This window comes from Camelus bactrianus, chromosome 18 (genome assembly GCF_048773025.1).
Source record: "Camelus bactrianus isolate YW-2024 breed Bactrian camel chromosome 18, ASM4877302v1, whole genome shotgun sequence".
NCBI classification, from domain to species: domain Eukaryota; kingdom Metazoa; phylum Chordata; class Mammalia; order Artiodactyla; family Camelidae; genus Camelus; species Camelus bactrianus.
In genome coordinates, this window is record NC_133556.1 from 40743359 (window position 1) to 40815447 (window position 72089).

At 42.7% G+C, this 72089-nt stretch overlaps 1 long non-coding RNA gene across 1 annotated transcript; it reads right to left on the bottom strand.

Annotated features, from left to right (window-relative positions):
- Positions 1-22659: 22659 nt before the first annotated feature.
- Positions 22660-57663, bottom strand: LOC141573945 (uncharacterized). Its single transcript, XR_012500447.1, has 4 exons — positions 57410-57663; positions 30654-30819; positions 27928-28152; positions 22660-27311 (listed from the first exon to the last, which is right to left on the bottom strand). It is a non-coding gene; the product is annotated as an uncharacterized LOC141573945 (long non-coding RNA).
- Positions 57664-72089: the final 14426 nt, after the last annotated feature.

Genomic DNA, 72089 nt, shown 5'->3' on the forward strand with positions numbered 1-72089 from the left:
CTATTCCCTCCAGTGACAGCTCATTGAGCCTGCAATTAAAGGCCAACTGAACAAGACTGTCTGCCCTCAGCTAAAAAGTTCACCCACTCTTCACTGCTTTCTTAATCTCCTCTTCTGGCTAATTGCAACAGACTAACACCTCCCTCTACCAAGCTCCCCAACTATGTCAGTTTTTCTCCCCAAAAAGAAAGTAAGGTCCATAAATGAGAAGTCAACTCCATAGTCAACTCTGAATTCCTAGCATATGGTAATGTTAATAAATAGAACTATGATTATGGCTTCTTTCCTTTAAAACATTTCCGGTTATTTGAATGAGACCTTGGAAGAGAGGTGTTTGCCGTCCAGTATCTTGATCCACAAGACTCTGGAGGCCTTTTTCGGAATGGCTGCTCACTGATTCATTCAAACCACAGCTTCTCATTCCAGGAGTAGCTGTGCTTCTCTGCCAGGAGTTTGTGGTCACTCTCATGCCAGAAGAGCTTTAAACTGTATCCTTACTTTAGATTTGTTATTTTTCCCTTCTTCCAACAAAATTGACTTTCCTTACTGTCTTGCCTTGAGGAATTTTTTTTCCTAGTTCACCCTTTAGTAAACCATGCTTCTCGGGATGGGCTTGGCCTTACATATGATCAGCCATCCAACTCCCAGTGTGAGAGGCTTCGGGCTCACCTCCTGCCCTACTGTCAAGGCAACTGAAACTCAGTACAGGAGCCAACAGGCACCCCAGGGCTTCTAAGGCTCATGTATCACCCAGAATCCCTGCTTTCTGGTTTGTCTTGGCTTCTGAGGATTTCCCCTCACTTTCTTGACAATTAGCTGTGCAGGTTGAAAGATGAGGAAGGTTTTATTTCTTAATCCGCATTTTAAGAAACTTGTGTAATGAAGGTTTTCACAAGTTTCTACAACCCTCCATTGCCGAGACAGAAAACACACTAGATATTTTCTAAGTTTAGCTGTCATGTGTATTTTTTCTTTTGTTTTCTTAACTGCAAACAGACATCTTTTAATTAAAAAAAAATAAGGCCCCAAATAGGATAGAGAAAGGGCATACAAAATTAAAGGGCAAAGACAGAAAAATGATAAATACTCTACAAGGTTAATATAATACTTACTCTATGGATCAGATCATCAATTCTCAGTAACAGCTAATTGAAATATGATCATGAGGTAAAAGGTGTCTCTTGTCAGGAGATGGCTAACAGAAAATAGAATTAAATCAACAAACTAAAATTCTAAGTATGGCGAGGTACAGAAGGCTACCAGCAAATTGTGTCATCTTCTGGAAAGGAGGGAGGCTCACCAGCACTTTACTGTGGAGCCTGAGCCCAGGGGAGGTCGGTGAAATGAGCTCTGTAAGTACCCAATTAGCAAAGTGGGTGATGAATAAAGAGACGTGAGCTTTGATGACAGAGATGATACTACTATTCACTTGTCCTGTAAAGTACGTCTTCACGTTCAGTGATCAATACTTCGGTGTATTCAGGGATTAAGATTTTAGGAAAATTCACAGCCTGGGCCCAGACCTCCTCTTTGAGCTCGTGACACTGCACTTAGATGTCTCAAGGGCAACTCCAACTCCATCTGCAAAGAGCTGACTTCACGGTGCTCCTCCCATAGCCGTCCTGCCCAGGGCCCCTGGTCGGGGGGCAAGGTCTCTCTGCCTCTCCCAGCTCAGGCCCATCACTCACAGATGTGACTGGACCCCTCCTTCAGGGCCCAGATTTCCTCAGTCACCGAGTCCCACCACCCACACCTGTCCTACCAGATACTCACTGGCACTCACTGAGCACTGAATCTGTGCTGGGTACCTTGCTGCACACTGCGCACACGTTATCTCACTGGATCTCCACAGCACTCTTGGGAAGTCGGTACATCACTGCTTTAATTGATTAGATAAATTGTTTCTCTTCCTTGAGTGCATCATCCAAAGTGACACGGCTACAGAGCCACAAAATTGGGACTGAAAACCACTTGAAAATTCTACACTCCTACACCTGGCAGCCACCCTAATCTGACTCATCACATCACCTCCTGCCGAGCCTTCTAAATGTTTCTAAGCATTCTACAAGACAAAAGTGATCTACGAGAGCACCCCACTACCCTACTTAAAATCTGTCAATGACGGTCCACTGCCCTTAGGAGAAAGCCCCACCGGGCATGAGCACAGCCCAACGGCCCGGCATCTGCGTTCCCTGCGCGGCCTCGCCGCCTCACCCACCACACAGCTCTACACTGGCTGTGTCCAGGACAGGGATGCTGACTCCGTACAACCCGGGGCTCGTCTGAATCGAACAATGATCACCTTCTTCAGTGTCCACCTTATTCACTGCTGACTCTCAGAAAAATATTTTCTCAGGATGAATCAATATCTTTTTCCTTACAACTTCCCGTCATTGATAATGAGCTCCACCCAAAAGAGAGAAGGCTTAATTCTCAGTCTCCTTATCTGTAAAGTGAGAATAAGAAGGAAATATGTGAGGTTTTAAGAGAAATAATATTCATCTGAGGCTGAGGGACAATTCCTAACATACAGTAAGCACTCAATATGTGCTTACTTAATATTAATATGAATATAATGCATTCCAGCAACCTTAACTCAATGTTTTATGGCTATGTGCAACAGACTACAGACACACTGTTGGACGAACCGCTTTGAGCAGATCAGCACAAGCATACTGGGAAAGGTAAGCGCTGACTCTGGTTACAGATGCAGCCACCCAGCACTACGGGGCGGGGACAGTTTCTCAGACTATTACATGTTGCTTGAGCATTTAATTGTCACTAATGAACAAAGACAGGTGTTCTTTAGTCAAAGCTCCTGAAACATAAATCTTCAAAGATTGATGCAAATTAGATTTCAAGTACAACACTCTTTCTAGAAATTATTTGATAATAGTCTTAGCTCCTCTGCACATCAAAAGGGCATGTTCTTAATGTATCTGACTACACCGAAAGTGTTGTTTAAAAGAAATTAAAATGAAGCCATCCTGAATAAGCTCTCAGTATCATCTGCACAAAGTTCCACCCAAGTGTCTCATTTCTCACTTCCACATAGGTTTTCAGGTAGCTTAACCTGGGTCTTGGTTTCTTATGACACGGGGGTGGGAAGATTTGTGGATAGATTTATGTAGCAAGTATAAACCTAGTGTATTTGCTGCATAGGAATCCTAGAAATAAACAAATTGATATATAGTCCTACCCTCAAGAAGCTCAGATTTTCCATTTACAACAGCATTAAATATAAAATGAGAGATACATGTAACAAAAATTTACAAGATTTGTACATTGAATATTTTGAAGTAACAATAAAAAATTTAAAAGATCTACATATATGGAAGATATCCCATGTTGATGGAATGGTAGACAATATTGTTAAAAATGTTATGACTCCCCAAAGTGATTTACAAATTCAGTGGAATCCCTATCAAAATTCCAGCTGACTTCTTTGCAAAAATTGAAAAACTTATCCCAAAATTCATATGGAAGTGCAAGGGGCCCAGGACAGCCAAAGCAATCTTGAAGAAGCAGAGCAAAGTGGGAGGACTCACTTTAAAGGGTACTAAAAACCTATAGTACTAAGTCAGTATGGTACTGGCATAAGTTTGGATAAATAAATTTATGAGACCCAATAAAATCCCAGGGGGAAAAAACTTACATTTACAGTCAGTTTTCCACAAGGGTGCCAACAACACTCCATGGAAAGAATAGTCTATTCAACAAATGCTGCAGGGAAACCTGGGTATCTGCAGGCAAAAGAATGAATCTGGAATCTGGACCCCCATATTTTATATAACAAATAAAAATTAATTCAAAATGGATCAGAGACACAAACTTAAAAACAAAACCTATAAACTTTCTAAAAGAAGACACAGTATAAATCTTTGAGGTCCTAGGATAGGCTTTGGTTTCCTAGATACAATACGAAGAGCACAAGTGATAGAAGAAAAAAGCAGATAAACTGGATTTAATCAAAATTAAAACCTTTTTGTTACAGAGGACATCATCAAGAAAGTGAAATGACAGGGGAAGGGGGTATCTCAACTGATAGAGGGCGTGCTTAGCAAGAAAAATAAAATAAATCAATACATCTAATTACCTCACCTGTAAAGAAATTGTTTTAATGTTTAAAAGAACTAAAGTGAAAGCACAATCTGCAGAATAGGAGAAAAATTTTACAAAGCATATATCTAATAAGAGACTAGTATTCAGGATATTTAACAAATGCTTACACCTGAACAATACAAAGAAAATCGACCCAATTTTTAAATTTTCCAAGGATTTAAAAAAATACTGAAATGGCCAATAAGCATATGAAAAGAAGCTCAGCATCACTAGCCAAGTGAAAATGAAAATGAGATCTTATTTTACACCCACCAGGATGCTTATAATCAAAACATGCACAATAACAATAGTTGTTCAGGAGGCAGAGATACCTCATATGCGGCCAGTGGAAAGGGGCAATGGTGCAGCTTCTTTGTAGAATTATGTTGTTTCCTCAAAAGTTTAGAGTTATATGGCTCAGCAATTTCACTCCTACATGTAGAGTCATCCCTTAGTATCCTCGGGGAGTTGGTTTCAGGAACCCCCCTTCCTGGATTCCATAATCCAAGGATGTTCGAGTCCCTTTACAATCAGCCATCTGGATCCATGAAGTGGAAACTACAGATATGGCGGGCCAACTGTACAGCCAACAGAATGAAAACATATTCTCACAAAATCTTGCACATCAATATTCATGGCAGTATCTTTCAGAGTAGCCAAAGTTATAAACAATATCCATCCATCAATGAACGGATAAACAAAATTACCAAGCATAGGCACACAAACTTTTGGTCATTGAATTTTTGACAAAGGAGGTGAGAAAATACAATGGAGTAAAGACAGGCTGTTCAGCAAATGGTGTAGGGAAAACTGGACAGCTGCATGTAAATCAATGAAGTTAGACTACTCCCTCACAGCATACACAAAAATAAATTCAAAATGGCTTAAAGACTTAAACATGTAGACAAGACACTATAAACCTCTTAGAAGAAAACATAGGGAAAACATCTGGCATACATCTCAGCAATGTTCTCCTAGAGCAGTCTACTCAAGCAATAGAAATACAAGCAAAAATATACAAGTGGGATGTAATTAAACTTACAAGCTTTTTCACAGCAAAGGAAACAGTAAGCAAAACAAAAAGACAACCTATGGAATGGGAGAAAATATTTGCAATAAATGAGGCTGACAAGGGCTTAATTCCCAGAATATGTAAACAGCTTTTACACTTCATAAGAAAGAAAAACAAACAACTCAATCCAAAAATGGGCAGAAGTCCTAAAGAAACTTTTCTCCAATGAAGACATACAAATGGCCGATAGGCACATGAAAAAGTGCTCAATATCATTATCAGAGAAATGCAAATCAAAACTGCAAACAAATATCACATCTCACCAGTCCGAATAGCCATCATTCAGAAGTTCACAAACAATAAATGCTGGAGAGGCTGTGGAGAATAGGGAACCCTCCTACACTGTGGTGGGAATGCAGTTTGGTGGAGCCATTGTGGAAAACATTATAGAAGTTCCTCAAAAGACAAAAAATTGACCTCCCATATGACCCAGCAATCCCACTCCTAGGCACATATCCAGAAGGAACCCTAATTCAAAAAGACACATACACCCGAATATTCAAAGCAGCACTATTTACAATAGCAAGACATGGAAACAACCTAAATGTCCACTGACAGATGACTGGATAAAGAGGTTGTAGTATATTTGTACAATAGACTGCTATTCACCCATAAAATAAATAATAAAATAATGCCATTTGTAGCAACATGAATGGACCTGGAGAATGTCATTCTAAGTGAAGTAACCCAGAAAGAGAGAGAAAAATACCATATGAGATCGCTCACATGTGGAATCTAAAAAAAAAATCAAAAAAAAACAAAAAAAGAAAAAACAACCAAACAAAAAGATAATCTTATCTACAGAACAGAAACAGACACAGAGACATCGAAACCAAACTATGGTTACCAGAGGGGAGAGGGTTTGGGAAGGAATAAATTGGGAGTTCAAGATTTGCAGATAGTATGTATAGAGTAAACAGCAAGTTTATACTGTATAGCACAGGAGAATATATTTAGTATCTTATAGTAACTTATGTTGAAAAAGAATATGAAAATGAATACAGGTATGTTCCTATATAAATGAAGTGTTGTGCTGTACACAAGAAACTGATGCAACATTATAAACTGAGTAGAATTCAATGAAAATATTTTTAAATAGACAAAAAACGAAAAAAAGAAAAAAGTTATTATCAAATCAAAAGAATAAATTACTGATTGAGGCTACAACATGGATGGATCTTGAAAGTTTATACTAAAATAAGCCAGACACAAAAGGGCAAATAGTGCCCTTTTAGGTGAACTGCTCTAAGCGTTTATTGTACTATTCCAGTACATTTTCTGGAGGTTTGAAGTCTATCAAAATCAAAATAAAATGTATTATTCATTAAAAATATAAAATGATTCCTCACAGGAGGGCTTTAATTATTAAATGCAGAAATGCATGTAAAGCTCCTGGAACAACAATTTGCATGTCCACAGAGAGTCACTGTTGTCACTGCCACTCAGAGGGTGGTGCCAGCGCTGATGAGGGCTGCCTCCACTCGCTGCCCTGCAGAGAGGAGTGAGGGCCTGGGCTCTGACAGGAAGGGTGACCATGAACATGGGTTAGACAGAGCCACTCCCCAGACTCTGCGTTACCCAGCTTTCTTATACAAACTGCTCCATCTAACATAAGCACGCTACAGGGATGGATCTTACAACACAGGGAATATAGCCAAAGTTTTACAATAACTATAAATGGAACATAAAAATAAAAATTGTGCAACAATTGTACACCTGAAAATTATATCATATTGTAAATCAGCTATACTTTATAAAAAATTAAAAAATAATTTAATAATTTTATCACTTTAGTATTCAATTCGGTTTTTAAGTAACTACTAAACAGCTTAGAAAGTATAAAATATTTAAGTGTGATAAGTTTGTTTACATATTTATTTACTTTCAGCCTCCTGTTAAAAGAGAAATTAAACAAATTTTTAAACACAGCTTAACAACCATAACAACAAAAAGACAAAAGTGAGAGTGAAGACAAAATGGAGATTGAATACTTAAATGAAACCAGGGGAAGGTAAAGTCATAAAAATGAATGTCATTAAGTTAGGGTAAGTGTTAAAGGCCGACTAGAAATTCAGCTGTAAGATTCTTGGCATCTAAAGCAAAAAGTAAAAGATGATGGGACGGGTGGTAGAGCTCAGTGGTAGAGCATGTGCTTAGCGTGCACGGGGTCCTGGGTTCAAGTGCCAGGGCCTCCATAAACAGATAAATACACCTAATTACCTACCCCCTAAAGAGCCCCAAAGAAAAGAAAAAGAGAAATTTGTTTCCTAAAAAATCCTGATATTAAATTTAGATTAAATACTTGAAAAAAAAAAAGTAAAATAGAAAAGATGAGTGACACAAGCGATAATGCCCTTGAGATCAATCTGCAGTGGCTGCTGGCACGTCCCCATGTCCCACGTGGGAAAATCTGAAACATCCTTCTCACCACTCAGAGTCATCCTCAGCCCACACCACCCCTCCCCATGTTAAATGCAGGAGCAAGGGTAGGGCCCGGCCTTTGCTCTCTCTGTGTCATCACAGTGAGACAGGATGGAGGGGGCAGAGCACAGCCATTCAAGGAAGGCCACAACAATTAACATCAAAATGGTGAAGGATTCAATCCCCAATAGGCCTTGAGGCTCAAGATGAAGAGATATAACTTCTAGCAGAGCTTGAGCTTCATTATACACCCATTGTAATAGTAACATGGTGAATAACATGCCCCAAGGCACCATGGCCATCCCAAGGCTAGCCACAAAAGGTCACAGGGCGGGAAATGGCCAACTCCCTGGGAATCCCAGCCCCTTGCCCTTAGGCTGCTCAGTCTACTTAATAGCATATGAAACAACCAAGCCCAAGGAAACGAGCAACACAGCGCCACCTCGCGGTCACCACTCTCTCTCCCTCTTCCGAGAAGGCCCACACTCTGTCTGTGGAGTGTGTACCTACTTTTAATCTGAGCACCCGAACCCCAAAACTCGTGGCCTTTCTCTTGCCTTTCCATGTGTCTCTGTGAATAAATCTACCATTACTCAACAGTGGCTTGCTCTTGAAATCTTTCCTGCATGAAGCCAAGGACCCACGTCTGGTGGGGCACATTCCAGGGGCTCAACCAAAGCGTGGGACACAGCCCTTCTCATGCCCCACATCTGTTTCCTTTTATCAACAGGACTGGGATATGAAGGGAGTTCTGAGGCCCCAGCTAAGGGACAGAAGCAGCCCCCAGGGCTCAAAATGGCGGGCAGCCCCTCCCCCAGCACGGGCCCTGAGGTCGGCCCTGTTCTCTGTGGTTCCCTGTTGTGCTGACCCCCAAGCCAGACAGCGTTCTCCTAGGCCTGTCCCCACAAAACCCTTCTCTCCAAAATACAAGCACATCATGTCACAGTCCTTTTATTCACCAGGAAGTTTTCAGCGCACTTTTTCCTTCCCTAGTAAAGAATCTATCTGTCCTCCCTCCCATCCCACCACTTCTTTTTTGTGAGAACTCTGTACTCCTCACATACCATCCTGAACGCAGCTGCCTTGCTAGCTGGGACCGAGATGCTTCAGTCTCATACAGCCTGCGTCCTTTCACTTTCCCCTTTCTACCTTAAAAAGCCTTTCCTGAGTCTCCCACCCCTCTGATTCTGAACTTCACAAAGTGCTGAAGTTGCAGTCACTGTGTGCATACCTCCCAGGTTTTGGCTAGTTTTCCTTCGCAAGATCTTCACTAAGGAGATGCATCAAGAAGTTTAAAGAGGCTATTCTTACATCTGAGCTGAAGAGCCTGCATAAATTTTAAATGGCTTTGAAGAGAGAGTTAACCAGGGACAGAGAAGCCGCAGGTCCTAGTCAAGAGTGTCATGAGGCAAAATGTTCTTCAAAGTCTCAGAGTGGCTTCTGAACACAGAGTCGGCAGGGAGGAGATGCCAGGCAGTGAGTGGGGTGAGTGACACTGGGTACGCTTCCCCAGCTGGGGAAGAATTGGATTTTGTTCTAGTTTTCCAAACAATTTCTGAGTACCTTTTTCTCTTATTGTCACATACCATTTCCTACGAATTAAGAAAATCAATGTCAGTCATTTGCACCACTTGGTAGAAGCTACACCATGCCATTCACAGGGCTGGGATATAACAGCCACACCAGTCTAGGTTGAAAGACCAGTGGGGGTATTTCCAAGGTAATCACTGGCATGCAACAAACTCCCCAGCTTCAATTACCTCATCTCAAATGTGAGGCCAATAAAACTACCAAGCAAAGTGCGTGATGATTATGGCCGAAATCTGTTTACTAGGTAAGTGCCCGTAAGAGCTGCCGCTGAATGGAGAATGAGTATGATCAACGAGGCCAAGTCAACTTGGTCACACGCGCCCTGCCTTCCTGCGTTGGTGCAGGACCGGAGTTTGTTTAGCTGAGATGAACGCCCCCAGAGCATCCCCGAAGCGAAAGCTCCCAGCTCTGCGTGGCGAGGCGTGTTCCTTTCCTTCTCAGAGCTGATCTCACTTTGCAGTCGTCTGTTTTTACATTTATCCCCTTAGTACCTGCCTCCCCTCCGGGGTTTTGCTTAAGCAGCACAGGTCCAGGTTTGTGTTGCTGTCTACTGGATATTCTGGGCTGGGAGACAGGCGACCCCACGTCTGGCTCTGGGGCTGAACGGAGAGGGCAGAAGACCCAGGGGCCCATGCTGAAGCGAGGCCCCAGCACCCAAAATTATGGTCTGACTTTAGACAAATTACAAAGTCTTCTTTACCCTGAGATTCCTCATCTGTCCATGAAAATAACTGCCCATGGCGTATAGAGTTTCAAGGATTAAAGGAAATCACCAAATTCACAACCTATTCAAGGGGCTACCAGTGCATCCTCAACAGACACATGCTACCTTTACGGCTGTGACACACGCTAAGCGGGGCGGACAGACACAGTGAACACTGCTAAGTGCCTGTTTGTTAAGTGTTTCATGAGTGTTATAATACTGTTTACAACTTACAACAAACCCAGGAAGAAACGAATATTATAATGCACATTTCACAGATTCACCAACAGATTAAGGGAGGTTACACTCTAGTCCAAGGCCCTTTGGTGAGGAAATGGCGATTTAAACCTGTATCTGAGCCCAGGCCTGGGCTACATCTCTCTCCAATCCACCTGTCCAATACACAAGTTTGCACAGGCCAGCTCTTAAATGCAATGTGTGCCACCGTTTGTCAATGTTTGTTAGTTACCATAAACTGCTCTCAGAAACCGCTACAGAAAAGACAGGTGGACCCACATCCCTGTCAACAAAGTAGAGGAATTCTGCCTTGCCTTCTCCTGTAATGTGCAGAAACCCTTCCCTACACCACCAAATTCAAATGTATGCTTCATCCGTGTTTATGTTTGCACACGGAATATTAAAGTAGAAGGTACCTGCAGTAATTCTATCTCGGTTCCTTTCCAAGTTTCCAGATTATCCACAATCAGTCTGTGAATGAAAATACTACAATGTGAATGAAAATACTGCAACCATGTCAGTAAACAAATAATGCTGAAACCAAGTCATCAGCGGCTGCCGCCATCCCCCAGCGAGGACAGGCCTGAAGACCAGCCTCTACAGCCACTCACAACAGTACCCTCTGAACAGAATGAGAATAAGACAAGACAGGATACTTGCCCTAGATAGCTAGGTGCTTGTCTAAAGAATGAATGCAGTGAGCCCACGTGATACATAGAAAATCACTAAACTCTTTAAGTTGACATACCTGGCTTTCTTTAGATAACAAACAATGTTTTATTGTTCCAACTACCTGGTCTTTGTTGTAAAGCTCCTATATATTCTAGCTCCTCCCCAACCTCTTCGGAGCAGTCCCTCAGAGAGATCTGAGAGGCTGTCATCCCGGCTCGAGTCCTCCCGCCAAATAAACATAACTCTTAACTTTTAGGCTGCACATGTATTTCAGTCAACAGTTTTGGACACCATGAAGGGACCCAGAGCAGACTTTCTCCACCTGAACTCTCCGAGTTTCCGGAGCCTTGGTACCAGCAGTGGCCCTTTGTGCCCATCCACCTCCTCGGGGAGTCCAGATGAATTTGGGTAAGTCTATCTTGGTTCTCGGATCTCCCATATTGGGTGATAATCCTGAGTTTTATTTGGCGGTGTATCCAGGTACCTGGCCCTCCAGTTGAAAGATACTGGGGGGGAATAACCCACCCAGTGGATACATACTGGGTGGGGCCTGTTTGAAAGATAACGGGAAACACCCATCTTTAGGAGACGTCCAAGGTGGGGCTGGTTGAAAGATACCAGGAAAATTCCCAGTGGAGACATCCAGAGTGGGTCCATGTTGAAAGACACTGGGGTCAGGACTGAGTGGTTAGGTAAGAGGCTGGTCTAATGTTTTCCTCAATTTGGTTACCTCCATTGAATTTTTCAGAATAAAAGTAAAACTCTTAAGAGGAACCTTTCAACTCCAAAAATGGGACCCCCTTCCTGGCTGGTAACAGTTTTCTCAGATGACTGAGAAACTTGCAGGTGTGGTATAGGCAAAGACTTCATGCCATAGAGTTGTCCCTGTGGGAAAACCTACTAGCAAATTTATTCTGACAACCCTACCTTAGAATGGGGAATAGAAATTTCAAAAAAAAAAATAAATAAAGAAAGAAAGAAAGAAAGAAAGAAAAGGAAAAAAAGATAAAGAAATGACAGATTGCCAGCCTCCAGCTAATACCCCAGCCAGGTTTATATACATACAAAACTTACAAATTTAATTGGGAATTAAACAAAAATCTCACTCTTAAAGTAACTAAGCAGGCCTGATAAAAACATTTTTTGGAATTCTGGACTTATAAAAACCAAAACCATTTTAGGGGGAACTTGGATTTCTCTTCCTGTGTCCTTGAAATATAAACGTTTTATCTTTCGCTGGGTGTTTTATGTGTGTGTATGTATGTACATATGTGTTTCCTTTTTGTTTTTAATGGAAAATTTGGACTCTGCCATGCAAAAGGTACAAGTATTGTGTACATATGGTGGCCACACAAATAAATTGGGATTCTCAACAATCCTTTGTACCAATTTTCAGGCATTTTGCCATCTTAACCTTTGTTGCATCAGTCTGGACCATGAACTGCTTTACCTTTTGGAGAGTAAACTTTTGAATTTTATTTAGGCAGCACCCCTACTCTCATTTGGTAAAGCCTCTTCATCTTATTCATTTAAAATCACTATATATATATAAATTGATGGCCATATGATGGATCCCTTAATTTGGAAAACTTTTAAATTGGTGAAAGTTGAAAGAGCTCTCATTATAAACAGCCGTTTTATTGGTACCTATTAAAATCAAGTTTAAAGGTAGAAAATATATCTAATGGTTAATCTAAGAACTTATTTTAAAAAAACTGGTTTAAAAAGCTACATTTATGTTTTTCCTTTCCCATTAATGGTTTTAGAGATGTTAATAAAATCTTAGAAAAATTAATGTTAATTAGGTTGAGTAACTGGAAAAAAGAACGTAAAAATGTAAAAAAAGATTTTTTTCTTAACAGAAAAAAAAAAAAAAAAGATAAGGGGATTATCCAAAATGGGTAAATTTTTTTGATGGTTATTTTGAATGAGATAAATAAAATGGACACTTTTGGATTTAGAGACAAGGTTTTGATACTACACTACGTAAAGTTAAAAAAAAAAATGGCCAAAGAGATCACCTACTGCCCCCCAAAATTAAAGTTCAAAGAAGTCCGTTTTATTTGCCCCAGTTTAAAATGTATGTATTTATAGGGATAGATACATATAATATATGTAGACTGTGATATTTGATCAATGACTGGGGCAACAGACCAATTAATCAAATTAAAAGTTGAGAAGGGCCTAAGTTCTTTGGCTCAAACTTGGGGATCCCAGAGACTTTTCTGTAAAATTAGATACAGTGAAAAAAAAAAAAAGAAAAGAAAAGAAAAGAAGAAAAAGGCTTCTGGCATTCCTTCTAGAAATAAAAATTATTGATTAAACCTAATAAATATTAAAATTAAAGGTATAAGATTTAATAAAATTGAGATAAAAGTTTGTAAAATTGGTATGTTTAAATGGGCTTTATATAAACTTTTTGCTTAATTATGTTGTGGGAAAGATGTGTTTCAATGGAAAAACGCTTCCCCTTCTTGGTATTACAAGGCTGGGCACATTTCTGTCCCTCAGAAAATATTAATTGAAGAAAATAAAGGAAACCAATAGAGTTACATGAGCCGTCCAATATAATGTAAAACTAAAATCTAATATTCAGTGGCTAATAGAAAAATATAATAAGAGGTTTACCCTGGGTTTAACTTATAACTCAAGGAAAAGAGACCTTACTAAATGCCTTATGCAAGCTTTGGAAGACAAGATAAATTGAACCTTAAAGTTTTAAAACATGGAATTCTTTGTTTACAGCTCTTCTCACTGATACAAAAAAGCCAAATAAGGAGATACAATTGGGCCTGCGTGACAGAGCAGTTCTCTGGGGAACTGGAAGTGTCTGTCATTGTCTTGCAGATCAGAAATGTATATACAGCAAACAGTGACCTAGGACTGAGCCTAATTAGCTCAATGAGAGAAAACTTAAGGCCAAAGAAATTTTTGGCATTTTAGAACTCAGAACTCTGATGGGTCCGTCAGAATTTATCAAGAAATCTTAAATGTCTTTTTCATAAATAGTAAGCCTTAGTGATTTGAGAAAGCAAATTCAGCTTACTCCAACTATTATTATACCTATCTTATAATTAAGTTTTAAAGTGAAGCTATGAGATCTCTAGCTTTGGTCTGTTTATAAGCCTGAGTACACATTATAGATGTGAGATATTTCTACAGCTAAAAAAAAAAAAAAACAAAAAAACAAAGTCAAAGAGCTCTGCTTAATTGACGTAAAAAGTAATAGCTTACAAATTAAGTATTTTTAAAATAAAAACTGACTAAGTTGACCTTCAGGTTCACGTGAACTGGAAAATATTCAATATTAAGATAACACTTGGTATTGTTTAGTTTAAGTATGTTCTAATTAATATAGACATGTTTAAAGTCATCAATATTAAGTATAATACCTTTACTGTACCTAGGATTAATGAAAGTCAAATAAGATCCTGTTATATCTGTTACAGATTTGTCAAAAAAAATAATAGTATTGTGGTGTGATAAAATTTGAAGTAAATTAAATGCAAATGAGATGAGAGTTTTGGGTAAATTTTTTAAAATATATATTTAAAATGTATGCTTAAGATAATCTCTAAATGTTTGGTATCTAAATTCTAGAGTTGTGCTAAATTAAGTTAAAGATAGCATTTCATTTAATAGCTATACCATTTTCAGATAAAATAAGATTGAAATATGAATTACTTAACATATGACTTCCTCTTACAGAGAAACTAAAGGTGTTTAGAAATATTAATAAATGCTTGGTGCCACTCTGAAATAGTCTCTATTATTAAGGGAAAGATCTCAGTATCCTAGGAAGGTAAGATAAATATGTAAAGGAAGATATAAGGAATGGAATTATATTTTGTTAATGAAAAATAGTGACTTTGTCCTGAATCTGGTTACTTCTGAATGGAAGAAAAAATAAGGGACACATTAATACGAGTATAGAAAGCTGAGGAAGGCTTGTGGAAGAGGAACCCTGAGGAAAGAGTTTTGTACGTGGTCAGAATTGGCTAAGTTTAGAATCAATTTGGGCAAAGTAAATGAATCTTAGAAGTAAGCTGGTACAAGACTACATTTGGTTTTCTCTCTGTTAAGGGGACAAAATTTTCTTAAAATATTAATCCACCTTCAGTAACAAATTGTAAAGCTTCTTATGCGACTTAAGTGATCTGTTGTGTCTTTACCTTTGAAATATTTTCTTGTTAATGAGTAAGTACTACTTTATAGTGGTCTATACGTTTATCTGACCAAGTGTTTTGAAAACTTTTAACAAGCTCCCCAAATATCAATTTCTCATTAAAATTCTTTTAGTCTCCAGTTAAATATGGGATGCTACAAAGGGTCCCTGAAACATCTCAAAGAGAGAATTTAAAGTAGTAAGTTTCATTTGGCATGTTAACTAACATGGGAAGTATTGTCAAATGAATAATAAATCTTCCTAGGTTATATTGTATGAGAAAATATTATTAATATAGATATTCTAGAAATTATAGTGACTCCCTAACATTCTGGTATATCTGAAATGTTACCAGTCATAATTCTGGTTATTGTGACCAGGTTTCTTTATAGATTACAGTGTAATGTTGTTTAACCATGCTGTTAATTCTGTTGTCATTTACAGGCAGGTAATTGTTTTCTTCTGATGATTTTGCAAAATACTCTCTCTTCAAGGAGATTTACTGATTTCTAATAAATTTCAAACTATAGCACTGAAATAAACTGGGTAAGAAATTTTAAAGGTCTAATGAAAATTCTGATTAAAAGAATTAGTTACGTGGGACTGAGTAAACTGATGAATATGGTTACAATTTTTGATTTTGTCTGAAATACTACTGGCTTTTAACCTGTTTACCAGACATAAAGAAACTCTTCTCCTTAAACTAGTTATGATTCACGTCAATTTGATAAATTATACCTATGTAAGCAGACTTAGAACAGTTATCTTTTCTCTCTATCTGATCCCTCAAGAGACTAAAATCTTTAAGTTCCCCAGTGGCTCTATGAGATAAATTAGGAAGATCGTCTCCTAACAGGTATAGGAACCTCAAGGTATTTTAAGGACTTCAAAAAGAAAAGAATTTACCTAAATCTGTTAGGCAGAAATCTATGACAATCCCTTGACGGTGCTTTCCTGGCCTTAGCAAACCTTATTAACATTCTAGCTTAAAAGTCCTTATTAAAAGTTCCAACACAGCCAATTTAAAAGAGCCTATATGATCAAATAATCAGACAACTTGTAAACAAATTCACCTTGATTTGACTATATTTGATAAAAATGAGGGAACTTTAGAGAGAAAAAGATTATATTTTAGTGGATATTAAATTCTCATTTTGTTCATTGAGGTCTATATTTAGTAAGACACTTCCCAGATCATTCCTTGCTGTCATATTACATTGCTGCAAAGTTTAATTGAATTATTAAAAGGACACTGTATGTTTCTTTCTGAAGCTTAGTAATATATCCTTGGGTAAAAATCCAATGCCCCATGACATGCGGCCATGGGATTATACATACTGGAACAGGCATGACTTAAAAAACTGTCTCCAACATGAATGGAAGAAATCTATCAGGTACTCCTAACTAGACAATACACAGCAAAGCTGAAGGAAACTGACTTTCAGATTCATTTCCAATCAGAAAGAGCCCCTGCAGTGCACTGGCCTATAGAGCACTGCTCACCTTAAAACAAGGCCCAAATGGAGAAAAAGCTACCAGGCCAGGGTGAGAAGACGACGACATATGAGGTAGACAGCTGACCCAAGACACCAGACCAGGCCTGTATACCAATTACTTTGATAATTTCTCCTACCTTTGATGATGAACTACTCCAATTGTTAAGTTTATGGTAAATTACCTATGTCTAGTACTTCTGTGTTACCTTGGTGTGTTTCCCTACTCCAAGGCTCTAACTAGATAGCCCTCAGAAACGTTATTCTAAAAAGGAAATTATAGTTCTGTTTAGGCCACTGTTGATCTTACAAGGTGGGAGACCTCACCTGGCCAATTAATACCTGCTCGAAGCCTGACCATAAATACGAACTTTCTCGTAAGATCACTCAAACTCAGTCAGAAACACAAGAAAAATTTTAACCCAAAAATATAACTTCTTGACTATTAAATTCTTAATCGTGACTTTATTAACGTTACTAGCTCTATTACTTATATCCTGTCTATTTTATAAGATTGTTTTCTCCTACATTTCCCAAAGTGAAGCTAGGCCTACAACAAGATTGATGATGGCAAATCATATTGAAGAAATACATAAAATTTATAACCCTGCATAAAACAATTATAACAGTGTGATTCTAGGTATGGGAATGAGTAACGAAGGGTAAACATTTCCTGGATCATAACAGACTAGTAAGACAGGCCATCCAGAGAACTTTTAGTATCAACACGGCCTGATAAAAACACCTAACACCTTGAATGGCAGGTCAGAAGTTTCTTCAACCTGAACTAGGAATGAGCCTTCATAGCACCCTGGGACAAAATTGGTCATGAAATGTCTCTCAAAATATTGGTCGAATTTAGGACCAAGGGGGAGCACTGTGAATGAAAATACTACAATGTGAATGAAAATACGGCAACCATGTCAGTAAACAAAGAATGCTGAAACCAAGTCATCAGCAGCTGCCACCATCTCCCAGGGAGGACAGGCCTATAGCTCAGCCTAGGCAGCCACTCAGAATGGTGCCCTCTGAGGGGACTCAGAATAAGAAAGGACAGAATACTGGCCCTAGATAACTAGGTGCTTGTAAAATAAATGAATTCAATGGGCCAAAATGTTTACTTCCTCCCATACAAAGAAAATCACTAAATTCTTGAATTTGAGATGCCTGGATTTCTTTAGATAACAAGCAATCGTTTATTCTTCCAACTCCCTGGTCTTTGTTGTAAAGTTCCTATATAATCCTAGCTCCTCCCCTACTTCTTGGGACCAGTCCCTCAGACAGATTTGAAGGCTGTCATCCTGCCTCGAGTCCTCCCGCCAAATAAAGCATAACTCTAAACTTTCAGGCTACACATTTCTTTCAGTCGACAAGTCCCAGAATAGACACAACTCATCAATTCTGTAATGGGACACACTGGATCAGGAACCAAAAGCATGTTCTAGTCCAGAAAAACTACGGGACCCTCTTTCTTCCTGTCATTATACAATCCCACCAGAACTCATTAATTTGCTGTCTGCTCATCTGGCAACCAAACTCAGAGAAGAGTCAACTCAGCAGAGTGCCGTGCTGGGGAGAACACCCGCAGCAGCACGGAGGGCTGCCTGCCCTCCCGCAAGCTCTGCTGACCCCTAGTGTCCTCCGTGGAGACCAGGCCAACAGAGCTGTTCCCAACAGCTGCAAAGTCCCACACTTTAAATAAAAGCGTTTTATTTTATACGATATGTTACGTATATAACCATCTCTGAAGACAGCTTTGCAAGAAGCCCAAATCTTCAACATTAATCTGCAAAGGCAAATGCTGCCCCCAAGGGAAAACAAGTCTTAAAACGATGCTAAGGCCTCCAAAGTCCTCTCCAGGACCATCAACCAAACTGCCTGCAGGCCTGCAGCTGCAGGAAGCTACATGTATGTTTTTAAAGCAACCCCTTCCTGCCGTCAGGTGCTACAATGTCCCTCTACGCCCTCCCATCTGAGGGTAAAAGCAGCCAATGCAGAACCTTGCAGGGAAGCACTGACAAGACTGGACACAGAGGATCAGAGCTAAACTAAGCCTACTGATGACACGAGCTTGTCACTGTGTCATTTTACAGATGAAGTTATAAAGAGAGAGGTGGGTGATCTTGCTCAAAGTCACACAACTAATAAGTGGCAAAGTCTGCAACCCAGCTACACCCTCCGGTGTGACGCCCCCGCTGGGACGCCCACAGGGTTCTCTCGTGCCTGCCGGACCAGTCCTTTACTGTCACTCATAACCCACCACAGGGTCTGAGACTAGCCTGCCTTTTCAGCCTCTTCTCCCTCTAGTTTCTCAGGAACAAGGCTTCTCGGGACACTGTGTGACTTCCAGCTCCCCAAACCCTCCGTGCTCAGGGTGGTCTTGCCTGTGCATCCAGCACCCTGCTCAGAGGCTCTTCCTTCCCTGCAGGAGGACGTTTCCAATCTCCGCAGGGACACCACCTCAGGGAAGCCCTCTTTTCGCCCTCAGCATGGCAGGTGTCCCAGGCCACATCCCGAGCTGCCCCATTAGGACTGCGGGTGCCCAGGTTTGCTAGTCAGACCAGCAGCCTCAGAGCCAGGGTTTATGCCCGGGTCACCCTGCAAACCTACTGCCCGCCACACAGCCCCAAGCCAGCAGGTCACCTGGAAGTCGCAGCAAGTGCCCCACCCAATCCCGAAGTCTCTTCATTTGCCAGCACCGCTGATGACTGGTCTCCAAACTTTGGTCAGGTTTGCACAAAACAGCAGCTTGCACTGTGAAGCAGGGGGTTTTTTCTTCTGCTCCCCATCCTTACTGGAAACGTCAAGGGAAACCAAAAGGCCTTTTCTCAACCCTTTTCTGATGACACCCTCCCACCCACAATATTCACATGCTCAAGAGCTTTGGGTCCACGTGCTTTTGTTTCCCATACGCTAAGTGGCTCAAAACACTGCGGGATTCTTTCTCTTTTGAGAGTATTTGTTTGTACTGAGTTTATCGGCTTTAATCACTTGTTGTGTCTCCCTTCAGTGTCCCTAGCAGTTGCCACTTCTTACTCCCTTCAGCAGCCTCCCTCCCAACATCTAGTCTAGGAAATCAGCTGTGATGAGGGGCCCGGGGGCAGTCACAGAAGATGGAACTCAGGCACAGAGGGGCGACATAATTTGCCTGAGAAGATCAGATTCAAGCCCCAACACTATGTGTCACGTCCCTCTGTTTAACTCTTATGCTAAACTAGTTAACTTTTTATAGATTATGGTTATAAACAGATGAGCTATCAAAATACATACAAGGACACACATCAACTCTATGATTTTCATTAACTCCACTATTTTGTTTCTATTTATTTTATTTCTCTTAAAAAAAATTAGGAACCTCTGCAGTCAATATAGCAAAATGTTAATGGGTTTTAAATCCAGAATGTAGAGGCGTAAGTGTATCATTAATCATAATTATTTGTATGCTCACAAAATGATTTGACAGTCTCTCTCCCCTCCCGCTACTCGCTACTGGCTCTCACCTGAGCTCCCAGACCACACATCGAACAGCCTTTCACTTTACACACAGCTGAACTCATCAGTTTTCCCCCAGAGCTCCCTCTGCAGCTTTCCCTCCTCAGAGCACAGCAGGACCATCACTTACCTCATTAATCCACCCAGAAACCTGGACCTAACTCCATCCTACCTTCACAGACATCATTCATCCTTTCCTTTTTACCATCTAAACATGCCTAAAGTCTGTTCGTTTTTTCCCAGTGACTGTCCCACTAACTGTCCCACCGCTCAGGTGGAAGCCACCAACACTGCACACCTGGACTCACGAGTCTCCCAAGTGGCCCCACAGCCGCTCTCCCATACTAGACACAAAAGGGATATTGTCACTCCCGTGCTTTTATGACACTTTTCACACCTACTGTTCTTAGAAGAAACTCCAAGTTTTTCACCTGGTGAAGGTGTTTGCCATGAAACTTTGAGCTCAGGAACGGCAGGACCCCCCTCCTTCTTGGCCCTCCCCTTTCCCCAAGGCCCAGCCCTCTCCCCCTCAGCCCCGCCCTCTGGCACAGCGCTGGCTCAGGAGGACCTGCTGAGCTACACCAGCCTGTATCCTAACCCTAGTCTTGAGTTCTTAGCAAACTGCTTCACTTATCCATACAAATCCAAGGTAGATTAGAAAGATTTTAGATGTTGAGCTAGACTATTGATTTGGGGATTTTGCACTAGCAACCTGCAAGTACATGTTCTAATGATTCTGTCTTCTTAAAACCACACCTAGGTTTTAGTAGTATTTGTGGAATGTCTTTGGAGTAAAAGGGACTGTACTTTAACAGACTATATGTTTTATAACATGAACAAACCGGACAGGGTCACAAATGGAATCGCCACACAAGTGACAGAAGACAGGTGAGAGGCACAAAGCAACAGGTCTCAAAGATTGTAAGAACAAAGTTGTTTCGCCAACCCCCCAAAAATTCCTGAAAGAACCAAAAATTCTGAATTTTGAAAGTAAAAGGCTATCATATATAGAAATAAAATAAATGTTCCTCTTCATCAGTGTTTCAAGATCTGACTCCAGATATTTTAGCAGGCCATACTGAATCCTAGCACAGAAAATTCAGATGGACTAGTGGTGAGTAAGTTCCAGGAAAACGGCAGTAATTCCTCCACTTGTGTAAAGACATACACTCACCTGACGAAGGTGAATGTAGAATGCATTCTGGAGAACTTTGGAAGCTTCCAGGGTCCGCTTCTGAATGCCAAGGACACGGACAGCTTGGGAGCATGCTTCTAACTCAGTCACCGGCATTCTTACACTGCAGGGCGAAAAGGAGTCCCTCAGTCGAGAGCAGAGATATTCCTGTCGTGTCTCCCAGGCCGCGCCACGGGACTCAGTGCCCTGCAGCAGCCCGGCCCCAGGCGAGGACACGCAGCGTGGCCCACCCAAGCAGGAGGGGCACTGTGCTTGAGAAATCCCATCCCCGATGGGGGCAAGAGGGGCTGGTGGGGTTGAGTGAACCTATAAATGCCCACAGAAATATGCCTGCATTCATTCAAGTGATACAAGCAACAGTAGCAGGCTATTTAACAAAATTTCAATTTTCAGTGGAAATTTTGCCATTCCTTTACACTTGTCCCCTGCACTCTGAGACAGGCTTAGGCTCTCTCACACCTGCAACTCTGAAGCAATATTTGTGAAGTCATTTTACTTTGCTGCAAGTGTCCTGGCTCCCCGTGTCACTGTGTCTGTCCTCTCTTAACACAGTCGGATATCTTCCAGGATCTCTACCTGAGTTCCTTTCTCCTCCTCCTCAGATCCTGAGATAAAGGACAAGTGAAGACACATGACCAGAAAAGGCACTGTGGACTTGACCGAAATCCACAGTGACCCCCTAGGTGTGTGCTGCCTACCCCTTACCTTCGATTCTCAAGGTTCTGCCCAGGGTGACATCCAGCCCAGAGAGGTGGCCCAATTAAAAGCTATGTGGCTTGGGCACGGGGACAGGTGCAGGAGCTGGTTCCGGGGCCAGGCCCCTCCCCACGTCTGCTCCCCTCTCCCCCGAAGCCACGCTGCCAAGCACTCAGGCTTCGTGATCGGATTTCCTTCTCTTCTACTCTACTCCAAACACTTTTCCTTTTCCTTTTTTCCCTAATTATCCCCAGCTGGAGTGATTTTTCATTCGCAGTATCTAAAAAATTTCCTGCAGCCCAAAATGAGGTCTCCAGATATCAATGCCCGTATGCTGGCTCCTGAAAAGAGCCACTGGCTAGGGGGACCCTCACCAACACTCACGGGGCATCAGACATGTTCCAGGGTCGGCCACCCCCAACAAGAGTTTGCTGTGACCCCTATGCCCGCACTGCATCCCTGCTCACAAAAATATAGTTGGCCCACTTATCGGTTATTAAGAAGCAAAAATACAAATTTTCTCATGTTTCTTACTAAAATTATCTATGAAGTGGAAAAGGGAATTGTAATAGAAAAGAACAATTTTGACCCCATGTTAGGTCTGTTCCTTTGGCTTTAACCCTGTGCCCTGTTTTCTAGGCTCAGACTTGTTATCTCTGCACCATTTGTAAAAGAAAGTTGCCTTTAGACTAAAATATCCAGGACAGCCTCTTCTCCTGGCCGTGATCTTGAAGGATGCTAACTAATCTGCACTTATGTAGAGATGGCAAGTTGCAAACTAGAGAATAACTTTGTTTTATTTTTGGAGGTTTTACAGGGGCAACATGATTTGATCCACATGGACAGCTGCAAGAACAGCGGATTCAAAGGACAAGAAATTCATACAACAAGAAGTTTCCAACAACCAACTGCAGCCCCGCACCTTTTTAGTATAAAAGGAGACTCAATTCTGACTTGGGGAAGATGGTTCTCCAGGACATCAGTCTGCCATTTTCTGGGTCTGCCAGCTTTGCAAATAAAGTCACTATTCCTTGCTCCAACACCTCATCTCCCAGTTTATTGGCCTGTCATTTGGTGAGCAGAATGAGTTTGGACTCGGTAACAAAATGACTGCATTGGAGGTAGTATGTCTCCACTCTTTCCTCGTTTCCAATATGTAACATGCACATAATTTATGATCTAGTGCAAATAATTCATCAAAGACAACCACAAAAAGAAACTATACTCACCCAGGTATCAACACTGAAGTCAAAACCTGTCAATTTTATATGCTGTTTAAGAACACAACCGAAAAACCTAACATAAGGAGTCGATTCCACAGAAATAAAATTATTTCTACTCCTTCAAAACTTTTTCTTTTCTTTTCTATTTTATTTTGTTTTGTTTATTGAAAAGAAAATAAAAGTCAAATCATTTTATTTCATGTATTTTTGTTATAGCTACATATTTTAAATACTACAAAAAGACTTAAATTGTAATAAAAAATTGTTCATATATTAGTATAAAGATATATACACAATCAATGGGGATTAGGAAAGGAATGGACATTTACTAAAAATCCACTGCAACCCAGTCTTTTACAAGCATATCATGGAATATAAGTTCTATTATCCAGGGAGCCTCACCCACATTCTCACTACTGATTCCTTTAGTAATCAACCACTAAGTCACCAGCATAGAACCATGTGATCAGTATTTTAGGAATAAATGAGGGAATTAGATCATTCAATTCTAAAACAGAAACCCTAAAATAAATACTGAACTTATTTACAGATAAAGAAAATTTGTCCCCAAAAAAGTAAAGTTTCTTCCACAAGGTCACAAAGCTAATAACTGGTAAAGGTAAGATTTGAACTAATCTGCCTGATTCTAAATACTAAGGTGGAAATCCCATTCGACTGGGGAGTATCCAGCTGCAGAGCCTATCACCCTATCTTTGTTCAGAGCTGGCCTTAGACAGCCTGAGACAGCACCCCATTCCTGTGGAACTCGAGGGCAAATGATAACAATAAGGATTTTATATCCAGCAGTTTCTTAGGTCTCATGTATATAAAGTGTCAGCGGGTCAGCAGAAAATCTCTGGGAACAATGAGTGGGTCCAGACCGTTTTGCTGATTAGAAACTCAATCTATCAGGATAGAGTGACATTCCCATGAGAGGCCACATGGACATAAACTAAAGGCAGCTGAACAATGGAAACTAGCAAGACCCCAGAACTCAAGCAAGGATCCCTGCCATCCCCCACCCAGTTGCCTCTTCATCCACGTGGACATGAAGACAGAAGACCCGGGTTCTTGTCCAAGTTACACTATCATGGATTCTCACCCATAAAAAGGTACGACTCTATGCTGTCCTAAGTCCTTTCCAACTCAAATATGATGACACCAATATCTCAGCAGAATATCTATGTCTCCACTTCCCCTCTTCTAATAGGAGACTATTTCTGTGGACACAAGGCAGAAATCCAATTTAAAAAACCATGCAAGAAGCCAGGCGAATTTCTGCTTAAGAGCCTTTGCTCTCACGCTCAGTGAATGAAAACTCAGAAAAAGTGGTCCTTCTCCCTCAGCAAATGGGAGGTAGCCTGATTTTGTGTGTGTGTGTGTGTGTGTGTGTGTGTGTGTGTGTGTGTGTGTGTGTGTGTGTGTGTAAATCAAATATAATCATGTCTGGGACGTGTACAGATTATTTATAATTTCACTGTAATTTCATGGTGATGAGCCAACATTTAAAGTAATTTGAATGTAGTGTTCTGAGACAGACTCAGTCTCTTTTGGTGGAGGAGGTGAAAGGGGAGAGTAAAGGAGGAAAGAGGTAAATGAAGCAAAGAAGTAAGAATACTGCTAGCGAAAGGCAAGACGTTAATTTTGTTCCTCATTGCATCACATACAAATTAGGGACTGGCTTTCCCCCGATGTCTTATCGAGCACTGAGTTGCAGAAGAAGAGGTGACAGCCCATTTCTCACTGAGATTGTGACTGTACGTGGCATCTTATAGACACAAATCATTTACCCTGAGCAAACAGTCTAGCAGCAGGCTGTAATTCTCCTGTTTTGAGAGACAAGAAAACAGGAGTTCAAAGCGGGTAGATAACTTGACAAAAGTCAGAGGACCAGTAAACAAGAGAGGATGAATTCAAACTCAGATCTGAATGCAGAGTCTCATCTTCCCACTCCCAGGGCTGGAAAATCCTTAACACACAGGCTCCCCAGCTCCCCTGCAGTGTTCCTGGCGCCAAGCATTTCCCATTGTAATGGTCTCCAGTTCTCACAGACACAGCGCTCTGTGCAGCCAATGACCTTGATCAGACCTTGATCATCTACCTGCCACGCCCACCAGGCTTCACCATACAGGCAGGAAAGCTGGCTTTCAAGTGCAGACAAAGCCACCCTTGGTCTAACCTGGGCTCTTCTGCAGCTTCTCCAGCCTAAAGGCAGCCATGAAAGTGCTCACAGTTTGTACGTGAGACACACTACCTCTCTCCATCTGTGTCCCCACCTATACTACTTAGCTATGAACATTTTGAGAATCTTGGAAACAAATTTTTTAAAACAGAAAAGAAAGGATTCTGGAACAACTACTTAATACATACAATTTTAAATGACAAGTTACAAAGTAAGTATTGACAAACCGAATCTTCCTTTCTAAATGTCAGTTTTAAGCATTTAAAAATATAATAGCAAAAAATTCTCACAAAATTAACAAAAACATAAACAATAATCTGGAATAAATTCAAAAATAATGCCCATATTCTAAATGGAGAAACTTCAGGACTGTACTGAGGGTTAAAGTAAGAGGTATGAATGTAGAGACATAAACTTATTGCATGGAGAAAAGCACTTTTGTAAAGATGTAAGTTCTCCTAAGAATAATTCAAAACTTACTAAAAAATCCCATGAAAATTCCAATCAGATTTTTTTTAACTTGAACAAAATATTTTGGAATTCTTCAGGAATAATAAAGTCATAATACTTGACAAGAAAATTTGGGATGGAAGAAAAGAATCAAAAAAAATCAGACTGCCAGTTATTAAATAAATTTTTACAACATGTAAGATATGGTGCTGGAGTAAGGAAAGGAGTTTGACAGAAGGGAACCATGAGCTCAAAAAGAGACTCTAGTGTATGTAAGTATTTTGTACAGGTGGGATTTCAAATCAAAGAGAAAATTATGAATTCGATAATTGTCCTGGGACAGAGCATCACCTGGAAAGAATAAATTCCATTCCTGTCATAATGACCACAAGATAAATTGCAGATAGTGATGTAAATATTAAAAACTACTAGTAACAGCAAATACAACACTTTGCTCTTATTAACTCAACTTCTCCTCACTATAACATGTACTATTATAATCTCCAACTTAGAGATTAAAAAAACCTACAGAAGAGATTTATTCCATTATAAGAGAGTATTTCTAAGAATAATGTCAAAGATAAAACCCATAAGGAAGACATTTACTATCCTAAGAATAGTTTGAGCCACAACAAAAATCAGAAAACTTCCTGAACAAAATGAAAGGAAAGAAATGACAAGAAAAAGCTCTGTGATACATGTTGATGAATTCACGAAGTTAATTTTCATAACATACAAAAAGCTGTCACAAAGCAACAAGAAGCTCCCTCACTTAAATGTGGGCAAAGGACAAAAGGAATCATTCATTTTAAAAAAGTCAAATGGCTAATGAGTGAAAAATGCTCAAAACTTCACTGGTCATCAAATGCAAACTAAAACAATGAAAAAGAACTTTTGCTTATCATATTGGAAAATATTTTTAAGATATTCTAGCTAGTGTCCATCTGTGGGAGAACAAATCATGAGCGACTTTTTCAGAAGATGACATATCAATGGATTTGTAAGCTCTGAAAAACGTACATACACACTGACTCAACTCCACTTCTAGGAATCGTTTCCTTTTAGAAAAAAAAATCAGTCCAAAAAGATGTACCCATCAGGGCATTTACACAGCACTGTATACAAAGGTGGGAAGGAAAACTGAAGTGAAATCATATCCAGCGATAGAGAATTGGTTACATAAGTAAATGTGCATTTTTTCATTCCCCAATGGAGAAGGAATTTCTAGTCACTTGAAAGGAGTCTGTGATGAATGTAAATGTCACATCCAGGGACTAAATTTCCAGAAGCCTTAACTAAAGGAATACACATACAAGATCACAGGAATGTCTGTAAAAGAAGGAAGCAACTCAAACATTCTTTCTGACAGTGGAAAATGGAGAAAAGTTAACTGTCCACCATCAAGGCAATGATGCGGTAAATCAAGGCGAGCTGCTGGCGCTGAGGGAGCAGGCGTTTCGCCGTGGTCCAGGGCCTTGTCCAAAGCACTCTCCCACCAAATGTGTCCGTGGACGAGACGACCCCCGCACATCAGGAGACCCCTCCAATCTATCTGAAAGGGCCGGGTGAGTCTGGAGTGGGAGGACGTCCATGATATACCCCTGAGTGAAGAAAGCGAGCTGCAGAAAAACATATAGTATGGTCTCATTTTTAAATAAAGCATATATACACACACCTATACATTGATTTCTCATATGTGTATATATATTTATCTCATAGGCATAAATGTCATGATATATATATACAAAATTTTCAACAGCTTTTACTCTCAGGAAATAATGAGAAGGGAGTTAGGGGCCTTCCTTTACCACCACAGTTCTCTTTTCAGTATTTCAGTTAAGTATACTTGGAATTTAAAAGTTTATTTAAGTCCGAAGTAAAATGGACGATGCCTCCATAAGACAGAATGCTACACTGGTCTTTACAAATCATGCCAAGGGAGATAGAATATTGTAGAAAAACATGTAATAAGCCGAATGGAAAATGGAGGTCTCCGAACAGTAAAAAGGGACGGAGTGCTCACTGGTTTTTATGACAGAGATGATACACACTGACGAAAAGAAAAGAAAATAAATGTTAAATTGTTAATTATTATGTCAGAGTAGCGGGACCAGTATAGAATCTTTTGCCCCTTTTTTCAGACATATTATATTAAATGCACATTATTTCTCATCTGAAAATAGCATTTTTAGACGTGTAGTACCACGCAGTGGGGAATAATACATGAATACTTACAGAAACAAGTAACTAGGGGACACCGCAGCAGCGCCACACAATGTAAAACGGGCATTCCTGATTAACACCGCTCAGTTACATAAGGATCCACAAAGTGAGAGCACCTGCTGTAACAGGGCGTGGCCCCCTTCTATTTGTCAGTTGTGTCTTCAGGGCTGAGGCAGTTCTGAGCACGGCCAGTGTCAGTTCCGGTGTCTGGATTGATGCTATTGGAGGTGAGGGCACCTACAAGCAGAAAAGAAGAACAGAAACCATCCTCTGCCTTTTCTGTCTTGTTTCTTTGTTACTTTAAAAGAGAGGCATAAATAAGATAAACTGTGTATCTCCCCTACTGAAATTTCAGTAATGAAACCGTTTTTAAAGGCTTCAGAGCTTATATTATGTCTATAACTGTCTTTTCAACAAAGCATCATATTTATTAAATGTTAATTGACTCAGTTAATTAACTCCCTGTTGAAACATTCAAGTAAAGAACATGAAAGGCCTTACGTAAAAGAACCACACCTGCAGTGACTAGCTCAGCTGTCTTGACGACAATGCAGTCAGCCCCCACCATCCCGTGGCCCTGAGCTCCTGATGCTGGTAAGAGAGCACGCTGCCGCCTCAGATGGAGAGATACTGTGAAAGCATTTTTTGAACTCTACAGTACTGACAAAACAAAACTGACAAATCCCAGGCTCCTTTGAAGCTGTCATTTTCGGTTTCTGGCCAACCCCAGTCAATGAGCAGAACCACCATATTCCCGAGTCATGGGACTCACGTGGGAAGAAATTTTGTAGAAATTTCCAGGTACAGAATGTAACCAACTATATGTAGAACTCTGACAATAGTAAAGATGAAATACTCTGATGTTGAAGACACTCAAAATATTCTCCTAAGTCTTAGTAGCTGGAAAGGCTGGGCTTCTCCTCAGCCACTTATTTATTTCACAACCAGTGAGCATCTCCCACAAACCCTGTTTCCCTGTGTCTGCTGGGAGCCTCAGGCACACTCTTGCTGTCGATCTTATAAGTCACAGGGCAGACGCGTGTCTCTCATGCCTTCCACCCTCACACAGGCTCGCCTCCTAGCCTCACTGTCTGAACTTGGCCCCATTTTCTCACCTGTTTATTTGGTATCTGTTCTTCTGTAAGCTGCCTGAAATGCTTTTTGGAACAAGTCAGAAGAATGAGTGGGTAGAGAAATGGACAGTTGGACAGGTGAGAGGTAGGCAGACAGACAGAGAGACTCCAAGAAAAGGGGAACAAAGAAAATTCCCTATGCAGAACCCTCTTCTAGTCAGGGAAGAAAACCGCCACAGAGACGTGTGAAGAGGCAGGTGGCTTAGGGCTGTTTCCTGGATTCCATGAAAAGTCCCACCAAGAGAGAGTGTAGAACTATAAAATAATAAAAGAAAAAGGCATGCATGCTTGAAAAATATATCCACAATATGTACTTTCTAAAGAATAGATTCAAATCAGCAGGGCCCAATTACACAATCCTTGGGTATTTACAGAAATGAGAATCCCATCTCCAAACCACAAGGCATCCCTTCGGAGCACTAGAGTCTACACGGGGCTGTTATAAAGCCTTCACCACAAAAGCTATGCTCTCCTGCACTTACGAGGAACGAGCAGCTGTGCTCGGGCTGCCCACGCGCATCATTTGTACACTACAGCACCTCTATGGGGGAGGGACGCCTAGCGAGCCCCATCTCTGCAGGACAGAAAACAAGCCCAGGAGAGGCTAAGCCGACCTACCAGTTCTCCATCTCACAGGACTGGTCACTCCAGAGCAGGACTCGAACTCGGACCCACGTTTGTAATCACGGTACTACCGTGCTTTGTGTGCTTTTTGTGTGTATAATACATTTGTTTCTGGCATGAAAGTATATTAATAAATGATCGGTTGTCCTGTCTATCTCATTTGCTCACAATCAATCTTTATAGTGTTGAATTGTACTCTTTTTCCGTGGAGAAAGGAACGGAACGAGCGGGTGTTAGAATGAGGTGGGGCTCCATTCTTTATCTGTTACCTCATCTCATCCAAGTCCCCAACCAGGGAGAAGGAGCAAATGTTTTCTTCATCTTTTAAAGAGAGGGCTCCACTGATGGTGACTTAACTCCAAAACCAAGTCTGGGGAAAGGGCACATTCAGCAGCCAGAGCATTATCACCTGTAGGAAGGCAAAAACAGCTCACGGGAGGGCTCAGGGGGTCACCCTGATTTAATTTCAATCGATAAAACAATAATGCACTCTAAAAATACTAGCATGCAATGGATTGGCTCTTTCTTGACATCTAGCAAATTTCCACAGCCCACATGTAAAATTATCGTGAACCAGTGAAAGGAAGTGTCTACAGACAAGAAAAATCAATGCCACTGGTAAACTGAAACCCAGGCTGGAGGAAAGGAAGAGAAAGGGCATAGTAAAGAAGTGGGGAAGGCTGGGGAAAAAAAATCATCACACGGACTCTCAAGCATCATCCTACAAGCATATAATCATTCGAGAGAGAGAGTTACTGAGGTCCTAGTCTGTGCAAGATTGTAGAGCGTGTGAAGCAAGAGAGCAGCGACCATGGTGGCAGCAAGTGTCGGGGCTCAAATACACTTCTGATCCCGGTACCTGGCACACTTGTCCTCAGTATAAAGGCAAAAAAAAAAAAAGCAAAATAACTCTGTAAACTCAAAGCATTGTTAAAAATAAATTAAACAAATCCTAAATACCAGGACAGACAATCCACGCACATTGCTGGATCAGAAGACAGCGCTCTTGGAATGGCAGTGCTCCCCAGAACGATCCGTATATTCAACGTGGTCTCGATCACAATCCCTGCGGGCTCCTCTGCAGAAACTGACTAGCTGCTGCTACAATTCATATGGGAATTCGTGGGTCTCAGTAACCAGTACGTACCTGAAAAAGAAGAACAATGTGAGAGGACTTGTAATTCTCAATTTCAAACCTTACAACTGTATGTCTAGGTGAGATTAGAGGCCATTTTAAGTTATTAATGTGTTTATCCGTATTTTCTAAATTCTGTACAATGAATATAACTGTTACAATAAGAAAAATAAAAAGTAAGGTATCTTTTAAAACATGCACAACGATTCATTCATTGGGAAAAAAATATTTTAACTATAAAGAGGTAACCAAATATCTAGTGAAAAAGGACTACTTAAAAACAAGTGTGTATTTACATTTTTCATAAATTGAAAACTGAAAAGCACAAACACATCAAGTTTCTAGGGAGACCGATGCAACATATTAATAGTTATTTTCAAAAATTCTAATTGAACAATGAAAACTCAAGAAACGGAAATTCGCGATTGACAGCCAACTGCAAACACATGGAGAGCAAAGGCCTAGAAATCACAGTTCCTTTAACTCTGATACTAATTCAATAGAAGAGGAAATTCCTCCCTGTGGGGACAGTGGAATCCCATGCATAAGACAGGATACACAGTACAAACTGCACTAGAATCTGGCGTGATTTTCTGAGAAGAATTCTAAAGTTACAACATTGCTGAAAAACTATAAAAACACTGAAAGACAGATTAAAACACACAGTCATATATATTACATAGAAACATATGAAGTCTGCTCCCATGTTGCATAGAAATACAAACATATTTGTTCATTTATGGGCACTGAATATTTTATCCCAGGTAGAATATTTCAACTAAAACAAATAATAAATAATACACACCTCTTGTCAAATCTACTTGATAAGGTACTCTGCTATGTAACCATAATGTGTCTAAGATAGATCTAAAATTAGTGAAAAAGATCTTTGTATGGTTTCTTGAACTCTTCTCAAAATTCCAAGCTTAAATTTCAAATAGATCTGAGCAGTATTTCTATATTAACTTTTCCCTCGTGAAATGAACAGCACAGTCTGTTGTCAAAATTCTGTCCTTACAATGATTCACGAGCACTGTATCCTAAGAAAACTGCTGGACAGCAAGGCACTATCCAGACACTGTGACCAAACAAATGAAACACAAGGAAGACAGTGACCCTATTCTGGAGGGCTTACCGTCTGTGTCAACTCTGGGGTTTTTATTTGATTGGTTTGATTGGGTAGAAAATTAAATCAATCAAGTACTTCCTTCTTTAAGCATTCTGTAAGTCATGACTCTGTTGTTAGTGTCATGAGAAGGAAAGACTAAAGCAAGACTTCATTAGGTCAATTAACAACAGCCATCACTGGGGAGTGAGTAATAAAGAAGTTAACTGATAGCAATGCTTCTGCCTACATGAGACCTAAAATAAACCTACACTGATCTCTTTAAGGAAAATGAGGAGATGAGGCCCCAATGAGAAATACAAAAACTAACAAGAAATCAAAAAAGTAAAGACTTTTTCATTAACGATTCCAGGAAGGAGTGGAGCATGGTGGTGAAGAGCACAGATGCTGGGGACAAACATGAGGGTCTGAACTCCCACAGCACTGGGTAGCTTTGACACTGATAAGTCAGTGAAATTTTCTGCATCCCAGTCTCCTATCCATAGACTGGGGACAACAACAGCACCCGTCTCCTAGAACGGTCCTAATAATTAAGTTATTTTATATATAAAAGTTTAAATAAAATACCTCAGATATTAAATATTACCCCAAAAGCACAAGGAAAAAGAAAACAGAGATAAATTGGAGTTCATCAAAGTTTTAAAACTTTGCTTCAAAGGACACCATCCAGAAAGTGAAAAAACAACACACAGCAGAAAATTTTTTCAAATCATTTATCTGATAAGGAATTTGTATCTACCAAAAAAAAAAAAAAAAAAAAAACCTCCTACAACTCAACAATAAAAAGGCAACTCAATTAAAAAATGGATAGAGGATCTGAAAAACATTTTTCAAGGAAAATATACAAATGACAAATAAGCACAACGAAACGATGTTCAATATCATTAGTTGTAAGGGAAATCAAGTCAAAACCACTAGGAGAAACCGCTTCACACTCACTACAATAGGTTATAATCAAAAAAAGTGTAACAAGCACTAATGAGGACACAGAAGATGCAGAGGACGCAGCCGTTCCTGGTGAGGATGTAACACAGCCTGGTCACTTTGGAAAAACGCCTGGCAGGTCCTTAGAGAGTTGAACATTTGGTTTCTGAATAACCAGGCAATTTTGCTTCCTGGGCACACACGTAAGAGAACTGAAAGCAAATGTTCACATAAAAACTCCTACAGGAATATTCACGGTGCCATTACTCATCACAGCCAAAAAGCAGAAACAACACAAATGTCTATCACGTGATGAATGGGTAAACAGAGGGGCCCAGCCATACAGAGGAATATTATTCAGCAATAGCAAAGCATAGAGTACTGACCCAGGCCACAACGTGGACAAATATTGAAAACGTTACTCAGTGTGAAAGAAGTCAGTCACAATAGATGCTTCCACTTACATGAAGTAACTCGATTTACATGAAATTTCCAGCAGAGGCAAACCCACAGAGAGAGAAAAGTGTCTCCCTGGGGCTGTGGGAGGTTGGGGAAGATGGGGATGTCTGCTTATGCGTAAGGAGCTTCCTGTTGGGGGGATGAACATGTTGTAAGATTGAATGGGATGCACAATTCTGGGCATAGAGTAAAAACCACTGTACATTTTAATGGGTGAATTGTAATTAAAACTGTTAAGAACGAGAGCACCTCGGGCCAGTACCTTCCCATAGTAAATGCAAATTGCTAAATTTTATTACAGGAAGAAGAATCTGCCCTCAGCATGAAAGCAGGAGTTCAGCAAATGTGAGTTAACCGAAATTGGACAAGAGCATTTCACTTGAAACAGTTGCTGAGTGTACACAAATTATTAAGACATGACAAGGAAAATCAGTTTGACATCACGAAGAAGCATTCTGCTTCAAATGCAGATCAAGGATTCGGCAAGCCCAGCTGCTAGAAATGACCAGAGAAGAAACCTGGCTCTTTAAACAAGCACCAGAGCCAACAAGGAAATAGTGGTGAGGAAAGCAGGTGGCCGAAAATCTGGAACAGTTTGTTACAAATAATTTCTCCACTGAAAATTCAAAAATAAAATGAAAGTGATGTAATACTGTGTTGACCTCACGTGAATGGGCTTCCTCCGGTTCTCGACAGTTTTGTAACCCCGAATGAGTGACTCAGGAGAATCAGAATGGCTCCTGGGAGTCCCCAAATGACTGCCCACCAGCACGCTGACCACCATCACATCTGCCAGGGTGGAATTGCAGAGAAGAGACCAACTTCTGAAAGGCACAGGAAATATTGACAAGGGAAAAAAAGGCTGATGTCAGTCTTGGGACAGAGGCCCTGAGAGCAGAGGCCAGAAGGCTGCAGGTGAACTGGAGTGGCCCTGGGGCAGGAAAGGACCACGGGGGAGCAGATCTCAATTCTCTTCTCTCTCTCCCTCGGGAAGGAGAGATAATGTCTGCATCCTTCTCACCTGGAACTGTGGGTTCTGGCTGGCAGAAGTCTTACCGACATGGAATGAATGACTCAAGACTGTGGAAAAAGGAAAGAAAGCGAGAGGGAGTAGGGAGCCAACTCCAAGAGCCTCTCAAATGCTCCCATGTTTATTGTGTATAATCAAAGAAAATAGTCTTTAACAGTTGTGTGATAGTAAACAGGAACTTGGGGAAAGACAGGATGAGACAGAGATTGTAGAATCCACAATGAGTAAAAAGGCTTAGTTTACCTTTAGGGGAGTCATGGGGAGAGGGGAACAAGATAAATTCTTTAGATATTCATTACAAAGCAGACCACCAGTCCAGCCAGGTCCGTGTTTTGGGGATAATAGACTATCTAACAGCACGCACGCCCAGCATTTATAGCTGAGGGCCTGGGTCATTGCTGTGCAATGAACAGAGTGATATCTAAAACCTCAAATATGCAAGCAAGGCATTGTCTCTGCTTTTTATGGCAAGGAGACAGGAGTGAGGATGCACAGGTGCTTGCTTGAAAGCAGTTACTAAGCTCACTTTTTCTTATTAAAGTTGACATGCGTCTGGTGTCTGTTAAATTTGTTAACCCAATCATGGGCTATCACATGGAACCATTATGGAGGACACACTAGGATGACAAATCCTGGCTCTGGGTCTTTTCCTGCCAGCTTTGGCCATTCCAGCATGGTCTAGACACATCCCTGAATAACGATCCCACAGAACCATCCAGACTCTTATCTCCTGGTGCTTGGAACTTAATTTTAGCTCTACACAACTTAACAGAGAAAAGTTTCAGAAATAATAGATATTATATTCTTTTTATATCTCATCATAGAACTGATTTTTCTGATTGCTCTAAGCTGCTTCTACTTGGTAAATCACCTAATTCTGCAGGTGAATTCAGTACTTTCCATTGCCCATAACTAGACAGTCTGGGCCCTCTGACTTCTATTGGTCAAATAAATACCGATACACCTAATTGATTTCATTGTTCATCAATTTCAGCCTGGAGGTGAGGGAGTGTCACTCTGTTCCTCAGCCCACCCTCTACTCTATACTCTTCAGCAACTCAGGCTTCCTGAATACAAAATGTAGCATCTGTTTCCCTTGATCTACACTTTCCAGAAACGCAACAGGAAACATCAGCCTAGAGAATGAATTCAACACAAATGTTAAAACAAAAATCTACAAACCTGAAGCAACTCCATCTCCGAATCATGATACACAATGAAATGAAAGTAAGGGTGTCAGGTACAAAGCACGCGTGACCCTGACCACCTCATTTCTATTCTTCAAAGGAAGGAAGGTTTTCATGTTTTTTATTATCATTCTTTGTCATTGTTTCTGATTAAGCCAAAAAATAGTTTATGAAATAATTAAGCACTGCAATAACAGATTTTCGCTGTATCAATTACAGAAGGCATTCAGAGGGGATAGGAAAACCCACCTATGTAAAAAATGCAAAATTTCTTCCCCTGTTAAGAACACGTATACAAAATGCAACAGAGAATTCAAATTCATGTGGAGAGGAGCAAAAGCCACAGAATCAAACAAAGTCATTACTATGAGTCAATTCAAAATTCACTGGACAAACATGCTCAATGCATTCAAAGAATTTTAAAGGCACACTGCAAACCATTCACTTAATGATCTACAAGCTAGAGAAAGCATTTTCCTCTTTAATAGACAACAGAAATCAATAGGTTGCCCCACCAAACGAGGACCAAACATCAATCAGGTTTTTAACAGTTCTGATAAATCAGCATGTTCTAAACATCAAAATCCAGAAATTTTAAACATTCATTCACACCACAATGAAACAAGCACTTAAAAAATAAAACAATAACCCGAAGAAACTAAGCACAATTTTCATGTACCTGGATCAATGGGAACTTCTTGTAACGCTGGAAGAAAGAACAGGCTATAGCCTTTTACTTAAAAAATAAAACTACATTTAAAGATAACTGCTAAAACACATTTCATCATTCATGTTGCCTTGAAAAATCTGAGGCACTCGTATCTGATCAGAAAGGCAATTCTGAGTAATAGTATGTTACAATTCAGTGCCAGTTTGCTTTAGTAGAAAAAAGAAAAGCTACTGTTTCTCATCCTGCACAAAGAGTAAAGAACCTTCCTGCCTCTATCTCCTCCTATTTTCTAAGCTCATTCTCCCCAACCCTTCTGAAACAAATATGAGAAACTTTTATTCCCACCAATATGCCAAATGACAAAAGAGTATCAATTTATTTGTATAAATATATGCCTACAACTTGAACTGGAAGAGAAAGGTATCAGAAGGCTATATGGAACTTATTTCTACCTTCCTGAAATCACACACACACACACACACACACACGTTCACAGAGACACAGACATGTACACACTGAATTACTGGGCAATTCACAAGCTGAGGACTTCCAATTTATAGAAGATAACTTTGTAGTTAGTTTAAAATCCAAACTGTCAGCTTTTGAAAGCCTTCATCATCTGCTAAATCATCCAAATATCAACGAGACCCAATTAGCCTTCTCTGTAGAATATAATTTCCCATGATGGCAAAACATACCCTAAGTAGTGGATCCAAGACTCGTGTTTATCACTACCTATGATCGTTTTTAAACACGTAAATAGATTCAGAAAGTATGTCCCAACAACATTTATTCTTATTGAAATAGCATATGTATTCAATTGTCTATACAGAAAATAGGTCCCATGATGGTGTTTAAGAGCTATTTTGTGTATTGAAATATTTATTTTTAAGTTCAGACAGGGAGGGTCTGTATTACTCAGTTGTAGAACACCTGCTTAGCATGCACAATGTGTTGGCTTCAGTCCCCAGTACCTTCATAAAAATAAATAAAAATAAGTGCTTATTTAAAAATAAGAATAAATTTATAAAAAGAGTAAATGCAGACTAAAAATCACTGCAATTTAGGAGCCATAATTTTAATAAAAAACAAGAGTTTCTATCAAATATTCACTATATGACAATCACAGAGACAACCAAAAATCGCCCCTGACAACCATCAAGTGTGATTCTCAGCAACCCTACTAAGTAGACACCGAAGAGAAACCCAGCATTGCGGATGAAGAAACGGAGCTCGGAAGAGCCGGGGACGCTGACCGTCCTGCTCCCCGTGACACCACGTCATCCCAGGATGAGCGCTGACAGAGCTGCACTGAGGGGACACCCAGCTGTACGGAAACTTGGTGCACTGGGGAGTCCCAGAAAACACTCAAAACTGTTCAGTGAAGACCCAGCTCAAATATATTACATTGTGCCACATCCTTTAAACAGGGAACATGACTGAGACCTTTTTGATGCCTCCGTGTCCTTTCTGCCATTATCAATTATTTGCCCTCTCAGCATGCCCAGTCATGAATTGGACCCCATATGAAGTGCACTCAGATGGCAGAGCTTTTAAAGCTGTTTTATGAAGTTTGTAAGACTCTGTCTATGCCTCACACAGGCGGTCATCCATCACTTCTCACTGGTGTGGATGTACCACATGAAATCACACCTTTCTGCTTTTTAAAATCCCTCCATGTAATCCAGACTTTTCAACAGCAAAGAAGCATCTCAACCAGAAAGAGTGGATAGCTTTTCACCAAATGGACTCGAACAGCCCATCGGACTACCTGGAAGCCCTTTTTTTCTATTAAACCCACTTCCAAGGACTTCATCATTTTCTGATTGGTGGACTTGGCCTCTGACTGGCCTACTCTGAGAGCTCCCAGCCTCACATCCGGGGGTGGGAGAGGACCCTGCTGTTTGGGGAAATCAGTGCGGAAGGCGGAAATTTTCCACCCAGGTCCGCACGGGTAGAAGTGCCACAATGTGCTCAGAATATGTACCGTCAGCAACCCTGGACTCCCATGGACTGATGTCACATTAACCAAACTCATGAGAGACTGATGCAAGAAAACCAGAAATTGAATTTATTAATGTAACAGGAGATGTGAAACTACGAACCAGACTGAAATATCAGAGTTCAACTATGAGTACAGATTCTCCTCAACGGCCCAATTACGGGCAGGCAGTCAAATGGCAACCATGGACAGAAGCAGAGCAGGAAGGGTTTCTAGATTAACTCAATGGACTAAATTTCTGTTATACGAACAGATCTGCTGCCCAGAAGACATTTAACGCCAATCACGGTGCACTGTCCGTGGACAGTGGCTGAGACACGTCTGTGAGCACCTGTGTAACTCTCCTTTCCCTGTCCTTTCTGGGCTAAGTGATGCACAGAGGTACAGAGATCCAGGGATGCAGATACCTCTAAACACCCAAAGCCCATCCTTGGGAGCCTGGAAACCAGACAGCCAGGGTTTAAATACCAGCTCTGCCACTTAATAGCTCTGTGACATTGGCCAACTTACTTACTCTCACCGTGCCTCAATTTCCACATTGTAAACCTGGGATAAAAATGAAATCTCCCTTACTCACTTGTGAAGATTGAAGGATTCATTTCTGTAAAATGCTCAGAAAAGAATGTAGCACATGTTTGGTGCTCAACAAATGTGAATTTAATAAGAAAGTGATTTACAAGTCTCCCTACTAATCATCTTCTGTGTTTCATGGCTAGTCTGAGTCCCAAAGGAAATCCTTATTTCCCCTCTTATAAACTCTTGAGGAGCACCCTTCTCTTGCATCCCACCACCTGTTTAAACTGAGAGAAGGGATGCCTCCTCCACACTCCTCTGGTCCATGGAGAGTGCTTCCCCCTTCACACCCCTGACCCCTGGCCAACGGCTAGCACTCTTCACAATAACAGATTGAGGAGTGAGTCCGGAGAGACAAGCAGGGCATATGAAACCTTTCCTTTCCCTCCAGTGTTGGCCACCCTTGGGAAGCACCCGGGATGCTCAGCTCCATGGCAGGGCAGCCCTGTGCAGGATGGGGCAGATCATCTTAAGGGAAGGCTCGCTGTGGCCCAGAGTTACCTGGGACTGCGTGAGTCTCTAATTCTGGGACACAGTATCATGACACGCATTTTCCCACAGCCCTGAATTTCATGGAGAACGTGGCTTCATCAGTAATAAAGGAGACATTTATCGCCTGTCTGTTCTTCTGTGTCATCTCTCAGTTGGCTGCTGTAGAAAACATGTGTATAAGTATCGGGTCCACTTAAGCCCCAATATATATAAAGTACCAAAACATTCTGTGGCTTAACATTGGTTCAGGGCGACTGTGTAACGGTCCTGACTTTGCTGATGCTAAATTATGGGTATAGGAACTATGGAACCTCCTCAAATATCTTTCATCATAAAACCAGCTTTTCTTATTTTCCTGTTTCTTAGTAATTGCCAAAGACTCTCAAATGATGGCTTCATACAAAACAGAAGCTAAACTTTATGAGCCCTCTTGACATACCCACTGTGCTAAACAATTTACATAATTTCTAATTCTCACAATTCTGCAAAGCATATACGAGCATCCCCATCTCACAGACGAGGGAGAAACTCAGAACAAACTGACTCAGGCTCACGTGGCTCAGTGGCAGCGCGTGCATGCAAACCCAAGTCAAATCACTACACCCCTTCTTCTATGTACAAAATCACCTCCCACCAAATGACACACAGCGGCTGGGTCAATACTCAGGGAACTCAGTACACTTTTCAGCTTTAAGATGCTCAAGAGGCCGCTTCTAGCTGCTTTATAAAATCCCGGCTCACTGGTTGCTAACACCGGAATAAAAGACCGATTTTGCCATTGTTTGCACAGCAAGTCTGAAAAGTTCACAGCGAGATGACAGAATAAAACAAAGATATAAGCAGAATAATTTTTCCAGGTAGACAGACATAATGGACATTGTGCTATTATGAAGCACTAAGCAAAGGAATCAAAGCAAAAAAATATTTGTTAAGCCTTTTACAAACAGGAAAATTAAGACTGTATGAAGGTGCAACAGCGCCTCCTATGGCTAAAAAGACCTTCCAGGTTGCCGGGAAAGATGCAACACAAAAATTGCCTGTTGAATCAGAAACAAGAATCAGATAACTAAAAGCTTATGTAGCACATACTGCAGTTTGCTTCGGGGAAGGGAGGGGTATTCAGTATTTAATCTGACATTGCTAATACTCTTGAATATAAACAAAAGACAGGCTCATGGAAACTCATCCTAGAAGAGGAAAGAATCCAGTCCAGCCACTTCATTTTACAGGAGGGGAGTCTGAGATCTGGGATCTGTCCTTCCGGCAATCAGCAGCAAAGCTCTCTCTCCTAGGCCTCATGTCATGCACTGTAACAAAACCAACAGATTTGTACTAGACCTCTATTCATAAAAGTCACGTCTGTATTTTTCCAAAAGTAGGTAATCTAAGTATCTTGCAAAATAATTCTCAAAGAGCCAGGAAATCATACAGGTGTATTGAAATACAAAAACATTTATTTGCACATTAAAACAGCATGAGCTTTATTCTATTAAAAAAAGTGACATGTCAAATCAATGTTTTGATATTTTAAAACCTATTAAGCATGCAGAAAAATAAATCAAAATTTCTTTAATCACAAAAGAAAGAAGCTTATTCCCTTAAAATGATCAATGTGGATTTTTCTACACTTAATAGTTCTGGTCAGATTTCTACGAATTTAAATGTCTGAGTGGATGGTTACACGGCAACATGAATTCTGAGTTGTAACAACACATATTCTGTGTAAATAATCTTCAAGGCCGTCTGCTTAAGGTGATTTAACTAGTCCCTGTCTCACTAGAATGATACAGATTTCATTAAACCTTCATACTGCACACACACACAAAACCCTGAATCCTTGTTACTTTAAGCCATATTCATATATTCATATATATGCATATTGAATATGCATCAGAAACAAGCCACCCTCTTTAGTATTCAGAGTTGATCCTTCTAAACTATCTGTCCTTGTGACAGCATATTTTTACTAAGCAGCTCTTGGGTGCTTCGTATACAAGGCGTCTACATCTCACCGTCAAACAAGGTAAACGGCATCACTCAAATTTCACAAATGAGGAAATGTACTTAAGCCATGAAAACAACTTACATATTCCTCATCAGGAAAGAAAAGAGTAAAGATTTTACTTACAATATTCACTGACAAAACTTTCCTCCATACTAAGACTACATAGAACAAATTCAGTCTTTGTAAATTTTTCTGTCAATAAGCACCACTAGAGAAAAACAAGCAACATCATTAGCAATGGTTGGACTTTCATAGCCCACTCCTATTTTACACTATAATCATTTTTAATGTTTTGTTTTTAGTGTTTACAGAGCACTAAAATAAAAAAATAAACTTTTTAAGTCATTGCCTGAGAATGCAACATTTGTGGAAATGTACAATTTCAATTTATGCCACTCTGTCTCACATTCTCACTGGTGTCTCTCCTTTGAAGGCTTCATCAAACTGAGACCACTAAAATCGTTCATTTATGGACTCACAGGAGTTCGGGAAAACACTCAACACGGGGCTGATCAGAGGAGCCATTGAGAAAGCATCCTGTGCAGCCTGGGTTCCAGCCCTGAGTCTGCCAGCGCCAGCTGTGTGAGATTTTGGACAAGCTGCACCATCTCTCAATCCCTCAGCTGCAAAAAAGGAGACACTGATACCTACCCTTAAACACCTGCTATGAGGTAAAACATGAGGAAAGCATTTAAGCCTTAGGGAGGTGTCCACTCAGAGCAAGCTTGGTCATTATGATGATGAGGATTACTTTTAATAAGTTAAGGCAGACAAAAAATTAGAAATCACCATAAAGGAGAAACATTTTATGTCAATGAGCATTTCCTTTTGAATGGATTGCAGAAAGTTTTATAGAAATTTATAATAAACCAAATTTTGTCCACTAATTATAGATTTACAGGTTCATGGACATGTCTACAGAAAAAGAATTAGAGGCCTCTAACCTCTGCATACAAAGAAAGTAAAGTTTAAAAAGAATCACGGGGGAGATTATACCTCACTTGAGAGAGTATGTGCTCAGCATGCATGAGACCCTCAGTTCAAACACCAGTAACACCATTTAAAGAATTTTTTTTTCAAGAAATGGAGAATTAAATCAAAAAGATGGAGGAATACAGAATTTTTTTACATACTCAACTCAGATTTAAGATGGTGGAAAAATATCCATTTCTCATAGGAAATCTTGAGCACTATGTAAACCTGATCTGAGTTGTCTAATCTTTTAACATTATTCATGAATTCATATTACCAAGTCTTAAAAATGCCTGATAACCCAAAGTGGTGATACTGATCATAACAGCTGCCAACACGGATCGAGCTCCGGCTGGGACTGCTCTGTTCGGCCATCTCTGCCCCTGAGGCCTCACCAGGCTCAGAGCACTAAATTTTGTCATTCATGAGCATCTCGTGTAAGTCCTCCCTTTGTGCTCCTCTGTCTCCCCTCACCAGCCCCTCTGAGGGAAGCACTGTTATCATCTTCCCCACCCGCAGGTAAGGCCACTGAGGCACAGAGACTAAACCTGCTCCAGGTCACATCGGCATTAAAGGACGTCTATATTTCTGCTGTTTTACTATTGACAAAGGAATCTGAGATATCAATTCAAGGAAGAATGTTAAATAATCAAGTCTGTGAGGTCTTCACCTCAAAGGGCAGATACTATAGATTCCTGATGTAGGATGAGGCTGCCGCCACAAACTGACTCAGCTTGAAATTAATATCCAAGATGAAGCAGCGGATACACGTAAATATTCACGATTGTCAACTCCGCTCACGGGTCTGGACCCTTCAATGCCTGAACGGGTTGAATCCCCCACCCCTGTCAGGGATGGAAGCGCGGCTCTTCCCAGTGTCACCCAGGCTTCACGGGCTGTTTCCCCCCACAGGCTCTCCTCAACGATTAAAATTCTCTCAAGATTTTTACACCATGCAAAACTGAAAGACATTTCTGCAGATGGAGCACTTTCTCAGGCTTAAAAATTTTTTGCTTACACTCAGCAAGGGGGAAAATAACACATGACTCTGCAAAGTCTCTGAGCCTCACCACTCACAGGAGTAGAATGGCCTCAGCACAAGATGACTCTTCACAGATGAGAACAAAATAAAGCCGCACCCAACCACAGGCACTCCCAGAGACAGCGCTCAGCAGTCTTCTGCACACTCACGGTTGTGCAGCCCTCACCACCATCTATTTCCAGAACACTTCATCACCCCAGAAGAACACCCCTGTCACTAGCAGTCACTCCCCAACCCCCCTCCACCCAGCCCCTTGCAACCATCACCTGCTCTCTGCCTATGCATGTGCCTATTCTGAGCATTTCAGATCACTGAAGTCAACAATATGTGGCCGTTTGTGTCTGCTTCCTTTCACTTAAAGTGCTGTTATCAAGGCTCGCCCATGTTGAAGTGGTATGAGCATCTCTCTCTTTTTTTTTTTGAAAGTGTTAAAGTTTATTAGAAGGTGGTAAGTACTATCAAAAAGAGTAGAGAGGAGCATAAGTGATTGGGTTTCAAAGGGAAAAGGGCGGGTTGAGCAGTCAGGGTGGACTTCCCAGACCAGGTGGCCTTTTTCATATTCCCCTTTATTTATTTTTTTCTTTTTTATTCACTCTTACGTCTGAATAATGTTCCACTACATGGAGATACTACATTCTGTTCATCCATTCAGCAGCTATGTACGGACGAGTTCCAGAAGAATGAGTGTAACAGGTGAATAGGCAGGGATGGCATTTAAGCAAAGGGCAAGATGTGCTTTCAAAAAAAAAGAAAAAGCCAACAAACAGAGGCACAAGGAAATTCAGCGCGTTTCTGAGAAAGTGCATGCTTGCTTCAGCATGACTGCCGTGCTGGGCTGGGGGCGTGGGGAGTGACAGGAGACACAATGTGGGAGTCACCTGAGAATATTCCCCATGCAAACAGCTCAGCCAATTCTCCTCCCTCATCCTGTATTTTAGAGCCATTTTTGATAGGTTTTCTATTTCAAGTAACAGTACTTAGTTACACATCTTATCATCTGCATCAGATCACCTTACCTCCAAGCCACAGAAAGTCATTCACTGACTGGAGCAGCTCCAAGACATAACGGTGATGGACCAGGGAGTCCTGCAGCATCTCGGCCTGCAGGCACAAACCCCCACATGTTCCATGGTGATGTCCGGAAAGTAAAATGCATGGAAATATCTCACTGCTTGTGCACGATATCTGCCCCCAAATTGCCCCAAAATCATGCTGGCAAAGCACTATTGAGCCCTCTCACTACAAAAAAAAAAAAAAAAAAAAGATAGAGAGAGAGAGAACAGAAAAGAAAAGAATAAAGCTAAGAAGGCATATTTAGGGTCTTCCTTTGAAAACCAGCAAGCATCACTGCCAGTATCTCAGCTGGAATGGTCCTGTCTTCAAAAACCACTGCACAGTTACATTGCAAACGTGATAGACATATATGTATTCCACGTAGATGATATTACAGTAGGATTTTTTTTTTCAAAATTTCCAGTTGCAACATTAACACAAGAGAGTTTATGTTTCAGCTTTAAAAAAATCAATTATCTTCCACTTTCTTAATTTTGAACCTATTATTATTTTATAAAGGGTGCTATGCTGCAAATTATAAACCAACTGTTTGGCTTCTGCCAACAAGAACTTTATGACTTCACTATTTCAGAGCAAGATTTAATGATGCTTTGAAAAGTGGGGCCTGGGGCGCTCACTAACAGCTCTTTAAATACTGACAAGGATGTGCTATTTAAGTAATGCAATGGCTCTAACTCTACATTAACTCAGAAACCAAAGAAACTACACCAAAGCCTTACTTTATCATTTTTAAATTTTGCTATTCTTTGGAATATTAAATTTCTTAAAAGATAAGATTTTTTTTTGAGAAAGACAGCAGCTGTATTAAATTTCCTCTCACCAAGAAAGCAATCTTTATCAAGAATAAATACCCCTATGGAAATCCAAAAGACGGGACGTTTCTAGCTAAGTGAACATGCAGATATCCACACAAGCCTAAATCCTATCAGATCTCACTCGAACGAGCTCAACAAAGTCCTGGACTACCCTAAAACTTAGCTCTTCTATTCCAAATGTTGACTGAGCTAAGATCATCACACAAGGCAGGGAAGAAGAGAAAATTCCACCTGGCTGCATCCGTTTTCTTCCAGCCACAAGGTGCCGCTAGGGGGTCCCCGTTAATAAGCCCTCCCCATGAGGAAATCCGGCATCCACACTGCCCCTGCCGTCCCCAAGCAGCCCCGACGCCCCTCTCCCACTGGTGGCCCCCCAGCCTGTCAATGGTCTTCTAATGACCCTCCCAGTTGCTGGCACTCTCCCCCTCTTCCCCGCTTCAAACACACACACACACACACACACACACAGCCAGGACAGCTTTCCAAAAGCACAAATTTGATTACATCACCCCCACTTCAAACCCTTCAGAGGCTCCCTGGTAGAGTTCTAGCCCCACCCCCGACCCTGCTCGCCCAGCCTCTCCTCAGTACCCAGGTACCCAATGACCTCAGGTGCCCCCGACCTGCTGCTACTTCCCACTTGCCTCCAGGCTCATTTTGACTGTTTGTCAGGGAAGCCTTCCTTCCCTCGAACCTCTGCACTTTGGGTTAGGTGCCCCTGCTGTGTTCCTAGAACATTCTACGCTAAGACAACTTCTGACACTGCTAAGCTCTCAAGAAGCAATACATTTTGCTTACTACTGTGAGTCCACCCTCTCTCCCCTGGACACTCAGAATTGCATGTGTTATGAATAAATGAATGAAGGGGTGGGTCTCAAAGGGACGGGCAGAGCTGCTCTCGCCCACCCCGACCCCTTCTTTCTGTAGAACATCAGAAACAAAACCAGGAGTAACTCTCCTGAGGGTCACTTTCTGCTGACCCATTTCACTGCCTCTTCTGTGTCAGTTCTAGTAAAAAACCAAGCTCCTCCAAAGCCCTCCATCCCTAAGCCCACTCCAGGGTCCTCCCAAGCAGGGGCAACCTCCACACTGGACCACACAGTGCACTCTCCCCGAGTCCCCACCCTACAAGCCTCCAGGCCTCTACCCGGGCTGCTCCTGCCACCTGAGTCACCCTCTTGATTCCTTCTCCTGGCTGACTCTTACTCTGCCCTCATAACTGAATGTAGAGCCCATTTCTTCAAGGAAGCCTTCTCTGATGATGTCCTTTAGCTCTTGGCTGGGCTCCCTCTACAGCAGGACTGCTTGGCGACCAACTGGTGTTTGTCCACCTGCTCCTCGGAAACCATGACCTCTTGGAGGCCACGTGGGAAAAAGGAGTGAGACGACAAGAGGGGTGGGAAGAGCAAAAAGCAAAATCAAAGCCCAAGTCCCAGATTCAAGGATTCTGTCTCAGAAGAAAAGAATAAAATGTTTCATACGTATGTCATTTGTCTATGAGTTTTGTGGCTCATGGAAAGCAAGAGGTTGGTGTTCTAGTGTAAAATCCAAGTTACATGCAAAGAAATGTACATATTCATATCCAAAGGAAACCAGAGCTGCTCAACAACAGTTTGCAGTTAAAATCAAAGGAACTTTGATAAAGGCAATCTCTCCCTCTCTCTTTTTTTTTTTTTTGTATCATATAGTTGTAGAAGTATTTGTATAACTAAGTGATGGCTACAGCCTATGATTCTGCACTGGAGTGTTTGGGGCTGAGGAAGCCCAGATTACATGCACTGTGTAAATGCAATCACACCAACACACTGACAGGCGCCCTAGTGGCTGACCTGATGTTCCAAACAGACAACCTTACGCTGCAAGAAAGCTCTCATTAGAAAGTAAGGAATGCAATGTTCTGTACTCAATTACATACGTTATATGGGCCATTAAGCGATAGTGCATCTTGTCTAATGAAACCCCAAAATAAATTGTTAACGTCGGTTTTCTCCATCTGACGCTTCTTTGCTAACTTTGGATATCAAACCCTCACTCCATACGGAAAGCTCAGATCTACGCTGCAGCAGGTTACATCCCGTGGAAGAAAGCCTATCAAGGAAGAACTGGAGAGTTTCCCTTCAGAAGCTGCTAAGTCTGGTTTTGCACCTGTACGTCATTTGCAACCACGTCAGCGTCAAGGAGTAAGACCTTACCTGTGTGGGGCGAAAAGCACTGCGGTGCTTCTGAACCATTAAAGAACACTGAGCTTTGTGAAACAGTCCTGAGGCACTTAAATCGTACTTTTTGTGAAAGGCTCCAAAACTGACCCAATTCACCAATCGAGGTACAACATGGAGGTACCGGAATTAGTAGATAGAACATGCTCTTGAAGTCTGACAAGGCCCTGCTTGAATCCTGCTACAGCATTGACTAGCTGCTAAACGGACCAATTCCTTAACCCTTCTGAGAAGGCTTCCCAATCTGCAAAAGGGGGCTGCCACAGCCCACCTGGGAGACATGGATCGGAATGCAACACGCAAGTAGTGCGGCCGACTGGTACCTGACACGAGGCCTGGCTAGTTTCCCTCCGCTGCCCTTCTCCCCCTTTAAACTTGCATTGTTCCCCCTGGTAAGGGTCAAACCCCCGGAACAGACTGCCCGATTCTTCTGTGTATCCCCGGATACATGCCTTAACCTTAGGAGGCCAGAAAAAGAACCATCTCCTCCAACGTCACTATCAATGTTCTTAAGAGTCTGGGTTTTTTTAACTCTATTTTGCAGGGAGACTATTCCAGAACTGTCCAACCACCATTCTCCACTTTGGCTCCTCTCCCAGCGCCCGTTCCTTCTCACCTCAAATCATCTGTCTGCTGGCCTTTTGTTCGTGGGAAAGAGAGTCCGCTAGGGTGAAGACTCCCTAGGCCTCTGTCCCTCCCTCACAGGTGAGTGTGACTACCTTCTCCCCACTCCCCACTCCCCACTCCGACTCCAGCTACCGAGGAGTTTCCCCTCCCGGACCATGCAGCCTCTGCATCATCCCCAGATGCGAACGCGTGGCCACAACCCTCCCTTCAGATTTTTCCTGGGTGGCCCTGCCCACCCCTAAGACCCTTAAGGATAAATGTCATTGCTCTGAAAATCCCAAATGCCACTGACTGACACACCAAAGCTGCATGGTCTGGGCTTTCCTCCAACCCAGGCAGAGCCCTGCCCCGCCTCAGCCTCAGTCTGCTCCTCTCGAGATGAGCTCATCCACCTGCACGGCTGTGAACACCAGCTAAGAATGACGACTCCCAACGTGTATCTGTGGTCCGGCTCCTTCACCTGAGCCCCAGGGCCATAGACCCGAGGGCCTCTTTGAAGTCCTAACTTGGATGACAAATGGAATCTTAAAAATGCCTCATGTCCGCCATTTACTCTAGAGTTCGATTTCTGGCAGGTTCCTCCCAGGCTCCCGTTTTTAGTAACAGACCCAGAACCCACCTAGGTGTTTGAGGTCACATTCAATTTCCCCTGTTCCTCCCCCCGGCCCTGCCCTGGAATCAGTCCTGTCATTTCTATCGCTAAGCCAGTCTCAAGTCTGGTTCTGCAAGGACCACGGATGGAACCCCACAAGCTCATAGCAAGGTGCAGTGTGTCACAGTCCTCCGAAGAGAGCTCCCTGGAGAGGGAGGCATCTCCTGCCGCTGGTCACCTCAGAAGGCACTGGATTCTCACAAAGGAGTCCCAGGAGAAGGGACTCAAGTTTGTCCTGTGGTCTGAACTTTGAAGGGCCCGAGGTTTGGGGCAGTTCCGAGTTAGCAGACACACCTGCCAGTGAGCAGATGAGGATGGGGGAACCCAGGCAAGGCTGTTCTCACTCCGACCCCTGGGCTATCGGGAGCCACGGGAAAGGCCTGTGTCCAAGGCACAGCCCAGCCTTCACAGATCCCAGCCTGCATTTGCCAACCCAGATAGCCTAGACACCTACTTGCTACTCTTACTTCTGTTCTGTTCCCCCCAGAATGTGATGGACTCTTTCAGAAAATCTGGCCTGTCTCAAACGAGACCAAGTCAGTTAAGGATGAAGTGTCCACAATTTGACCAGGGCATGAAAGGAGAAACAATGTCTCATGGCCAGCATGACGGTGGTGGCCAAACACTTTCCCCGGGTGAGATGAACCAGGGTGTGGGTGAGAATGCAAGGTCACTTCACGGCTGACTGGGGTGTTGGAGACTCACTACCGCAAACTAACGACACGGCCGTCAGTGGTGGACGTCAGCTGCAACAGACACGGAGTCAGCTATTTACTGCCAACATGGGTTAATAGTAAAGGCTGGTACAGGGAGGCCTGCATGGCTGCTGAGGCAAACCACAGACCCGGCTCTGAATGCCCACTGGCTGGAGCAGAGAGGAAGCTACGGTCCCCTTTAGCGGTCCCTGTGTCCACCAGATCCAAGTGAGCCAGCTACTTAGGAGAAGGCCATCTTGTTCTGATACTCAGAAAAAACAGCCTCGTAAAGGGAAAATAAGAGTGGCATGGAGTTTAGACCCGCTCCTGCCTCTCTATGAAGGCAAAGTAAAGTAAATGGCACGGGGAAGGTGAATGCAAAAATAAAAAACAAAAAACATAAAACCGGTGACTGCTTCCTCCAACAGCATCCCCTGCAGCTGCTCATCTCCGAGCCTGCCACTTTCTCACCAGTGATCACCGGCCAGGAAGCTCCGTCACGCACGTCACACAGCAACAGCCCGGAACCGCGTGCAAAGCACGTTTGTGTGAATGTCAGAATCAACCAAGATGATGCAGATTTTGACTTTCCATGTTTAAATACTCCATGAAAAAAATCCCACAGCAGCCGCCTAAATCAATTCGCATCTCGCTTTTTCAGAACAATCAAACAAATTTAATAAGGGCGCATTTGTCACCAAACATAAGGAGGACCAAACTGGTTCCTCAAAGCAAGGATTTTAACAGGTATCAAACACCAGTTGGTGATGTGCTAACAAAGCAAAAATTCCAAAAACTAGAAAATAAAAAGATGACTAGGATAATATATGGATCAAGGCAAATGTTAAGGTTTATGTTTTTAAAGCGATGAGGACAGCACGGAGGACAATCTGGCTATTTCCAATGCAGGGTGTGCACAGTCCACTTTTCAGACGCAACAACATGCTCACAGGGCGGTACAAGATAGAAAGGGAAATAGAAAAAGGAAAAGAGGAACAGCGAAAATTAGAAACACATGAGAACAAAAATAACTGACAGCAATTACAAGAATTTACGTGAGTTTGGTGAAGACAGGGACGAGGGGATGGTGAGACCCACCCTCAACTATTGTTCCAGGGAAGGCAGGGGCCTGAGGCGAGCGGCGCTGCCTGGGGACCCCAACGTGGTGAGCGCCCCAAACCTAAACTTCACCTAGATGCGTGTAGACAGCTTTTGAGCTACAAAATGTGGTCGCATTTCAAGCTGGACAATTTTAGTCACTCCCACCAAGAGTAACAGGAGAGAATTAGGCTCTGTTCCTGCACCAAAGCATTGTTTAAAAAAGTAATGACTGTGGAATAATAAAAGCAACAATGGAGTAAAAGTGACTGGAGGAGAGCGTACTTGACCCGAGCTCACTGGCCGCGTTATCTCACTGACGTTCAGATGTTGGCTGAGCCCTTACGGTACCAAAACAAACAGACCCACCAGGAGGGAGGTTTAATGCGCTGCTGTATTTTGATGCCGAGAGCCATGACTGGTACACGAGGTTCTGGGTAAACAATGGTGACTGTGTCAACCACTATGGGCTAAGCACACAACCAGCTACTCCGCAAAATCCTAAGGACACACTTCAAAAGGCAAAAACAAGCTGGCCTTCTCTGGTGGGTCTGCAGACTCAGAGCCAAGCAGTTGCTGAGCAAACATGTCACCAGTGCCTCCTGTGACAAAAGAGGAGGCACTGGCCAGGGGGCTGAGGCAGGGCTCCAGGCTTCCACTGCTCACCCAACATTCTGTGCAGGGGGAGAAGGTGGTCCCTGCTTACGTTGCACCGATGCACCTACATTGACTGACACCTGGGGACTGAGCAGGAGGTGACAGGTGACGGGAATGGAGCCAGCCTGGGAGTGGCACGGTGCTGGCATCTGTGCCCTCAGCTTTGCCCAGACCACTACATCTGCCAGCTCATCTACAAGAAGCAGAAGGGGAGAAAGCCGTGTAGATCACGGGGCCCTGCGAGGACAAGTACAGGTCATGGCCACGACTTGCCTCGACCCTTCCTTAAGCCATAGAGGTATTTTCGGGGAGGAATTGAAAATTCATCCAGAGCCCGCCAGGCACCACAAGCAGGTGGGACTCGTGTCCCCTGTGCCTGTCACTCACAGGACTGGTCTGGACTATCTTTTTATCAATTCTCTGGCATCTTCTCCTCCAACTTACCAACAACCAGAAAGCAGAATCTGATTTTAGACTCACAGAGAATCGCAGAACACCTCCTCCACAACGGTCCCGGCAGCAGGTGCCAGGTCCTCCGACCGTCACCTGTGGGACCGCCATGAGACCTCTCCAGAGTCAAGGCTCGAGGCCGTAGGCCGGGGGGACACAGATTCCCACAATCTCCCCAGCAAAGGGGGACCACCTCTCGGCAAAGGCATTTCACACTCTTTGTCCGAGGGACATCTCGATAGATACACAGGGAAACAGAGCAGAAGATGAGGGGGTAGGCAGCCCAGAAGAGCTCGTCTGAACTTCCAAGACAAAGTGGGTCCGTTGACCTAATCACAGGGATAAAGTGAGGACGAATCTTTCCCTGCTGTGCCCCATACTCCGTGACAAGCCTTTCCCTGCGTAAGGAGCTCATTTGGAAGCCCCTGGCAGTGTTTCTGTTGTCCTAAATTGGCATGGTGGTTGTCAGGCAGGGAGAGAGGGCCTGAGCCGTGCAGGTGCTGGACCTGGGAAGCAGGAGACATTGGCTCCACCTCCAGCTCAACCAGCGCCTCATTCTGCATCTCAGGATTCAGCGTGACATCTATAAGCAAAGGGATGAGACTGTCCCAGGACAGGCTGTCCAACAGGAATGAAATGTGAGCCATGTAAAGAAAATTTCCCAGTTGCCACATTTAAAGAGATAACCCCCCAAAAAACCCCTAGAAATTGATTTTAAGAACATATCTTACTTATTCTACTGTATGAAAAATACTATCATTTTGACCTGTAAACAATAAAGAAAGTAACAAGGTAGTTTACATTCTTTTACTAGACAAGTCTCAGCGTCTGATGTGCATTTGACCTAGAGCACATCTCAGCTCAGAGCAGCCTCCTCCCCAGCTCTACTAGCATCAGTGGCTTTGGCTACTCTATTGGACAGCAACTCCAGGGGTCACACCAGGGTAATTGGCTGAAAAGCGGGAGTAAGTGTCCATAATAACCCTAAAAGAATCTCTCTGAAACAAAGGCGGATTCACTTTTAAACGTCTGAAAACCGGCGGGTTGCTCCTCACTCACGCCTTGGCTACAAGACAGCCCTCCTCCTTGCTGATCCCTTTCTGGATGTAGGGAAGCAACCCTTCACATAGCCAGGGTGGCCGGGCATCCAGGTAGACTTTCCTGCTCTCTGTCTCCAGTCCCACGAAGTCCTCCTTCTCAAACAGGATGTAGAGCAGGAGGATCTTGTCCCCAGACTTGTCGGATGCACCGTCCAGGCACTTGGACTTGAGCATGATGAAGAGAGACTCAGTGAAGTCCTCGATCCTCTTCTCCACCACCCTGCAGTCCTCGTAAATTGAAGGCCACGTCGGTGCGCGGCTGCTCGGCCACCTCCCCATGCAGCACAAAGACAAAGAGCCGAGAGTCATAAAGCGTGGTGCCATACAGCTCCTCTGCACGTGGAACTTCTCGAAGGTCTTGGCCAAGAGGCAGTCGGTAATGGTGACAAGGCCCACGACCTTGCGGTGGGTCTGGATGTCGCTCCACCCATTCTCGGGCGCATAGTGGTGACTGTAGTGGATACAGAGTGCCCACTGCCAGCCGCAAGGGATGATCTGCCTCACCAAGGAGATTCGCTTATAGATGCACAACATATTCTGCTCTGAGATGATCCCCACGGGTTGGACCACCACGGGGAGAGTCTGGTGTTACTCAGCACACTGCACGTAGTCAGGGATGTTCATGTTGCAGTCCCTGACGAGAGGGAAGAGGAGACCGAGGTACATACTGTACTGCGGGCTGCGGGCTTCACTGGGTTGCGGTGACCTGGTGTGTACCAGTCAGAAGGCAGGGGAAGCCCAAGCAAAGCCGGGGGTACAGTTTATCCTCAGCGTCTGCACATGGCTACCGCAGCTCGGATCACATTACGCAGCTTTTGTTCTAGGCTTCCGCCCTCTGCAGAAAAGGGTCATTTCTTGTTTTCTGTTTCCAAGCACCTAGCCAGGCCCTGATGCAAAGTCAGTGCTCAAAACTGCTGAATAAAGGAATGAATAAAGGAACTGCTTCCACACCCCTCAGAAGGATATAATGCAAAGAAACACAGTAGGATCAAAAGACCTGGATTTCAACTCCAATTTATTTGAATTCCTAAGATGCAGAATACTTAATAAGAAAACTTGCTTTGGGGAGGAGGGTACAGTTCAGTGGTAGAGCACATGCTTAGCATGTATGAGGTCCTGGGTTGAATCCTCAGTACCTCATTTAAAAAAAATGAAACAAATAAATAAACCTATTTACCCCGCTCAAAAAATATTTTTTGAATTCCAAATTCAATAAAAAATAAAACACCTTGCAATTGACACAACATTGTAAACATGAGTATACTTCAATTAAAAAAAAATCCTTGCCTTACAAGAATATATCTGGATTATGGAAGTTTACAAGTGTAAAATGCCTAGGGTACCACCTGCATAAGAAGAAGGAACTGTACAAATTAACTATCCCTCATTTATGAGCTATATTTCCTTTGGGGGGTATATAAACTCTCAGAGCTAATTTTCTCAGATTAAAAAAAAAGAAGGAAACATTACCGGATTCTCCATACTGCTGAAGAATCAGATAAACCTATGATAGCATCTGACACAGAGAGTTTACTCAATAAATGCTTGTTGAATGAATGAATAAACAAGCAAAGTGAATGCTGCTCCCTGCCACAGAGCATCATGATGGTACGGCCTGGAAATCCCAAGCCCACGTTTCACCCGACTCTACACTAACCATGGGTGACCTGGGCAGGCCTGTGTGCTCCACTTAACCCCAGTTTAATCATGAATAGTAATGAGGGCAATAACACAAACCTCAAAGGGTTAGTGAGTCATTACTGAATTGTATCCCAACTTTGCAAGACGGAACCTTTAAAGAAATTTGGGCAAAATGTCCGTAGGCCCTCTCCATATTATCTCTTACAACTACATGGGAATCTACAATATATCTCAAAATAAAAAGTCTAATTTGTTAAAGAGGCTATTGAGGTTAAATGAGCTCACTGTCTCAAATAAGGAACACACAGTACAAATAGGTCAATGCCCAGCCCATGAGATACACTCAGTAAACATTCCCACTGAGCCCACTGGTCCCTCCAACTTCAGAGCACGAGGATGTGTCCTCATGGCCAGAGGCCCCTGCACCTGAAACTAACAAAGATAATGGTCCCCACTTTCAAGAGCCCCTGCCACCACCGTAGGTCTAATTTTGTACTTGTAATTATTTTTCTTTTTATTAAATAGAAAAACGTAATTGCATAGCCTTCAGGTCACCAAAACCTGACTACAGAGATCATGATGGCAGCCCTTCTTTGTGAAACAATAAAATGAAAAGCCATTTCCACAAGATCTCTGTGTAAATGTACTAGGGAACTTCATCCTGGACTGAGAGGAAGAGGACTGGGGAGGAGGGGGCAATCTGCGGCACACAGACCCATGGGCCACCTGTCCCACGATGGACTTTAGACCCAACACTCACCCTCAAGGAACTTCAAAATAGACACAGAGTGCTGTGGACAAGATTTTTTTTCTTTTTAAAGAAATCCCAGATTCTCTCGCAGGTTTTGTTTCTACCGAGAAACAAATGTCTTATGTGTATGTTTCACAAAAGACTTAAACTATTATCACCCCAACTTGACGCATTAAGAAACTGAGGGAGAGAGGTTTATCACATTGTGCAAGATTAGAGAGGCAAAAAAAAAAAAAAAAAGATTAGAGGGACGCCACGTCGGACAATGTATTTAAACCCAAGCCCCTGTTCCAGTGCTCACACTAGAAAGTGGGATATACTGCCCCTTTACTGCCCTCTCCCTGCAATAAATGTCTGAAGAGTCTTTTCTGTGCCACCTGGAATCACAATCACTTCAATTTTCCACAAAGAGCTATGTCACTCCTTGGAGGATGTGTCAAAATCTATATGTTGAATGGGAGGAGAGATTTGTATTTTCTGTTTCTCAAAGGAAACATGGCTTAAAAAAACTGAAAAGCACTTTTCTAGTCTAAGTCTTCATTGTGCAGAGAAGGAAACGGAGGCTCAGAAGAGATGAGGAAAGGGCCTTATTAACAAATATTGCCTCAGCGCAGCACCAAGCCAGCCTTGGGCACTTCTGGGGGAGGATCTGGAAGGCCCAGGAGAATGAGTCTTAGAAAACGGAAAGAGAAGAAGCATACAAGGCCCCGTCTCTACACCACCATACCATGAAGTTCCACCAAATTACCCAGTATGGGTGCAGCCAACATTAAGGTGGGCTAAACAGGTTAAAGAAGCATGGAAGTCTCAACCATAGTGGAAATTCCAACATTTACTACGTTTTTTTCCCAGTTCAAGCATCAGCTCAGTGGGCACTCTGTACCAGGCACTACACGAGGCCTGGAGTTCTCTCAAATACACAACTCTTATATCACGTGTGCAAACCACACACAGGCCCACCAGAAGGAAAATGCCCACAGATAAGGTGGAATTACTGAAATTAAAAGCAGCCAACCAGCATATATTACTAGCAAAAACGGTGCTGCTAGAAATAGACTCATGGACATAGAAAGCAAACTGTGGTTAGCAGGCAGGAAAAGGGGGATTAACAGGTACACATTAATAAATATAAAATAAATGACAAGGACCTACTATATAGCACAGGGAACTATAATCAATTTCTTGTAATGAGTTGTACTACAAACAATCTAAAACATATGTAGATACATATGCATATGTTTATAACTGAATCTCTGCTGTACATCTGAAACAAACATTCTAAATTGACTACACTTCAATAAAAAATAATTTTAAAAAATAAGTAAAAATAAAAGCAACGCCATTTAGAAAAAATAAAAGAATACTCTGATCCCCTTAGCTGTAGGTGCTGGAGAATTCTGGTTACAAACACCAAGTCCACTGGATCACTCCAGCACTGGCTGTCACTCTTTCTGACCATCAGAGAGTCACTTGGCTTCAGTGAGTTTACTTTTCTCTTCTGTGAAAGGCTTCAGTTGCAACTAACGATGTATAGAATCTCATCATTCACAAACCCAACAATTAAAGAGGACTTCCCATGGGCCAGGCTCTGGAAATATGAAAATATAGGGTCCGAGATATATTCATGGGTAGAAGAAATTTATGCCATAAAGACATTAATTCTTCTTGCTTTGATAGACAGATTCAATACAATTCTGTTTAGATTTCCTACCAGAGTTTTTATGGGTAACAAGATAATTTATGGTCAGGAACAACCAAGAAACTTCTTTAGAACCAGCACTGGGAAGGGGTGGATAGGTCATTCATTTCCACTGGTCTTTCTGAAGTGATGAAAACGTTCTGGAATATTAATGGTTGCACCACTCTGAATATGCTAAAGCTGCTGAATTGTAGCATTTAAATGGGTTCACTTCATGGTGTGTGAACAATATCACAAAAAAGATGTTAAATGAAAAAATATTTCTTGACAATTATTTTTCCCTCTATACAACTAGTCTGCCCCACAATTTAAGAAGAACAAAAAAACCAAAATAAACCAAATTTTGCCAGGAACTCTTTAGGACTGCAATGTCCCTGTGTCTCCAAAGCCTCTGGTGGTGCTGTTCCTGTTAACACACCCTAGCTGGGCTGGGCTAGTTAGGGACTGTAACTATCTTTTTAAGATCGAAGGTCACACGTTTCACCCTGGGAGAGGGAAGGATGGAGGATGTCACAGCCTCATGCCTTCAGCTCATTTTTAAATGAACCAAGACTTGCTTTCAACACTGTAATCCCTCTCACTATAAAAACAGTGACATCATCAAGCACCGCCATCAAAACACGTGAAAGTGTTCAAGGTACTTACCTGGGGCAGAAACACTAAGGGAGGAGAAGGAATCTCGCTCAGCACTGACGCTCCCTTTTCCCGACTCCACCAGGAGAAGCTGGGGTTCACAGCCGGAGGCTCTCAGCCCGGGGAGCAGCGCCCACACCACTGAGCTGGTCCCCAGGGAGCGGGAAAGGGAGAGGAGGGCAGCCCCGGGGTCGCGGGACAGGGAAAGCGGGGGTGGGGGACGAGGGCTGTAGCCCCGCTCGGAGGCCAGCCCCAGCCCCAGCCGCCCGCCCTCATCCGGGTCCGCAGACCCCGCCCGCCCGGGACACAGCCCGCCCAGGGGCGGGGACGGGCGGGCGGCCGAGGAGAGGCAGCCCGTGAGAGGACTCGCGGGCGGGAGAGGGGAAGGGGACGCCAGCCGTGGACTGAGGGGAGCCCGGCTGGGGCGAGAGGCGGCAGGTGCACACCTGGCCCTGGACAGCTGTGGCCGTGGCGCCGGGGCAGGAGCCAAAATCCTACCCGTCGAAAGAGCTGAGAAGCCTTTGGGGCCGATCCCCGGCTCGGAGGTGCAGCTTCCAACCCTCGGTCCAGCTGGCACCGACTACACATGCGCAGGAGGGCCAGAGATCCTCTCTGGGTTCTGAGAGAGAAGGTGGGGAAGCCAGGGACGGAGAAGATGGGAGGAGGAGGGGAGAAGGGGAAAAGTGGAGCTAGAGACATGGACAGGAGGAGCAGAGAGAAGACAGGGATCTGGAGGGTGGAGGAGAGTAGCAGAGATGGAGAGAAATAGTTTTAACTCTGGGGGCATCCTGAAGGAGGCAGCAGTCCTGCCTCTGCACACTTCTCTAACCCTTCAAGGCCCGCAGCTCATATTTTACTTCCCTGGAACAGCCCTCCACCCAAGGCCTCTGCAGGACCCCTACGGGGATCACACCCGTTGCCCCCAAGCGGAGTTGGGTTTCCTTTTGCTCTGGGAACCAAGCACCCGCAGGTGTTGTCGCTCAGAACTACCTTGGAAAGAGTACATATTCCCCTTTTACATGCTGGGACACAGGCAGGCAAGGTCTCTGCCTTACCTCCACTGTCCCAGGTGTTGTTCTGGCGGGGAGCGGGAGGTACAAGGTCAGATCCCAAAAGGAGCATACTGCCTGAGTGTTGGTGCATAGTCCCCATCCTTCCTGGGTAAACCACACCCCACCCTCGGGGAACCATCAAGGGCACACAGAATGTCCCTGGGTTTGGGATAGCTGCCCTGAATTTCAGTGCCCAGCTTGCTAGGAAGATAGGAGTGTTACTGAGTCCAAATTCATTCTCCTTAGTGCAGGACAGGCCAGTAAGTTGGGAGACCAGGTGTTGGGGCATGGAATAGCAACTTTCTGTAGACCTAGATGGCAAACTAATGTCCTGGAAAACCATCTCCCCAAGTCAGAATTCAGGCTCCTTTCCTACGAGCTTGGTTTTTGCAATCTTCTTGATGTAGTAATTCTTTGTTGTTAGAATCCTTTGTTCTTGCAGCTATTTGCCTGTGTCAGATCCCTGTAAACCTCCAACAAAACAAACGTTATTTTCTATTATGTTACTTGTTATCTTTATATGAATGGAAAAGTGTTAAATATCCTTAAATGTCAGAGCATTCAAAATAGGCTCTCCTGTATATTTTAGGCCCTAGGCAACATTGTTTTACAAGCAAGATGAAGCCTTGGAGACAGAGCACAAGTTTAAGTCAAAGGAACAGATATAATATGGAGTCAGATTTGTTCTTTTCTATTAACAGGGCAGAAGACACTTGAGGATTTAAATCCCTTTACGTTAAAAATAAGTAATACTTTAAAGGAATTTACATACATATTTCGGAATCTGCATAGCATATCTGGAAAACACACAAAGCATTGTAAACAGTGGCATCTCCAGGGAGGGCTGAAAGAAGAGGGGATGAGGGAAAACTTCTTTCACTTGTGTATTTTTGTGCTCTGTTTGAAATTTTTTAACCACATGCATGTATTTCTTTTTCAGTTAAAAAAATGTGTAATGGAGCAAAGGAGTAGCAAGCTCAGCAAATACAGCAGCCATGGAATCACTGAGCCATCACTTTTGATTTCAGCCAGGAAGCATTTATTGACTCTCTCCTATGTGCCCAGTGCTGTTTTAAGACTTCTTTTATTTTTTTTTTTATAAAATAATAAAGTGCTCTTCCTCACCCCTGCCCATGGCTGGTGGAAAACCAAAAGAGTTTTTATTGATTTGTTTTCCAAGAAGTAGAGATCAGTTATAAACAGAACACATCTTCAGGGCTAAACAGGCGGAGTGGTTTTCCAGCAGGCGAGATAGCTATGAAGGGTTTTCAACAGAGGCACACAGAGGCTGAGAGTAAAAGCCTCTAGGACCCTACGAAAAGCTGCCCAAACTGCCTTCTCCATGGCACTACTGAAATAGGAAAGAAAAAATCTGACTCCATATTAGATCTGTTCCTTTGACTTTAACCCTGTGCCCTGTTTCCTAGGCTTAGTCTTGTTGGTTCTGCACCTTTTGTAAAACAATGTTGCCTAGAGCCTGAAATATACAGGAGACCCTATTCTCAAGGCTCTGACTTTGAAGGATATTAACACTTTTCTATTCACATAAAGATAACAAGTTACAGAATAGAAAACAACATTTGTTTGTTGGAGGTTTACACGGATGTGACCCAGGTGAAGAGCTGCAAGAACAAAGGATTCTAACAACAAAGAATTCATACACCAAGTTTGCAACAAGCAAGCATTCCCACTTCCCATTTTTAATATAAGAAGAGCCTGAAATCTGACTTGGGGTGATGGTTCCCCAGGACAGTATTCTACCATTTCTCAGCTGGCTTTCCAAATTAAAGTCGCTATTTCTTGCCCCAAAATCTTGTCTCCCGATTTATTGACCTGTAATGCACGAGCAGAACAAGCCTGGACTCGGAAACACAGACATTGAAAGTACCCATTTGGTGTATTAAATGACCTGCTTCTACTCATCTTCCTGACGTTTTATTCTCTTGACCACTCCTGCTATGTTTATGAAAAACCTGTCATGTGGACACATTTCCACCTCTAGCCACTACCCTTCCAGGTAAGAACTGATGCCAAGAAGGCAATGGAAGTTGCTAGAAGGTATTACCTGGACAAAATAGGGCAGAAGTGGGTTCTGGCTGATGCTCAGGAGCAGGCTGGAACATCTGACAAGATGTTATAAGTACGGATAGACAGCTGGGCACCAAAGGAGAAGCTTCTAAACTTCCATGAGGGACTTGTTGGATAGGAAGGAAAAGTCCCAGACTATAGCTCGGATCCCACCAGGAGCTTCCTGGGCGAGTCTGGGCAAGTAATTTAAAATCTCTAGGCCCGTGCTGTCCAACATGGGAGCCACCAGCAACATGCAGAATTATGAAGTTATTCTGTAGCCAGACAGAATTATAAAAAGACATTTTATTGCAAAGTCCCAGCAGGTATAATATTTAAAAACGTTATTGGTTATCTTGAACTAACGAGTTATTTTTGTATGTGTAGGTTTCTGTGGTTTGTAAGGCCTGTGACTAATGATTCCTTTACAGTGAAGTATTTTGAAATTATAAGTTACTGGACACAGTACCCTCATATCACAGTTGAAAAAAACTGATCCACATAAGCAAGGTGATCTGACTTATTAGTTATGAGTAGGGTCTCTGGGGCCAGCCTGCTTGAGTATAAATTCTCACTCTGCCTCCAGGGGGTTCTGTGTGAATCTTGGACAAATTATTGTTGTTTTTGTTGTCGTTGTTATTATTTGTGCCTCTTTTTCCTTACCTTTTAAGTAGCGAGGAATATGTAGACTCTATCTCCTACTGTGTTGGCAGGATTAAATGAGTAAACGTCTGTGCTGCCCACTTCCCTGGGTTTCAGCATTCTCCAGGCTATCAGTGCCAAACTCAGAGGCATTCTCCACTGTCTTCGTCAGTCTGGGATGCTGTAACAAATTACCGTGGGTCGGGTGGCTTAAACAACCAGCATATTCCTTATGGTTTGGAGGCTGAGACTTTCAAGGTCAATGTATCCTTGAGGGGATTGCCAGCTCGAAGATGGCTGTCTTCCCAATATCTTCATATCCCAGAGAGCAGAGAGAAGCAAGCACTCTGGGGGCTTGTATAAGAACACTAATCCCATTCATGAGGGCTCTACTCTCATGACCTCATTTTATCCTACTAATCACCTCCCAAAGGCCCCACCTCCCAATACCATCACCCTGGGAGATGGGGTTTCGACATATGGATTTTGAGGGGATGCATACATTCAGTCCACACATCGGCTAAGTCTCCCCAACATGCAGTCATCAAACCTGTAGCTAATTTCAAAGTAATATTTATGTCTCTCTGCCCATTTCCATTCCTACATCCACTATCACTGAAGCCCTGTTACATTTTATTCCTTATTTATCTGGTAGAGATTTAATTGATTCCTCTAACTCCAATGCTCCCCTCGCTCAAGTCTGCTTAACAGCCCTGCCAAGTAGGTATTCCTTAAAACACCTTCCCACTTCACCTGGTTGTTTTTTAGTTGTAAATGTCAGAATCCTCTCCACACCCCATCCTATACCTTTAATCAGTTACACTACGGCTCTCTATGTTATTTTCCTCTTACCAATGTAAGAAATTTCCATAAGCTTAAGAGCTTAAACCAGCACAGATTTATCAGCTTATGGCTTTGGAGGTCAGAGATCCAACACAGTTCTCATTGGGCTAAATTCAAGGTAGCAGCAGGGTTCCTTCCTTCTAGAGGGTCTAGAAGAGAATGTTTCCTTGTTGTTGTTCTTTTATTCCAGTTTCCAGAGGTAACCCACCTTCCGTAGCTTGTGCCCCACGACTTCCTCCATTTTCATGGTCAGCAGCCTTTCTGAACATTGCTCTATGGCTACACATCCCTCTGAATTTAAACTCAGCTGGGAAATATCCTCCATTTTAAGGACCCCTGTGAATACATTCGGCCCACCTGGACAATCCAGGCTACTCACCCTATTGTCTCATCTCAGGATCCCCTTGTCCCATCCCACTCAGGCATTATGGATGTGGCTGTGACACTCACCTGTGTAACATTTCCTCTCATGAGCATTTTATGGTTCAAGGCACTTCTGAATGACTTTTTCTTTTTCTTCCTTAGCCTTTCTGCATTCAGTATGTCTGGTGAGATTATATGAATCCTTTTTATTTGTCCCCCTGCACTAATCTTTAATAATGTATCATGGGTTTAAAATGCTAACTGATAGACAATTTAGAAGACAGAAATCCTCTAAGATTTTTGTCCTAAAATATCTGTCATGCATTTTGCCATGTACGGTAACATGTCACAGGTGGCTACCCTGTGGCCGGGGAGGGACTTGATTCTGCCATCACACTCCCCTCATTCTCACCAATGTGCTGATCACCTAACCAAGGACCTATGCTCCCCGCTTTGCTCACTTCTTCTTCCTTTCCATTGACTACCCTGTTCCCATCGCTTCCTTCATTCAGCACATCAGGATTTCATGACCACATTCTTCTCTAAATGGAATGGGTATCTTGAATCTAATGTCTGACAACTGTTCTTACTGTATATGCACACACTGACCTGCACATAACCCCGTCCAGCTGTTTATTTTCCTAGAATTTCCCAGAGGAATCAGTTCCATGATGATGGTCATGATGATGATGATACTGACAATGATGACAGGGACCTCTCAAGGATTCTGATAAAGAGAGAATCAATAAAGGGAGGGAATCATTGCAAAATTGCCCCAGAGACAGGCTTAAAAGTAAATAACTGCTATAGTGTTTAATGAAATTGACTAATATTTAACTATTTTTAAAACTTTATATCACTGAATTTAAAATTTTAACGGGAATTCTCATTCACCAGTAACCAAGATTCAACTCTAGGACCAACGTCTAAGGATTTCAATCTTCTAACAAATTGTCCACTAGCCTTTTAAACACGTGATCCTTTTAAAAAGCTTAGTGCTGGGCTGAAAATAAGCAGGATTCATATAATCTCACCAGACACAGTGAATGTGGAAAGACTAAGGAAGAAAAACAAAAAGCCATTCATAACGTCTTGAACTTCACGTTGCTCACAGGAGAAAATGTTAGCCAAGGTGAGCGTCACATCAACATGACGCCTGAGTGGGATGGGGAAGCTGATCTTCCTCATCAGACATTTATCCTGATTTGTTAGTTGCCAACACATTTTCCTCATTGGATTTGCTTCTAACAAGTATGGAAGAATTTACGTTCTACCAAAAGCAGTCTAAACATTTTCCCCTGCTGTCAGGTCTCTGGACTGAATGTCCCCACAAGAAGGACATGAATATGTTTCATAGGGAATTCTTCCTGAGAAGCAACAGGATTTTCGAGGGAAGAACTGCAGGCCCCCCATGGAGGGCTGGAGGAGGGCTAGAGGGGGCACTGGAAAAACAGCAGGAGTGAGTTCAGATACTACCACTCAGGTCGCCAAAGACAGCATTGCTATCTCTGAGGATATGACATTCTCCCAAAAGTTCCATGAGTGAAGGTACCTGTGAACACTAAGCAGTTTGTTAAGAAACAGCAGCACATAATTTGCGTCACAGCTCAATTACAGTATGTTTTGATATTTGGAAAATAATTAGTCCATTTTCCTTTGAAACTGCAGCAGTAGCAATAGAAAAAAAAAGGCTGAGCCGTCTTGGAGACAACAATCAATAAACAATTCTAAATCTGCAGGATTCCTTGATGATATGCAAGCAATGAGCTAGATGTTTGCTGCAGATGCCTTTTACTGCAGGGCGCTCTCCTGCAAAGCATAGAACTAGTTTTCTCAGCAGACAGAGGGAACCAATTCAAGATTTCAAATCTTGAGAGATTTACTATATGGCAGGAAAGATCACACAAGTACATCCAGCCAAATATGAATAAATGTAATCAAATATTATCAAATGTGATTGGAGCACAGATGAAACAGAAATTCCTTTCACCTGGGATCTAGAGAGACTTCTTCAGAAAATGTGGCTTTGGAGATGGCCAAAGACATGGGTGGAATTTTGGCAGAACAGGATGTAAGGAATTTTAAAACTGATTCTAAAATTCATATAAAAATTCAAAGGATCCCAAATATCCAAAACAATTTTGAACAAGAAAAACAAAGTTGGAAGACTTGCACTATCTGATTTTCAGCCTTTTTTTTTTTTTTTAAACTACAGTAATCAGAAAGTATGGTGTTGGTGTAAAACAGGAAAATAGAATAATGGAGCAGAATAGAATGTTCAGAACTAAACCAACACATATATAGACAATTGATTCTCAAAAAGGATGCAGTGGAGAACGGATCTTTTCAACAAGTAGTGCTGGAAGAATTAGAGAGTGATATGCAAAAAAAAAAAAAAAAAGAACTTTGATCCACACCTCACAAAATATACAAAAATTAAGTCACAATGGATCATAGATCTTAATAGGAAATCTAAAACTATAAAACAGGTAGGAGAAAAAGCCTAGGCTTAAGCTTTATGACCTTGGGTTTGGCAAACATTTCTTTGCTATGACACCAAAGTTATAATCTAATTTAAAAAGAAACTGATAGAGTGAACTTTATCAAAATGAAGAATCTTCAAAGCTGTTCTAAACACTGCTAAGCAAATGAAAAGACAAGCCATAGACAGAAGCTATTTGCAGATCACATATCTGATAAAGGTCTCTCTTTGTATCTGATCCAGAATAAAGGGGTCTCAAAACTCAATAATAATGCAAACACCTGAATGAATGAATGAGGCCAGAAAACACACTTCAGTAAAGATATCCAGATGGATAATAAGCATATGAAAAGATGCTGATTAAAGATGCTTTTAGTCATTAGAGAAATGCTTTTAAAAACCACAGTGAGATACTAGTACACATACATACAAGAATGAATACGATTAGAAAGACGGACCTTACAAAGTGCTGGTAAGGAAGTAGAGCAACCAGAGCTGATACACACCACAAGGAATTTACAATAGTACAAACATTTTGGAACAGTCTTTAACAGTTTCTTTAAAAAAGGTAAATACCTATCTACCATATAACCCAGATATTCCTCATCTGGTGCTTTAGAAAAGAAAAGCATATGTCCATATAAAGACTTGTAACCAAATATTCACTGCAATTTTATTTATAATAGCTCAAGTTGTAAATAACCCATGCATCCATCAAGAAGTAAATGGAGAAACAAATGATGGTCTATCCAAACACTGCTCACAACAAACTATTCAGTAAAAACTCAGCACTAAACAATACTCTGCTATAAGAAAAATAAGCTATTAATACAGCAACACAGATGACTCGCAAAATAATTACACTGAATGAAAAAAGTCAGACAACATAGAGTAGATACTGCATTAATCCATTCATACAAGTATCTTGAAAATTCAGACCAATATGTTGTGATGGAAAGCAGATCAATGGTTTCCAGGGGAAGAGATAGGGAGGGAGGGAGGGACAACAAATGGCAGGAGAGAAGCTTTGTGGGTGATGGGTATGTTCACTCTCTTGAATGTGGTCATGGTTTCTTGGGGATATGCTTATGTCAAAACGTATTAGCTGTACCATTTATACGTGTGAAAATTACCTTGCCAAGTATACCTCAAAGCTGTTTTAAGAAAAAAGGCACTTCAGTCCTGATCCACCTCAGCGCCTGATTGGAGCGACATGATCAGTCCCTCACCCTGTTTGCCTAACAGGAAGGTAGAAAACCTCACACGGAAAATAACATGGATTTTTCATTTGCAATGTCTGCCATGTAATAAAGAATTTCAAGACATGCAACATGTCAAGGCTATATAACGGATAATATGAGAATAAGAAACATTAGACAAAGGATGCAAACCCCCAGGTGATGTAGGCATCAGAGTTACCAATAAAGCCTATAAAATACTTTTAATATATACAAGAAAATAAGGAAATTATGGGAGAATAGACAACAGGGTAAAGACTTTCAACAGAGAAATATACTGGAATGTTTTTTTAAGAGAAATCAAACAGATACTCTAGAACTGAAGCTTTCAGCTCTGGAAACAGGTAAACAGAGCTAATTAGGATCCCTTTTAAGTAAAACTTTCAGTAATGCCGGGTAAAATACAACAACAAATGTAACACAGAGCTAACTATGGAAAGAGAAGTTCCCAGGTGACAATACAAAGAGGACACTTAAAGCCCAGAGTGGTAATCTTGTGAGCTGATGCCACCACACCCTGGAGGGAAGGGGTTTTAATCTGCACATAAATAGAGATACAATGTCCATTTAGGCAAAAGGGTCCATACCAGATGTAGAAGACTCTTCCTTTATATCTATATAGTCAGAGACAGAGATGTAAAGTGGCAGCAGAGGTCACAGTGACACAGGGCCCTGGGCCAAGGAGTGTGAACACCTCTGCAAGCTGGGAAAGGTAGGAAGACGAATCCCTCCCTAGAGCCACGGTGTGGAACGTTGCCTTGGCCACACGTTGGTTTTAGCCCACTGAAAATGACTTTGCACTTCTGCACAATAGAACAGTGAGATGAGGAATGTGTATTGCTTTAAGCCACTGAGTCTGTGGTCCTTTGTTACAACAGCAAAAGGAAAGAAACTCAGGAACCAACAAGAACATGAACCCCAAGCTGCCTGCTGTGCTGGCTGGAAGTTCTTTGTCTCTGAAGCTGGGGGAGTCTCCTGTCTTCTGGCAGCATCCACAAACTACCTCATGCTAACTTGACAGCTTGCAGAGGGTTAAATCTTAACCCTGCACAGTTCTTGATATTTAGTTAATAAAAATGATGGTGTCATCATGGGTATTTTTCCATCTTTTAAATACAATTCAGACTTCTAATAAAGCTACCTCTAATTGAGAGACAGTGTAAATAGTTTTCAATCTTCATAATAAATAACTGTGGTTTTATTTGGTTACTTAAATTATGAGTAATAATATTCACATTAGTAAAAGTTATTAAAATCAACATTGTTTAATGAAAATGTCATTTCTTTTTGCATGAACATGTATTAACTACAATAAATGTTCCATGCTTTGTTCTACGATTTACTGTTAGAGCCTTAAAGAATAATATTTTCCTCAAAAGATATTATGGCAAAGGGATTTCTTTTCTTGGAACAGTTCCCACATCAAATCTGGTGCATGGCTCAGGCCACTGGGAACCTAGAGATGATAGATATTAGGAGGCATTATAAACACTAAATGATTTTTAAGGAATAAAACAACTGGACGTGTGAAAACAAAGAATCTGAAAATATTCTAGTGAAATAAATGTATTTTTCAGCTTAAGCAAGACACTGGGTGAATAAATCTAAAATGAAAAAACCACCCAGAGATCAGCAGTGAGTCATGCATGCAGTGTGACTGATCAAAACCAAGTTGTTTCCAAACCAGTGTGCAGGCTTGATGCCTTCATGAATCAAGTCTGTGTGGCACTAGGCCATCTCGAATACATGTTGATGAGGTATTTATAAGCCCTTCAACATCCCAGCACAAAGCCCACACATGAGCCACAAGACCATCACCTACACATCTGCAAAACACACAGCATGGTGAATAGCACTTTTTTGTTCAGTAGCCGGTGGCAGGGCACTGTGAGCAGACAGAGATACAGGGACACAGAGACACAGAGGCACTTCCCCTCAATCAGCTGATAACCTTCCGTGCATTCCTGGGGACAGGATTGTCATAAAATGCACCATGGATTGATCCTCCTCCTAGGAAAGGAACAGTAGGGCTGTCCTCAGGTTGGAGCAAGGGTGGCCGGAGGATCTCAGAAGAGCTGTTTCAGCACAACCAATAGAATTTTCAGCCACCGTGACCACGAGAGACAGGTCTCCTGCCATCCCGGTAGGCACTTGGGCTCCTGACAAAAGCTGGGCTCAGTAAAGGCTTGAGTAGAAGGCACAGACCTGAGGGATGCCCCAGCAAGAGACAGGAGGTAGGGCCTGGTTTATACTGCTCTGGGTGTATCCCAGCCTCATCCGAATACGAAATCAGAAATTTGCAAAACAGCAGAGCTGGGATGGATCATCTACTCCAGACTCCTCACCTTACAGTTTAAAGGGTGGCAGCCCTGGGAGGCAAAGGAACGTGCTAAAGGCAGAGCGTGGAAGTGGCAACGCCAGATGAAAAGCACCATGGCAACCCCCGTTCAAGGCCGCTGACACTGAGGACGGGGCCAAGGTTTCCAACGAGGAGAATGAGACAGTGTAAATACTTTGTTCCCCCCAAAACCCCAAATGTTTACTAAGGCACAAAAACTCACCTTAACTAGCTCTCTTCTGAGGGGGCTCTCTTCTGTCTCCGTCTTTCTGTCTGTCTCCATTTCTCTCTCTCAGACACAAACACATACAATTTTGTGAAAGGGGACTTCCTGCCATACAAAGACAGACTTCACATCTTCAGAGAAACACTTGACAAAGCACATTTCCAATTCCAGTCTTTGTGTGAGGTCTGGGCAACTGGCTTATTTTCTAGAACAATAGGTGTTTCCAAAATCAGGAGATCATCTTCCCCAAAGGAAGAGTTCTGGTCCGTGTTGATGAAGCTGGGGGTGTCAAATTTCATGAGCCCGTTCGGCTCCTCCTCTGGCCACCTGTTGCATCTGATGGCTTCCTGGAGCCGAATATCACTGTCAAGGGCTATGGTTGGGATACCACTTTTGGCCTTGTCCAAGTGGTCCACTTCATTGACGTAGCAGTGAAGGAGGGACCTAGATTCGTCATTGTGCTGCCAGAGAACCCCTTGGGCACCAGCGGTCTTCCCAAGTCCGACACAAAGCTGTTCAGTCTGAATCTCTTCTCGGGAGACTCTGCATTGCAATAAAGAAAACCAAAAAAAAAGATCGCTCACACTCTAGCTCGGTGACCTGAAGACTTATAGTTTTTGAAATCTGCTGAGAGCAAATCCCTGCACAGAGCATGCTGACAAGCACTGGAAGTGAGAGACATCACTTTCGAACACATACAATTACACCCAAGGCAAAAGTCTCGTGAGGGCCCTTGGACCATCGTGAAAAGACATCCCTCCCTGAGAATCCTCAATACAGGTGCATCGCACACCAGTGTTTCTCAGAGGGACACTCAGATCATCTTCATCAGAATTAGTTAAAGTGCTTCTTAAAATGCAGAATTCTGGGGTGCACACCCTCAGAGTCTCCAGAAGTAGGGACCTGCAGTCTGTATTTTCATAGCCACCAAGATCACTAAACATGCTCAGGTTTAGCACCGCGGTCTACATTGGGTCACCTGAGCATCGACAATGCTGTCTCATGGGGTGGGGAGGTTCCATGTGTGTCAGTGTGCTGTCCTACCCACATGTCTCCCCTGATTCTCAGAACTGACAATGCAGTCCCATTGGGCAAGAAATACCACCATTTCACAATGCATACGCAGGGTGCCTGACTGACAGATACAATCAGTGCTAGGAAAGGGGACAAAACTCATTTTCCTCATCGCTTGTTTCACTTAATGTGGGACAAATGATCAATTCAAGCGTAATAAATCAGTGTATGAGTGAATAACATGACTCTCGTTAGTCCCACGAGTGCCTGGAAGAGCGAGCCTGGGCACACTGAGAATGATAACAGCACATCTACTTAATTGTCATCCTCCCCAGATTTATGTAAAGGTTACTTCCACCCAGGCAGTGACCCCAGAAGGGCAAGAATCATGTCTGAACACACTCTCAAATCCAGAACAGAACCTGACAACAATTAGGCTCTGGGGTCTGTGTTTAGCGAGTGTGGAATCTCAGTGATGCCAGCTCTTAGACCTTGCCTTCCCATCCCACCCCTCACGATATGGCCCTTATGACCAGCTCTCCCGGGGCTGGGGCCACGGAACCCATTTACAGGACTGGAAGAATCTGATCATGTAAACCATCCCCCAGATTATCATCAAGAGTCACCTGCATTTCAGGGATCAGTAATCCCAGAAGCTTTGCAGTTCAGGCAGCTGAGGGATTTTTATATCAGCTCTGTCTTCTACTGTGACTGCCTGGGTGACATCAGACAAGGAATTCTCAAAAGCCTGAGCTTTTCCTTTCAGGAATAATCTAAATAACAAATCTCGTTGACCACTTAACAAGTGTGATGTGAAGATCAATGACTTACACAGGAGTACAACATTCACTAGGTCATGGATTTAGAATCAGAGAAAAATCATTTGAGAAAGATTGACAGAATGTAGCTTTAATGCAACTTTAAGTATTCTTACCTTTCAGTAAATCATCTTCTTCCCCAACTTATCACTTCACCCAAGTTTAAAAGATGTTTGAGGACAGGGATGAGTGTGCCAGCAATCTGGGACCCAATAACCTAAAATGTCACCTAGGATAAAGAGGGGAGTAACACATTTTTAAAAAGCATGGTGAGGATGGCGGGGCCATCCCCCAACTCCAGACTAAGAAGCTCTAAGTAATAGATTTCCTGCCTGCCTGGGGCATCAGCTGATGTGAAAACCCACCCAGAAAAATCACTGTCAGGCAGCTCCTCCGTAACACAGGCTACACTTTCTCAGAATTAAGAATTGGGGCCAGTAACCACTTCGCTGAAGAATAAAGACAAAGGAGAAGAAGAGAGTTCTGCCCCTCCCCAGGGGAGAGCCCAGACCTTGGGCTGCATGCCCTGAGCCCACCTCCCAGGAGAAGGATTAACTGGAGAAGGGCGTCCTGCGAAACTGGGGCAGCAAATGTTGAGATGGGAACAAATTGACCGGCTGGCCAGGGACAGCCCCCTCCGTCGCTGCCTTGGCGGCTGCCTCCGCCCCCTCAACACATCCTGCCCACTTCCGGTGGTTAAGCTGTCAGGGAAACAGTGCTTTGCGACCTGGGGCATCAGAGGCTGCCCCCAGGCCAAGCTGTGGGGGAAATGGGATCTAAACCACCAGCTCCCAAGCGGCAAGCTCCATACCCCCGACAACAACCCGCAGCCCCCGCACCCTACAGCACCCCCGGGGCAATATGTCCTGGAGAAGGGTGACCCGGGAATGAGGGGCAGCAGACGCCACCCCCACGTCAGGCCTCCAGAGAGATGGGAGCTTATCCTCCAGCCCGCGAGGGGCAGACCCCCCTCCTCTCCAACCCCTGATGTCACCGCGCCCACCTCCCAGGAGCAACCTGACCGGGTGTGGGGTTTCAGGCTAATCTTGGGCGGGAGAGGCCGTCCCCAGGCCAGGTCAGGGGAGAGGAGAAGAAGTGGCCCCATTAGGCGGGGCAGCCGGCCGTCGCAGCTGCCTCTGCCCCTCGACAGCATCGCGCTCGCCTCCCAAGAGCAAGCTGACCTGGAGACGGGCATCTGGCTTCTTGGGCAGCAGAGTACGCAAGCAGGTTTGGCCGTGGGGAAGAGGAGAGCAAATTGACAGGCTCCGCGCTGCAGGTCCTCTACCCCTGCCGTCGCCTCCCACACACCTTAAAGGCACCGCCCAGGGCACCCCTCCCCCAGCAGGCTAAATGGGACAGGTGTGTCTGGTGATCTGAGGCAGGAGAGGCCACTCCCACACCAGGCCATCGGGGAGACGGGAGCCAATCCACCAGCTCCCCAAGGCAGCCCCCTACCCCCACAGCAGCCACCGCTCCTGCCCCCTGACCTCACGGTGGCCGCCTCTAGGGAGCAGGCTGACCTGGAGATGGACGTCCGGCGAACTAGGGACAACAGGGACCGCCCCCAGGGCAAACCATGGGGAGAAATGGGAGCAAATGTACCGGCTCC